Source organism: Ranitomeya imitator, chromosome 1, assembly GCF_032444005.1.
Source record: "Ranitomeya imitator isolate aRanImi1 chromosome 1, aRanImi1.pri, whole genome shotgun sequence".
Classification (NCBI taxonomy): domain Eukaryota; kingdom Metazoa; phylum Chordata; class Amphibia; order Anura; family Dendrobatidae; genus Ranitomeya; species Ranitomeya imitator.
Window position 1 is genome coordinate 987,108,903 of NC_091282.1, and position 72,089 is coordinate 987,180,991.

Below are 72,089 nucleotides of genomic sequence, written 5' to 3' on the forward strand. Positions count from 1 at the left end.
GGATGAGAGGAGGAGTACTTTATTTTCCTAATGAGAGTCTCTTGTAGGGTGATCTGGACTGGAGAGGTGCATATGGTGGAACTAGCGGTGGTGGTGGACGTGGCGGATTGAGAGAGGGTTGGTGATGGTATTATCGATGTTGGCCTACATACAGTGTTTCCTACCAAGAACCTTGTGATTCCCTGACTTCTTTGGTCTTGCGACAATACCTCCACATTTGCTGCTGGTGGTGTCCTAACCGGTGGGCTTACAGTGAGGGAAGCAATGTAGTGTTGCTGACGATTTTCATTCTGAGCAGGTGCACCAACGGTACGGGACGTTTGGTAGTTAGTCCAGGCTTGCAAGTGCATGCTGGTTAAATGTCTAAGCATGCACGTTGTATTTAAATTTTGAAGATTCTTCCCTCTGCTAAAGGTCTTTGAGCATTTCTTACAGATAACTTTTGACTAGTGTTGAGCGATACCGTCCGATACTTGAAAGTATCGGTATCGGATAGTATCGGCCGATACCCGAAAAATATCGGATATCGCCGATACCGATATCCGATACCAATACAAGTCAATGGGACATCAAGTATCGGAATGTATCCTCATGGATCCCAGGGTCTGAAGGAGAGGAAACTCTCCTTCAGGCCCTGGGATCCATATTAAAGTGTAAAATAAAGAATTAAAATAAAAAATATTGTTATATTCACCTCTCCGGCGGCCCCTGGACATCAGCGGGAGGATCCGGCGTCCGGCACGGCTTCTTTCTTCAAAATGCGCGCCTTCAGGACCTGTGGAATGACGTCCCGGCTTCTGATTGGTCGCGTGCCGCCCATGTGACCGCCACGCGACCAATCAGAAGCCGCGACGTCATTCCTCAGGTCCTAGAAGGCGCTCATTCTAGGACTTTAGCTGAGGAATGACGTCGCGGCTTCTGATTGGTCGCGTGGCGGTCACATGGGCGGCACGCGACCAATCAGAAGCCGGGACGTCATTCCACAGGTCCTGAAGGCGCGCATTTTGAAGAAAGAAGCCGTGCCGGACGCCGGATCCTCCCGCTGATGTCCAGGGGCCGCCGGAGAGGTGAATATAACAATATTTTTTATTTTAATTCTTTATTTTACACTTCCGATACCGATACCCGATATCACAAAAATATCGGATCTCGGTATCGGAATTCCGATACCGCAAGTATCGGCCGATACCCGATACTTGCGGTATCGGAATGCTCAACACTACTTTTGACTGATCATTCGGATCTTGGTTAAAAAATTGCCACACTGCACTCTTCCTACTATGGAATACCTTTTCAGGCATTGCACGCTGTGCTGCTTTCACCAGATGGCCACGCTGTCCTAAAACTGTTTTTGTTTTTGACAAACGTTTTTGGCCTGATACGGGCCTGCCAGATGACAGCTGTTGCAATGTAAATGGTTGCTGCGGATCATCCTCCTCCGCTTCAGAGCTACTGGCAGTGGCTCCCTATTCCCCCAGTGGCTGCCAATCTGAGTCAACAACTGGGTTATCTATCACCTCCTCTTCAATGTCATGTGCACCTTCCTCTGTGTCACCATGTAAGGTGCTATAGCGTTCGGGACGGGGCATCATAATCTCATCAGGGTCAGATTCTGGCTCAGTACACTGTGAGGGCAATGTAGTGATCTGAGTCAATGGAACAGCATTATAATCTAGCTGTGGCTGTGCATCAGTGCACTCCATGTCCGATTCATCTTGTAATAGGCAGTTAACAATTTCCCGTTCTAACCCAGGCACGGTATGTGTAAAGAGCTCCATGGAGAAACCTGTAGTGTCGCCTGACACATCCTTCACATTTGGTTTGGGTGAAGGACACAAGGAAACGTCTTGTTCCTGACCGGGAGCATCCACTGACGACTCGCTGCTTTTATATTTGGAACTTTCTGAAGAGGAGGCGAAAGAGCTAGAGGCTGAGTCAGCAAGGAAAGCCAAAACTTTTTCCTGCTGCCGTTTTCCTACTCCCAGATAAGGGAGACTTTGAGGCCTTATGTAGCCAGACGATGATGATGGCTCAAAACCTCCAGCCTTAGGTGCTATTGTGCTTTTTTTTTTTTTTTCTTTGCACTTTTTTTGGGGGGAGACTAAACCAAACCTCAGGCCCTGTGCATAAAACAACACAATGTAAGTGGAAGAAAGTGACTGGAAGATATATGAAAAAATACAAGGACTGTAGTACAATTTCAATCTCCCTACAATGATCTCAGGACAAGTATGGCAGCAATAAAAAGGACTGCTGCACACAAAAGTGTGGACAAATAAACAAGATAACTGTGCAGAAAGGAGCAACAGGATTTTTGCTTTTAAAAAAGCAGTTGGTTTGCACAGCGGCGTACAAACAGCAATGCAGCTATCAGGGAGCCTTATAAGGCAGCCTAATAAGCTACAGAGCTGATGCACAAAAATATAAACTCCACTGTCCCAGCAAACAAATGGTGGTGTTGGACAGTGGAAATTGCTACAGCACAAGCAGTTTTGGGGCTTAATCTTCCCTCCCTAACTATATCCCTTCTTCTGATGAAGCTGCGGCAACCTCTCCCTATGCTACGATCGGCAGTAAGATGGCATGCACGCCCATTTATAGCCCCTGTGACGCTGCAGAAAGCTAGCCAATCACTGTCATGCCCTTCTCTAAGATGGTGGGGACCGAGACCTATGTAATCACGCTGCCCACACTCTGCGTCCTCCTTCATTGGCTGAAAAATGGCGCTGAAAGAGTCATACGAAACGCAACTTTGGCGCTAAGATCGCCGACCTTATGGCCGATCCCACACTAGGATCGGGTCAGGTTTCATGAAACACGACTTTGCTGAAAGTCGGCGATTTTTGAATTTGTCCGATCCGTTTCGCTCAATCCTAGATTGAAATACTCCAAAAAAGTGTTGAAAAAGTTTTCTTAATTTAGTTAGTCATCCATTAAGTATTACGTAGTTTGTGTTACATTTCAGTGGTATAGAACACTTCAAAAAAACTTTCAAAAGTTTTTTGACACTTGCAAACAAATTCAATGACAATGAAGCAGAGGTGCTGCAATGGCCCCTACAGTCCCTTAACCTCAACCCAATCAAACACTTGTGGGTAGAAGTGAAGAAAAAACTTTTTACATACCTAATGAGTCGACCAGTTTGCACCAAATTTGAAAACATGCAGAATAAACCTGAGATGAAATTTCGGTCAACAAATGTTTGAATCTGATCGAGAACATACCCAGAAAGAGTCAAGAAGTGTTGAATGCCAAAGGTGAATTTACAAAATACTTAAAAAATAATACAAATTCAAATTTAGAACTTTAGGAGCAAAACAGTAACAGTGCAGTGACATGACAAAAATATGCATAACTAATCATATGCTAAATAGTTGAAAGTAAAATTTATGCATGAGATAGCCAGGATGATTTTCTATACAATGATGGTAGTCTTACAAGCAAAACAGTAGTGGATTGTGAGAAAGTCAAAAGTTCAAAACAGTGTTACTCTTTAGCTCTTTACTGTATAACAATACAAAAAAGTGTTCAAAATTTTTCTGGATTCAATTAGTCATCCATAGAGTATTACGTGCTTTATGATACATTTCAGTGGTATATAACACTCCAAAAAAGTTTTCAATTTTTTTTTCTGCTTTCAATTAGTCATCCAAAGAGTCAGATAGCCATGACCCAGCAAGTAGTGAGCTGACTGAGGGGCCTAGGCTGGTCAGAAGAGAGAAGGAGGCAAGTCCTGCTATGGACTGACCTGAGTTGGAGTAGTGATATTACAACTACTAGGAGCAACACCGGCAAGTAGTGTAGTCAGACTATAGTACACGGAGCAGCAGTGGAGTTGGAAAGATAAGCAGAATTGTAGTCAGGATATAGCCAGAGGTTGATAGGCGAAGCAGCTATAGGATCTTGAGGATAAGTGGGAATAGTAGTCAGGATATAGCCAGAGCTTGGTACAAGCTGCAGGGATTGCTCCCTGCTCACCAATTGACCTCAGGGTTAGCTGCCCTGCAAAGGCCCATCCTTGGGGCCCTGATGCAGCTGCATCGGCTTTACATGCAGGCAGTGTTAGCCTCAGCATGCGGCTAACACTGCCTGCTATTAAAGTGAAATGAATGTTCACTCATCTCCATGCCCATGAACGCATGGGGAAGCGTAAATATTCATTTCTTTTTTCCAGCGGGGACAGGCACCTTTCTCCAGCTCCTGTTCCGCTGGCACCGGGTGGGCCCCCTTGACTCAGGGGCCCCATAGCTGCTGGGCATGCCGCTATTAGTGACACACCACTTGCAAGGGGAACCTGGAGCAGTGAGGGCCCTAGGCAGCTGCTGGCCAGTATGCCAGCAAGTTTCATTGCCTGGGCCCACCAGAGAATTCTCCAGTTCTCTGGTGGGCCAGTCCGACTCTGGGCCTGATTTTGACAGGCTAGGATGGACTGATAAACATTTAAGTGCACACCTTTTTTTCTAGTCATACTAATTAAAATATGCGGTACAGTAAAATTAAAACACTGATTTTACAATTATACTGACAAAATTCCTGTAACATTGAGGTTGCTAGTAGTGATGAGTAGTGTTGAGCATTCCGATACCGCAAGTATCGGGTATCGGCTGATATTTGCTGTATCGGAAATTCCGATACCGAGTTCCGATACTTTCAGTATATCGGATACCGGAATTGGAAGTTCCCATAATTCAAACAGCCAGAATTCAGCCAATGAGGAATGATTAGAAGTGTGGGCGCATCCTGTTCTGCGTGGTAGGCATGTAACTACTGGCATGGCTGTGATTGGCTGCTGAAATGATGTCATGATGCACTATAAAAGTCGCTGCAGCCATTTTGGGTTCACTTTGCTTTGAATTCAGTTAGGGACAGTTAGTTGTGTTCTGACTGAGGGCCAGTTCAGAGATAGCGATTTGCTAGATTGTGCTTTACCCAGGCTAATTTAGCAAACGCTATGTGAGAACCTTGTTTTTGCCTTGCAGCACTGTTCACAGGTGTCTGCAAGGTGTCTGTGTGATAGCAGCTCACTCTGTAGTCTGGTCTACAGCCACCACTGGTTGCAGTCAGCTCAGGGTGCATCACTGCCTCATACCGTTCCATTGTCCATTTTTCAATTAGTGCAGCCTGCTGCACATTTGTTCAAATTTATCCTATTAGTGGCTTCCCATCCATTTACAGCTAGATTGTGGGAAAACACTATAGGATTTAATAGGGGAGCTTTTTTTGGCCTTGCAGCGCTGTTCACGGCGGTCTGCACGGTCTCTGTGTGAGTGCAGCTCACTCTCTAGTCTGTTCTACCGCCACAGCCGGTTGTAGTCAGCTCAGGGTGCGTCACTGCCTCATACCATTCCATTGTCTGTTTCTCAATTAGTGCAGCCTGCTGCACATTTGTTCAAATTTATCCTATTAGTGGCTTTCCATCCGTATCCTGCTAGATTGTGGAAAAAAACTATATAGGAGTACAAAGAGGAGCTTTTTTTGGCCTTCCACCACCCTTCACGGCTGTCTGCACGGTCTGTGTGTGAGTGCAGCTCACTCTGTAGTCTGTTCTGCAAAAAAACAATAATACAGTTCACCAAACACACCACTTTACTGTTGTGTAGGCCACATTAGCTCATATAAAAGTCTAGTCCACACTTTTGAAAATTAGTGTTTCTTATACCTATTAGGAGCTGCTCATGAATAAGCACACTAAGCCCTTAGTACTTTTCTGCCTATCTTTATTAGTCTACCAAGCTAAAGAAGGCAGGGAGTAAGACACGTGGGCATGGGCGTGGAGCAGGGAGAGGACGTGGGGATTCTGTGCCTGCTGCGGGCACCCGTCACTCATCATCACCCAGTTTCATCAGGGAACAGTCCTTTATGTGCAGCTTTGTAGGAGATTGCCGTACTCTGCTGCTGCGGGAAGAACAAATTGAAGCCATTGTCGGATGGATGGCAGCTAACGCATCGACTTCAATTAATGCCACATCCTCTCAGTCACAGAGCACTGGAGAGCACCCATCTGTCTCTTCACCACCTGCCAAATTGCCCAGGCAATAATGAAAAAGAACTCAGCACTCAACTGATGCTTTAGTGCAATTTTAATCGTAGTAGTACCCAATAAACGTTTCGGTCCTAAACATGGACCTTCGTCAGTAACTACATGTGAAAACCAAAAAAAACAAGTGTAAACAAAAAATACAGAAAATAAAGTTACATACAAAATGAAGTATATACAAAGTATTTTGGAGAGAAAAGATAGCATCAATACAAAACTCTGGTCAACCGTATATGTAGAGTATATGCTGGGGAGAAAATAACCCGAATATCTAGGCTGAATATGTTCCACTCAGGTCAAATGCGAAAGAATAAACCAGAAAATGAAAGTGAAAGAGGAGGTACATACCGTACTAAAGAATAATAGGACAGACCATAGGGTCATAGGGCACAAAGAGGCAGCGTCTGTAAGTGTAAGAAAGTCCCATAAAACATCCTATGGACCGATAGGAAAAAGGTATTTTTGTCTGATAAATTGCCCAGGCAGTCAGAGAGCCCAGGACAGGAGCCATCTCTACTTCTGTTCTCTGAATCTCTTGGCTTGGAAAGAGGGGGCCAGCCAAGCAGCATTGGAGAAATGGAAGAAGAGGCAGTATGCAGTGATGCTCAACAGCTTTGTCTCTCTGATTCTGAAGAGGCGGGTGAGCCAGTGTCTCCGGTCAGCACACCTCAGTACACATCTGATAATGAGACTCAGGTGCCACTTTCAGGTGCGTACTGTGCTGCCGAGACTACCCAGGAGCAGGAGTTGGTGGAAGAGGGTAGTGTAGATGATGAGGTCCTTTACCCATCATGGCGTGGGGTACAGGAAGGTGGTGGGAGCAGCTCTGAGGAAGAGATTCCCCGAAAGGCCCAAAGAGGGAGAGGGAGGGGGAAGACTGCAGTGCCTGTAGCCTCCACTTCAGCACCCATTAGGAGCATGCCTCTTCTAAAAGCCAAAACGGGCGCTCCCAAGACTTGCAGTGCCTGGTCCTTTTCTGACACAATTGCAGATGACATTTGCTTAGTCAAATGCAAGAAGTGTCATCAGAAAGTCAAAAGAGGGAAAAGTGTCAGCAACCACAATACCACAAATATGTGGAAACATGTGTGGACCAAGCACGTGGTGGAGTTACAAAAACACACTGAAGACCTGGGCCAACCAACAGCGGCACCTACCACCTCTTCAGCTTGTTTTGTTGCCTCTTCCTCCAGCTCACACACAGCTGGGTCGGCTTCCTCCCAGGATCGCCATGGAAGAACCTCGGGCATTGTTGTCCAGAGACCCAGTGTAATTCCACCCACAGCACCACGTTCCCAGTCATCCTCACACTCCCAGCCCAGTCTACAGCCATTGGTAGCACAGGCATGGGAGAAAAGGAGGCCATTCTCGGCAAACCACCCCCGAGCACAGGCTGTGAATGCTGGCATTGCAAAACTACTGGCCCTTGAAATGTCATTCAGGCTGGTGGAGACTGACACATTCCGTAACTTGATGGCATTAGCAGTCCCACAATACAACGTGCCCATCCACTTGTATTTCAGCAGGCAAGCTGTCCCTGCCCTGCAAAAGCATGTGGAGGGAAACATTACACATGCGCTACTAAATGCCGTCAGTAGCAAGGTCCACCTCACCACCGATGCGTGGACCATTCGCCATGGACAGGGACGATACCTGTGCCTCACTGCCCATTGGGTTAATGTTGTGGAGCCGGGTACAGATCTGAGTGGCGCTGTACGTGTTCTGCCAACTCCAAGGATTGCAGGAATCCAGTCTGTACACATTGCCTCCTCCTCATACTCCAGTTCCTCAGAATCATCGCTGAAGGAGCCGTCACAGTCTACCTCCACCTTGACCTGTGAACGCTTACCTGTTATGACCGATATGAGCACAGCCATGGCCAAATGTCAACAGGCAGTACTGAAATTAATTTCTTTGGGGAATCCAAGCCACACAGCGCAGGAGCTCTGGAATACCATCAAGCAGGAGAGCGACGTGTGGTTTGTGCCAGCAAATCTCCAGCCAGGCATGGTAGTGTGTGACAATGGCCAAAATCTGGTGGCAGCTCTGGCCCTAGGCAACCTCACTCACATCCCATGTCTGGCACATGTGCTCAACTTGGTCATGCAGAGTTTTTTGAGGGACTATCTGGATCTTGATGCACTGCTGCACAATGTTCGCCTAGAGTGTGCTCACTTTCGGCGTTCCAGCATGGCAAGATCGCACATTGCAGCTCTGCAGCGCCGATTCCGCCTTCCGGAACATCGCATCATATGTGACCCACCCACCAGGTAGAATTCCACGTTACATATGTTGGAGCGGTTGTGTGAGCAGCAGCAAGCAGTAATGGAGTACCAGCTGCATCATGCACAAAGAAGTCACACTGCGCGCCATTCAGACTTCACAACCACTGAGTTGGCCACTATGAAGTACGTCTGCCAGGTTTTGCGTGCCTTTGATGATTCCATGCGGATGGCGAGTGCAGATGATGCACTAGTCAGCATGACTGTCCCCCTTTCCTGCCTGCTTGAAAGAACACTGCAAGCGCTAAGGGATGATATTGTGGAAGAGGTGGAGGATGAGGAGTCACAAATGCCATCTGCATCTGGACTGTCCGTGCGACATGGTTCCTCACAAAGACCTGGGCAGGGGACACTTTGTGAGAAGGATGAGGAGGAGTCAATGGAGGAGGAAGACATCTCCCCAGAGGAGGGAGCTACACAATTTTCCAGTCGTCAGTGTGTAGAGCGAGGGTGGGGTGATGCTGAGCAGGCAGAGGTCACGCCTCAAGCAGGGGACAGTGTTTCCTGGCCAGTTGGCAGTATGCAGTACATGGTTGATTTCATGCTGCAGTGCCTGAGAAACGATCGCCGCATCGCCCACATTCTCAACACGGCTGATTATTGGGTGTACACCCTCCTAGATCCTCGCTACCGGGGCAACTTTCAAAGCTTACACTGTATGCTGTTACACTGTAACAGCATAAAATGCGGGAGTACCAAGACACACTGGTGCAGTCTATCGTCTTCTCCAATCCAATCGAGAGGAGTTCTGGTAGTGCTTTCCAAAGCAGCTCTGTGCGTCGAGGTAGTGGAGGAAGCTCAGCACAAACAGGGACCAGAAGCAGTGCCTCAACACAAGGCAAGACCAGTATGGCCCAACAGTGGCAAAGTTTTGTGTGCCCACCACAACTGTTTACACCATCACAGACGGATCCAGTCAGCAGGAGGCAGCGTTTCCGTCAGATGGTGACAGACTACATGTCTTGCCCTCTCAGTGTACTCCAAGAGGGCTCTTCTCCCTTCAAGTTTTGGGTCTCTAAGCTGGATACATGGCCAGAGCTAAGCCAGTATGCATTGGAGGTGCTGGCTTGCCCTGCTGCTAGTGTATTATCGGAACGCGTCTTTAGTGCTGCAGGTGGTGTACTAACAGACCGTCACATGCAACTATCCTCCGATAACGTTGACCGGCTTTTCTGAAAATGAACAAGGCCTGGATCTCGCAGGAATTTTTCACTCCTCTTCCAGATTAAATACTTGGTTGGCAAAAGTATCCAGGTCTCCTATTGTGCTCATTTTTCTAACACCTGAACTGTAATCCCTGTGCTCCAACACCGCCAGTTGCTGCTCAGAAGTGCCATCTGCACAGTCAACACATGACCCAGTGTTATTGGGTTTCAGTAACGTCAGCTGATCCCCTGCTGTGTATCCGGCAATTTCTCCTGTTCCGTCCACACTCTCACTACTTCAGATATTAAACTTGCTCCAATTAGGCCTCAGCCTACACCCTGATTGACCCTGAGCTCCAACACCGCCAGTTGGTGCTCGGAAGTGCTGTCTGCACAGAGAAAAACACTAGCTCCTGTGTTAGTGGGGTTCAGCAACGTCAGCTGCTCCCCTGCTGTGTGTGCGGCAATAAACAAACTCTGCTCCTCCTGCTTTCCCTGGGCACAAACACTGCCAGTTGGTACCCGGAAGTGCTGTCTGCACAGTCAACAGTTGCTCCTCTGTTATTGGGGTTCAGCAACGTCAGCTATTCTCCTGCTGTGTGCGCGGCAATAATGAAAGTCTGCTCCTCCTGCTTTCCTGGGCACAAACACCGCCAGTTGGTGCCCAGAAGTGCTGTCTGCACAGTCAACAGTTGCCCCTCTGTTATTTGGGTTCAGTAACATCAGCTGTTCCCCTGCTGTGTGTGTGGCAGTAACTAAAGTCTGCTCCTCCTGCTTTCCCTGGGCACAAACACTGCCAGTTGGTGCCCGGAAGTGCTGTCCGCACAGTCAACAGTCGCTCCTGTTATTGGGGTTCAGTAACGTCAGTTGTTCCCCTGCTGTGTGTGTGGCAATAACTAAAGTCTGCTCCTCCTGCTTTCCTTGGGCACAAACACCGCCAGTTGGTGCCCGGAAGTGCTGTCTGCACAGTCAACAGTCGCTCCTCTGTTATTGGGGTTCAATAACGTCAGCTGTTTCCCTGCTGTGTGTGCGGCAATAACAAAAGTCTGCTCCACCTGCTTTCTCTGGGCACAAACACTGGCAGTTGGTGCCCGGAAGTGCTGTCTGCACAGTCAACAGTCGCTCGTCTGTTATTGGGGTTCAGTAACGTCAGCTGTTCCCCTGCTGCATATCCGGCAACATATCTAGCGACCGCCATGCTGACACACCAGCAGACATTAAACTGCCTCCCGTGCAGGCCTCGGCCTATACTCTGCTCCTCCTGGATTCCCTGTGCACAAACACCGTCAGTTGGTGCCCGGAAGTGCTGGCTGCACAGAGAAAAACACTCGCTCATGTGTCAGTGGGGTTCAGTAATGCCAGCTGCTCCCTTGCTGTGTATCCGGCAACGTGTCCAGCGACCGCCACGCTGGCACACCAACAGACATTAAACTGCCTCCCGTGCAGGCTTTGGCCTACACTCTGCTCCTCCTGGATTCCCTGGGCACAAACACCACCAGTTGGTGCCCGGAAGTGCTGGCTGCACAGTCAACACTAGCTGCCGTGTTATTGGGTTTCAGTAACGTCAGCTGATCCTCAGCTGTGTATCCAGCAATGTGTCCAGCGACCGACACGCTAACACAACAACAGATATTAAACTGCCTCGAGTGCAGTCTTGGGCCTACACTCTGCTCCTCCTGCTGTCCCTTGGCTCCAACACTGCCAGTTGCTGCTCAGAAGTGTCTTTGGCACTTGTACCTTCTGCTACCCATCCTGGTTCCAGTACCGTCAGCTTGCTCTGGGCAGAGCATTTGGCTTAGGTGCCTCCTTCTGGGTATCCGAGTTTCACCAATGTCAGGTGGTCCTTGGCAGTGCTTTCTAGCACAGGTACCTCCTGTTAGTAACCGGGTTTCAGTAACGTCAGCTGATCCCCAGCTGTGTATCCAGCAATGTGTCCAGCGACCGCCACGTTGACACAACAACAGATATTAAGCTGCCTCGAGTGCAGGCTTGGGCCTACACTCTGCTCCTCCTGCTGTACCTGGGCTCCAACACCGCCAGTTGCTTCCTGGAAGTGCTGTCTGCACAGTCAACACTAGCTGCTGTGCTATTGGGTTTCAGTAACATCAGCTGATCCCCAGCTGTGTATCCGGCAATGTGTCCTGTGACCGCCATGCTGACACAACATCAGATATTAAACTGCCTCAAGTGCAGGCTTCGGCCTACACTCTGCTCCTCCTGCTGTCCCTGGGCTCCAACACCGCCAGTTGCTACCTGGAAGTGCTGTCTGCACAGTCAACACTAGCTGCCGTGTTATTGGGTTTCAGTAACGTCAGCGGATCCCCAACTATGTATCCGGCAATGTGTCCAGCGACCGCCACGCTGACACAACAACAGATATTAAACTGCCTCGAGTGCAGGCTTCAGCCTACACTCTGCTCCTCCTGCTATCCCTGGGCTCCAACACTGCCAGTTGCTGCCTGGAAGTGCTGTCTGCACAGTCAACACTAGCTGCCGTGTTATTGGGTTTCAGTAACGTCAGCTGATCCCCAGCTGTGTATCCGGCAATGTGTTCAGCGACCGCCATGCTGACACAACAACAGATATTAACCTACCTCGAGTGCAGGCTTAGGCCTACACTCTGCTCCTCTTGCTGTCCATGGGCTCCAACACCGCCAGTTGCTGTTAAGTAGTGTCTTTGGCACTTGTACCTTCTGGTCCCCATCCTGGTTCCAGTACTGTGTCAGCTGGTTGTGGGCAGAGTCTTTGGCTTAGGTGCCTCCTTCTGGCTATCCGAGTTCCACCAACGTCAGGTGGTCCTTGGTAGTGCTTTCTAGCATGGGTACCTCCTGGTTAGTAACCGGGTTCCAGTAACATCAGCTAGTCCTCGGTTGTTCCATTGGCTCTTGTACCTTCGTCTAGCCATCCGGGTTCCAGTACAGTCAGCTGGTTCTCTGCAGGGTCTTTTGCTCTTGTACCTTTTGCTCCCCATCCTGGCTCCAGTACCATCAGCTGGTTCCGGGCAAAGCCTTTGGCTTAGGTGCCTTCTTCTGGATATCCGAGTTCCACCAACGTCAGGTGATCCTTGGTAGTGCTTTCTAGCATGGGTACCTCCTGCTTAGTAACCGGGTACCTTCGGCTAGCCATCTGGGCTCCAGTACCGTCATCTGGTTCTCGGCAGGGTCTTTTGCTCTTGTACCTTCTGTTACATTTCCAAGTTCAAGACCCTAAAGATGACGACCCTGAAGACCGAGAAGCAGAAGAACAAGAAGCTGCGGAACAAAAAGCAGAAGAACATTAAGCATAAGACTAAAAATCAGAGCAAAATATATTATCTAAATTATAACTTATAAGCAGAAGAAGACTAAGCAGTGTATGGGGGTGAGTCCATTCCTCCTCGTGGTGCCCCTGGAAAAAACCTGCTGCTGCAGGCCAAACTGAACGCGGACAAATCCTTTTGTAAATCTTTTGTGACAGGCAGAACGGAAGGTGTAATCTTCAAACTTTTATAGATAACAACTACAGGAAAGCCTGGCTGTCACAAATAAGAGTATAATGAAGAAGAAGAATATGAAGAAGATGAATAAGTTGATTAAGAAGAAGAATAATAGTTGAATAAAAAGAATATGAAGAATGTAAAAAAAAAATAATATGAATAAGGTGAAGAAGAAGAAGAAGATGAATAAGGTGAAGGAGAAGTTGATGGAAAAGATGATGCTGCTGAGGATGATGAAGAAGAAAGTGTGGGAGAAGTTAAAAAGAAGGTGAACAGCATGGAAGTAGTGAAACATAAATATCTGACAAAATATAAAAAATCTTAACATAGTCAATATCTTTGTAACTCCGAACGTCTTAAAAAAAAATAATTCTTGCTATTCCATTTGGTTGGGCTAAACCTCTATGCCTTTAATGTCTCCTCACCACACATCCAGCCACACTCAGATTGCACAAACATCACTTTCATAGACTAATATTGATACAAAAATGTAAGTAAAGTAACACAGGTAGTTGACTGAAAGTAAGTGCAAGCCTGCCTGTCTGGAAGCCCTAGTCACACAGGCAATCCACCAGATGGAGACCCAACTTGGAGTCTCCACATTTCAGAAAATAATTGTCACACAGAACAAAAGTGACATCAATTTCCATAGAGTAGAAACATTATGATAAGCCTCTGACTCACCTTATCCTACAGGCAACCCACCAGATGGAGACCCAACTTGAAGTGTCCACATTTCAAAAAAATTGTTTGCAACATCAGCAGCAGTAGTAACAGCAGGCACAGAAGACACCACAAGGATGGCAAATACTGCAATAACGCAAGATCAATGCATGAGATTAAAAATAACATCATCGGCCAGTCTGGCCAGTCTGCGACTGGGGTGCAAAGGCTATTGGAGATTCATGGCTTGTTTATTTTGATTAACGTTAATCAGTCAATACTTTCCGGTGACATCTGGATGCGCTTATCCGAAGACACAAAAGAGCACAGTGAGGTAAAAAAAAATCACAGTAATAAGCAAGTGCTAGTCAAAAGATGGAAAAAACAGGGTATTTAGTTGCTACATTTTTTTAGCAAAAAATGTATATTAAGCTGCTCCACCAATCATCAAGGTATACCCATATAGAGCAGTCCTAACTAATGTATATAATCCCTATCTGATGTATTTAAAAACCTGATCATCTGTATAGTACCTGTATAAGCAGGGTTCAGAGATGGAATATCCATGTAGACATGCTGGATGGAACAGCTTTGATGCAAATGACCCATAAGGAGTGGTGGACTCCCTAGTCTTGTAGAAACAAGAGAATAATTACAGAACCAGAAACACATGGGCTACTTGCACAATTAACAAGTCTGTAGGAATCTGTTCACACAACACCAAGAAACTTGAAGACACAAAAGATAGGGTGGGCCGCATGGGGGCTGGTTCCCTTCATTTCATTCTATCTTCCTCAGCGGTATGATCGAGTATGAGCTTGTCCTTTGGGAACTTATTGTGGTAATATGTACTCTCATACATGTATAGCAATGCCTTTATTTATCTGTCCATTAGCCGGTTAATATGCTGGTCCTAATGTCACAATATTGTTAGTTTTAGGTCAGAGTAAAGATCTTTTATAGGTATTTGTATCTGTATACTCTGCTATCTACATTGGATACCAATACATTGGGGCAAGAGACGGCTTAAGACAGTATGCTATTTTGGAGGCAGATTTGAGGGAGATCTTTTTCCATGTGGATTATTAGCCTTCTTGGGTAAATCTTTTGTATGTTTTTGTTTTTTAAATGCTTTTAAAAATTTATAGTGTGTGGTTTGAGGACTTGTTATAAATAAAATTTGTTACATTTGTTGATCCCTGCGCCTATGCATGTTTCTTTTTCTGTGGTTGTTTTGAAGACACAAAAGAGCACAGTGAGGTCAAAAATACTCTGTTGTAAAAGAAAATCACAGTAATATAGTAATAAGCAAGTGCTAGTCAAAAGAGGGTATTTATTTGATACTTTTTTTGCCGGCAGGACACCACCAGCAGTGCTGAAGACACGCTATGAGAGGACGCTGGCTGCCAGGCATGGCAAAACTTATGTATTTAACCCCTTTCTGACATTACATATACTATCCTGTCCATGTTCCTTGGGCCCGTCTGATCATGGATGGGATGGTATGTCATCGCCGATCGGCCATGCACACGGGTGGTGTGTGGCCGATCGCGGCTGGGTGTCAGCTAATTCTTACAGCTCACACCCAGCACTAAGAACCAGGAGCAGTTACTGACCACTCCCGGCACTTTAACCCCTGGAACACTGCGATCAAACATGATCTCAATGTTCAGAAGTTGGCACAGGGGCTGACAGCCCCTCTTCTGTTGGATCGGTGCCATGGAGACCCGATGTCGCCATGATGATATCCGGGTCTCCAGAGCTGAGAGACTTCCTGTCATGCGCAGTGATGATCAGGAAGTCTCTCAGGTTAGTGTGCAGTATCTGCAGCGCTGATCATTTCTAAAGCATTCAGATGCTGCTTCATCTCCTTGCTATAGAATCGATCAGTTTGCACAAAATGATTGTCCCATAGTGGGACCAAGTGTAAAAGTAAGAATGAAATAAAAAAACATTTTTTAATAATTGTAAAAATATTTTAAAAGATAATAAAAATAATAATACAAAAATCAATATTTATTCTATCAATAAATAAATATTTGAATGAAAAAAAAATCTAAACTATAAAAGCACACATTTGGTATCTCCGCATCTATAATGACCCAACCTATAAAACTGTCCCACTAGTTAACCCCTTTAGTGAAAACAATAAAAAAACAAGGCAATAAACAATGCTTTATCATCATACAGCCAAACAAAAAGTGGAATAACACATGATCAAAAAGACGGATATAAATATGCATGGTACTGCGGAAAACATCATATTGTCCCACAAAAAACGAGCTGCCACACAACTTCATCAGCGGAAAAATAAAAAAGTTATAGCTCTCAGAATAAAGCAATGCAAAATAATTATTTTTATATAAAATAGTTTTTATTGTATAAAAGCACCAAAGCATAAAAAAAAGATCTAAATAAGGTATCGCTGTAATTATACTGACCCGAACAATAAAGCTGCTTTATCAATTTTACCACACACGGAACGATATAAACGCCCACCCAAAGGAAATTCATGATTTCCTGGCTTTTGTTCATTCTGCCTCCCAAAAATCAGAATAAAAAGCGATCAAAAAATGTCATGTGCCCGAAAATGTTACCAATAAAAATTTCAACTCATCCGGCAAAAAACAAGACTTCACATGACTCTGTGGGACAAAATAAGAAAAAATTATAGCTCTCAAAATGTGATGATGCAAAAACTATTTTTTTGCAATAAAAAGAGCCTTTTAGTGTGTAACATCAGCCAAACATAAAACCCCGCTATAACGCCTCTTTCACACGTCCTGATATTTCCGGTACCGGATGTTAGGAGAATCAGTCCCCCCTGCTTGTGCCAATCACTGGCAAAGCAGGGGAGAATGATGAGAGCCGTGTTCTGCTCCCGTTGCAAGCAGCGGAGAATCAGTCCCCCCTGCTTGTGCCAATCACCGGCAAAGCATGGGAGAATGATGAGAGCCGTGTTCTGCTCCCGGTGCAAGCAGCGGAGAATAATTCTCCCCTGCTTGTGCCAATCTCCGGCAGAGCAGGGATAAATAATGAGAGCCGTGTTCAGCACCCGGGGCCGGGAAACAGCACTTGCTGTAACGCTTCTTACCCTGCGCTGATGCGTGTCACATGGATGACATCCATATATGTTATGCGTATGCACATGTGCAAGTTGTTTTGTGGCCCATGCTGACATTAAAAAATGGACATGTCAGCATGTTTTGCCCACGGAAACACACTAATATGCGCACAGACCCATTCACTTGAATAGGCAATTAGCGCTCCGTTTTTTCCGAGTCTCTCCACATGGCTGCACAATGGTATAAAATTCTGTGACACACCCATGGTTTCAATATGATCACTTCTCCCCTAGATGAATTCAATGAGGGGTGTAACTCATAAAGTGGGGTAACTTATGGGGGTTCTGCTGTTTTGGCACCTCATGGGCTCTCCCAGTGGGTCATGGCACCTGCAAACCATTACAGTAAAATCTGGTGCTCCTTCCCTTCTGAGCTATGCCATGTGCCTAAACAGTGGTTTACTCCCACATTTGGGGTATCATCGTACTCAGGACAAATTGCACAATAACTCTTGGGGTCCAAATTCTTCTATTACCCTTGGGAAAATAAAAAATTGGTGGTGAAAAAAATCTTTTTTGTGGAAACAATTTGATTTTATATTTTAACGGCTTTACATTATAAACTTCTGTGAAGCACTTGGGGGTTCAAAGTGCTCACCACACATCTAGATAAGTTCGTTAGGGGGTCTAGTTTCCATAACAGGGTCAATTTTGGGGGGTTTCCACTGTTTAGGCATATCAGGGACTCTCCAAATGCGACATGATGCCCGCAGACCATTCCATCAAAGTCTGCATTCCAAAATGTCACTACTTCCCTTTTGAGCCCTGACTTGTGCCCATACAGTAGTTTTCTCCCACATATGGGGTACCAGCGTACTCAGGACAAATTGCACAATAACTTATGGGGTCCAATTTCTCCTGTTACCCTTAGGAAAGTAATTTTTTGAGAAAAAAAGTTAAATGTTCAATTTTTTTTAAACATTCCGAAATTTTCTGTGAAGTACCAGGAGGGTTAATAAACCTCTTGAATGTGGTTTTGAGAACCTTCAGGGGTGGAATTTTTAGAATGGTGTCAATTTTGTCTATTTGTATCATATAGACCCCTCAAAGTGACTTGTGATGTGGTCCCTAAAAAATTGTTGTAAAATTGAGAAATCAGTGTTTACATTTTAACCCTTATAACTTCCTAACAAAAAAAATGTTGGTTCCAAAATTGTGCTGATGTAAAGTAAACATGTGGGAAATGTTACTTATTAAATATTTTGTGTGACATATCTGTGTGATTTAAGGGCATGAAAATTCAAAGATGGAAAATTGCAAAATTTTCAAAATTTTCGCCAAATTTCATTTTTTTTCACAAATAAACGCAAGTAATATCAAATAAATTTGACCACTATCATGAAGCACAATATGTCTTGAGAAAGCATTGTCAGAATCAACGGGATCCATGCAAGCGTTCCTGTATTATTTTCCTCATAAAGGGACAGTGGTCAGAATTGTAAAAATTGGCCTGGTCATTAAAATGCAAACCACCCTTGGGGGTATAGAGGTTAAAAAAGAAAAAAGCAAAAGGGTACTAACCTACCTGATGGCATTGATATTGAGCTTCAGATACTCCTGCTCCATTCTCCCCAGTCATTCACAACGTGTTAGACTTGTACTCTGTTCTGCTGGTGCACAGGCTAGTCTAAAAAATGTGTGAAACAACTCACAGAAATTGCTTCTGCCAATAACCCTACTGCTGCTGCTAAAGTATTGGCGATGATGCCTTGAGGCTCACAGGGTTGAACATCTAGAACTGGGATGCACACTGTGTGCCTCATTACAGTCTTGGGGAAGCACTTTTAAGATTGTTTACAAGAGTATTTTGATACTTCAGCATGCGAGCATACCTTTCCAGGGGTAAAGCATCTGACTAAATTTACTCTTGTAATGTGGATCTAACAGAGTGACAACCCAGTAGTAGTATTTCTAACCCTAAAAATATGGGCATCATGTTGAAGATGCAGCAAGAAAGCACTCATGGTAGTGCTCAAGTGAGCACACAGTGACAGTGCTTTCTGCAGAGGTGCATCCAGGTCAATGTAGTGGCTTAGAAATCGATGTACCCCTAGACTGAGGACATGAACCATGCAAGGCATGTGTGTGAGGTTGCCATGGCATAGGGCCGCCACCAGAGTTTGCAATGTTATCGCACACGGCCTTCCCTGTTCGAGGTTCAGTGGAGACAGCCAATGCTCTATCTCGGCCTGGATGGCTGTCCACAACTCTTGTGTCCACAACGCTGTGTGACTGTGATCTACAAGGCATATTAATTTAAAAACTGCCTGATTGCAGTGGCTGCGCAGTACGGATGTGGGGGATATTCTACCTGCACTGTTGGAATGCAAGTCTGATTAAGGGAGAGGTTGAGGGCACAGGTGGAGGTCCTAGAGTAGGTGGAGGAGACAGAAGCAGTGGAGAAAGTGTTAGATACAGAGGCTTATCCTGCAAGCCTTTGAGATTCAAAGACTTGTGCAGCAGACACTTGACCTCCTGCCCCCATAGCTACAAGAGTCACCCAATGCCCAGTCAGTGAGATGAAATGCCCCTGCCCATGTTTGCTCGTCCAGGTGTCAGTGGTGAAAAGCACCCTGGTAGACAAAGATTTTTTCAGGAAATGGATGATGTTGTCGGTGACATGCATGTGTAATATAGGCACAGCTTTCTTAAAGAAGTAATGGTGAGTGGGCAACTGGTACTGGGGGACTGCGATAGCCATCAACTTTCTGAAACCATCTTTATTCACAAGGCGGAAAAGCAGCATTTTTGTGGCCAACAGACTGGAGATGGTGGAGTTCAACCTCTTAGCTTTGGAATGCATATGAGGAAACATTATTTTACATGACCACAACTGTGGGACAAAGGGCTGGCTGATGTGCTAAGAAAGGGTGGAGGTGCAGGCGGAGATGTTATGGTGGATTGAGAAAGATGTGTTGTGCTATGTGACACAAAAGCAGCAGCCATGTCTCCTTCCTTAACAGCTGATGGGCTTTCACTCACCCAGACTGTAGGTGGTAAACAAGTGTAATTTCTTTGGCCGGAAACCTGTTTCAGAAGACTGGGCATTGTGACAGAGGAGGAAGAAGCAGAAAATGGGGTTGATGGGGATTGCCGGTGGTTGGCTAGTTCTAAAAGTCCACATTTTAGCGCAGTGACATTTCCACACTAAGGTGATCTTGCATGTACTGCTTAATGCATGTAGTTGTCAAATTATTGCAATTTTTCCTCTACTGACATTCTTTTGCAAATTTGAGAGATAACTTGTGTTGCGTCATCCTTTGCGGTCTTTAAAAAAGGCCCAGGTTAGGCAACCCTTGCCACTCCTGCAAACTGCATGCTGGTGCTGGCCACAGCCAGAATTGAGGGTGAGAATGCAGTGCTTGTCATATTTGCATCACTTCATGTCTGTGAAGCCGCAATGCAATGTCCTCATCTTCCTCCTCATCCACCTCCTTTGCAGAGCTACTCAACTGCATACCTCCGGGTTCAAAAGAAGCAGGGAACTACAACCTCATCATCATCTTCTCTGTTCTCACACTCCTCATCCTGAGAGTCACACTCCTCCTCTTCCTGCCCTGACACCACAGTATAGTCCGCATGCATTTCGTGTATCAGAGTCTCATCAGGATCTCCTAAACCCTTGGTGGCTAACGTCTGGTGACACACAGACTGACACACAGTTTTTACATAATCTACTTTAATGCTGGAAGATCGATTTCATACAGGACAAGATCCTATCAAGTTAACTGACAAGTTCACTATCAGCAGCAGCAATAGCGCAGGAGCGACCTCTCTGCACTGTGACACTGAGACAATGGCACCAGCAAAACATGATGTCCACTTTTTACATGGCCAAGAACTCAGCAGTCTATCACAGAATACCTTGTGTCATGACATTTTGAATGATTTCTGAGCCCTGATTGGCTGCTGTAATCAACAAACATAAAGTTAAGGGAAAAAAAATCACGCTGCTCCTTTAACTTCTCCACATGCTTCTCTAACCTCTCCACACCCCCTCTTGTCATCAAACACGTCCCCCCACTCATCATTCTGCGCCACTATCATAGCCAAAGTAATAACAAAAGCATTAGTAGAAACGCAATGATTTACCGAACTGTGACTGAAATTTGCTGACTTTGGGTGAAAATGCTTGTGAAAGCAAAAATTAATCCAAATATGCTACGTTCGTGCCAAATTTGAAATTGGCAAATGTTTTCCAAACATGTTTGCTCATCTCTAGTGGCAGTCAGAAAGGAAATTAATCCTTTCATATACACGTAATAATTAATTTTTTCTAAGAAATCACCTAAGCTTTTTTGAAGGTACCAACTGTTTCTGTTCTAATCAGCTTCTGAGGTGACTATTCCACAGATTTACAGCTCTTCTGGTGTAACAAGCCTTGCTATATCTGGACTTAAAAGCTTTTTTTTTCTAACAGACTAAGGAAGTACTGTCAGTACCAAGTGGAACTATTATTACTAAGCGTTGGTGCATTTCCTGAGTGCTGCCAGCAATTAATATATGTGACCTATTTTTAAGTTGGGCGTTACCCTTCCCTTGAAATTTAAACGAGGTGATAACTTATAATTATAACCTTTTGTTTAATCCAAAGAGGTGGGATGCGAATGTTTGGCAAAGAAATTATTATCTATTGATATACAGTAGGTTGCTAATATATTTTTGGCAACGGTATGACACACAGTATTAAGCAACTTTTCTTTTGAAGCTTGTAACTAGCTTCCAAGTGTAATAGAAAAATAGGAAACAATATATTGTAAATTAATGACTTTTTGCCCCGTGGTGATAGGAGGGATTGGATTTACGCCAAAACATTCATTTTGCAGAATCTGTAACCTGGTATTGTTGATTTGAGGAGTTTTGGTGAGTAGTTTCTACATGTCTACAAGTATATTTAGTCAGATCTAAAGAAGACGAACCATGTAAGATGATCTCGCTTAAAATTAACCTTATGATTCGACTTTGATTAGCCTGAAGCTTTAATGAAAAAATGAATGTGTTTCATAAGTAATGAATGTGAATTTCAATATGAGAGAGATTCCAAGTTTGCACTGTACAAAGTAGAATATACTTTGCAAGTTTTATTGCAGAGGTAATTTGTATTTTCTAAATATTATGCGATATCAAGTATATTAAATTAATGGATATGATTTTTACTGTATATCATTGTGTCAAGCACTCTACAAGACTGTGAATCTCTCCATCCCAAGATACAATTTTTGTAATTTTTTGCAAAACGCTCCCTTCAATACCTGATATGTAGCACACTACAGAAAATTATTCTTTCATCTATAATTAAATACGATAATTCCAATATTCCACATACAACATATATGTATATTAACATATACTGTAAATAAATATTATTGCATGTAAGTATTTTAATATAATTAATCCAGATGTGTCAGCTTCTCACCTCCAAGGTAACAATTTAAAGAGAATCTGTCAGCAGGTTTTTGTTACTTCATCTAACAGCAGCATTATCTAGGTAAAAAGACCCTGAATTCAACGATGTATCAATTAGATTACTGGGTGCAGCGGTTCTGACAAAATCAGAGTTTTCAGATTTAGAAATGCAGAGCTAACAAAGCTAAGCTCTGCATTACATAGGGCTTCCTAATGTTAGCAGTGTCCCTAAATATAGTTATGCCAACACTGTATACCTGATTAACAAAAAAATAACCACACTCTGCCTACTAAATGAAAACATGATTCCTTATTGTAGCGCAGAATAAATAATTGCCATACTGTGTTCCCAACTGCCACACTAAAAGCAATTTCCTATTAGTTTATATGTAAAGTACTGAGGTAATAAATGTCATGCTTTACAGAAAATAAATACAATAAAAATACAAAAAAAACCATTAAAGACAAGTCTATATTCTGTTGCTCATTAAAAAGGTGGATACCATTAAATGGCCCAAAAGTCAAAAAACAATTATACAAAATTCAAACAAAAATATACACTGTCTTGCGAAAGTATTCGGCTTCCTGGAAGTTTTCAACCTTTTCCCACATATCATGCTTCAAACATAAAGATACCAAATGTAAATTTTTGGAGAAGAATCAACAACAAGTGGAACACAATTGTGCAGTTGAGCTAATTTTATTGGTTATTTTACATTTTTGTGGAAATTAAAAAACTGAAAAGTGGGGCGTGCAATATTATTCGGCCCCTTTAACTTAATACTTTGTTGTGTCACTTTTTGCTGCGATTACAGCTGCAAGTCACTTGAGGTATGTCTCTATCAGTTTTGTACATCAAGAGAATGAAATTCTTGTCCATTCCTCCTTGGCAAACAGCTCGAGCTCAGTGAGGTTTGATGGAGATCGTTTGTGAACAGCAGTTTTCAGCTCTTTCCACAGATTCTCGATTGGATTGAGGTCTGGACTTTGACTTGGCCATTCGAACACCTGGATACATTTATTTGTGAACCATTCCATTGTAGATTTTGAGTTATGTCTGGGATCATTGTCTCGTTGGAAGACAAATCTCCATCCCAGTCTCAGGTCTTTGGCAGACTCCAACAGGTTTTCTTCAAGAATGGTCCTGTATTTGGCTTCATCCATCTTCCTATCAATTTTAACCATTTTCCCTGTCCCTGCTGAAGAAAAGCAGGCCCAAAACATGATGCTGCCACCACCATATTTGACAGTGGGGATGGTGTGTTCAGGGTGATGAGCTGTGTTGCCTTTACGTCAAACATATCGTTTGGCATTTGTCACGCCCGCACATACTTACCCGGCTTCTCCCATCCCTCGGCGCGCTCACGATCCTGTCCCGCGCCGCTCTGCCTCCTCCTTCGCCGGTTCTCGGCATCTGGTCTCTTCGCGCATGCGCGGTCCCGTCTCCCCCGTCGCTGAGCCTTCTGGGAGGTCGCGACCCGGTGGCTCCGCCCCAACATGTCGGCGCCCATCGGGTATTTCTTCCCGGCGTCTTCCTAGGTAAGACGCCTTTGCTTTGTAGGTGCACTGTCTGCCGTCAGTGTCCCTATGCCCTAGGCTCCCCTGTACCAGTGTCTTTTCTCAGCCCAGTCCTTGCTTTGTCGCTGTATCCTGCCAGTCCGTGTTCCTGCTGTATCCTCCCAGTCCGTGTTCCTGCTGTATTCTGCCAGTCCGTGTTCCTGCTGTATCCTGCCTGTCCGTGTTCCTGCTGTATTCTGCCAGTCCGTGTTCCTGCTGTGTCCTGCCAGCCCGTGTTCCTGCTGTATCCTGCCTGTCCGTGTTCCTGCTGTATCCCGCCAGTCCGTGTTCCTGTTGTATCCTGCCGGTCCGTGTTCCTGCTGAGTCCTGCCGTTCCGTGTTCCAGACATTCTTTCAGTTAAGTCTTGTTTTCCTATTATTCCCTGCCATCCTTATAGCCTGTGGTTTCCTTCTTTATTTTGGGTCGTCCCTTTGGCTCTAGCTGTTGTGTCTCCATTCCCCCGAGGTCCTGCTCCTAACACTCCCTGTATAGGGGGTGATTCCATCTGGTCCGCTCGACCCCGGGGGCTCTAGAGTCACGACCCAGAGGGTCCACTCTCGGATTTCTGTCCGAATACTTACAGGAAGCAAAAGCCATGGACCCCGCTGGGGCCTCTGCTACGCAAAAAGAGCTACTCTTTTTGCGGGAGAATCAGTCCCGTATGATGTCCTTTATGAAGGCTATGGATTCTCGTTTGTCCACGCTCCAGTCCTCCGATCCTGGCAACGCCGCTCTACTCATTGGCTTACAGCAAGAGTTAGCTCAGCAGCGTGACACCCAGGCCCATATACTTAGTTATATGTCTTCTATTGATGATCGGCTGCTTTCCATCCAGACAGCCGCTTCTACGTCTGCTCCTGCTTCCCATCCTCCACCCCGCTTGGCTAAACCGCCTCGGTACAATGGGGATCCTAAGTCCTGCCGAGGATTTCTAAACCAATGCCGTCTTCACTTTGAGCTTCTGCCCCAGCATTACCCGACGGATCGGTCCAAAGTTGCGTTTTTGATTTCCCATCTAGAGGGTGACGCCTTGGCATGGGTTAATCCACTCTGGGAGCGAGACGATCCCCTAGTCTCCCGGTTGTCTGAATTTTTGGAGACTTTCCGTCTTGTCTTTGACGAACCTGGACGACTGGCCTCTACAACTGAAGCCCTATTCTCTCTCCATCAGGGATCGTTATCTGTAGGCCAGTACGCTATTCAGTTCCGCACCCTCTCCTCTGACTTGGGCTGGAACAATGAGGCGTTGGTGGGTGCTTTCTGGCGGGGTCTCTCTGGGCGCATAAAGGATGAGTTAGCTGGTCGGGACACCCCTACGGTTTTGGAGGAATTAATTTCCTTAGCGACCCGTATTGACCTTCGGTTCCAAGAACGCGCTCGCGAGCGGAGGTCTCTTCGTCCTTCTTCTGCCACCCGTAAGCCACTCAGTCCACAGCCTAGAACCTCCTCTCAGGCGTCCGCACCGGAACCTATGCAAGTGGACCGTCTTAAAATGTCCGAACAACGTCGTAAAGAGAGGCGCACTCAGGGGTTATGTTTTTACTGCGGAAGTGCTGCTCATTTATTGCGCTCTTGCCCTGAACGTCCAGAAAACTCCTCCGCCTAGGTCAGGTAAGAGAGGCCTCCCTAGGTGTGTGTGATTCCTCTCAACCCCTTACTTTGTCCGTTCTTTTGCATATTGCGGGCAAGGGCGTTTCTCTGGATGCGTATGTGGATTCGGGCGCTGCAGGGAATTTTATTAGGTTGGAAGAGGTTTTGAAATTCTCCGTTCCAGTCAGAACCTTAGAGGCTCCTGTGATTCTAGCATCTGTGGATGGTAAACCTTTACAGGAGACCATTACTCAAGTGACACTTGAGGTTGAACTTCAAGTTGGGGCTCTGCACAAGGAGAGAATTGCATTTTATGTTTTAGCGGGTCTGTCTCATCCTATGCTCTTAGGTCTTCCTTGGTTACGGAGCCACGAGCCCATTTTAGATTGGCGCAATGGTAATATCTTGCGCTGGGGGGAGCTTTGTCGGGAACGTTGTCTGCTGCCGGTGCGTCCTGTGGGATATTCCTCTAATTCTTCTCCTTCTTCTTCCTTTCCCGCCTTACCCTCTGTCTACAGCGCTTTTTCTGATGTCTTCAACAAGAAGGAGGCTGAGGAGCTTCCGCCTCACCGTCTCTATGATTGTCCCATAGATCTCGTGCCTGGAACTAACCCGCCCAGGGGCAGAATCTATCCTCTCTCTCCTGCTGAGACTCAAGCTATGTCTGAGTACATTCAAGAAAATCTTGCTAAAGGTTTCATCCGCAAGTCTTCTTCTCCGGCCGGAGCAGGGGTTTTTTTCGTGAAGAAGAAAGACGGTTCCCTTCGTCCCTGCATTGATTATCGAGGCCTAAACAACATCACGGTGAAGAACAAATATCCTCTGCCACTCATTCCGGAACTCTTCGACCATCTTCGGGGTGCGCAAATCTTTACCAAATTAGATCTACGTGGCGCATACAATCTGGTTCGTATTCGTGCAGGCGATGAGTGGAAGACCGCCTTCAATACGCGTGACGGTCACTACGAATACTTGGTTATGCCGTTTGGTCTCTGCAACGCCCCCGCGGTTTTCCAGGAATTTGTGAACGATGTATTTCGGGATCTTCTCTACTCCTCAGTCGTGGTTTACCTTGACGACATCCTCATCTTCTCTCCGGATCTCTCCACTCACAGGCGAGATGTCCGCCGAGTCCTGCAAAGGCTAAGAGAGAATCATCTGTTCGCTAAGATTGAAAAGTGCGTCTTTGAACAGTCCTCTCTTCCCTTCCTTGGGTATATTGTCTCAAGATCTGGCTTAGAGATGGATCCAGAGAAGGTTTCTGCTGTCCTGAATTGGCCTCGTCCTCTTGGAACAAAAGCAATCCAACGTTTTCTTGGCTTTGCCAACTACTATAGACAATTTATTCCTCATTTTTCTTCCATGACCAAGCCTATCTCTGCCCTAGTTCGCAAGGGAGTCAATTCCAGCCTTTGGACCCCTGAGGCTGAAGAGTCTTTTTTGTCCCTTAAACAAAGTTTCGCTACGGCCCCTGTGCTTCATCGTCCTGATGCTAATAGACCGTTTGTCCTTGAGGTCGACGCATCTTCTATTGGAGCTGGAGCAGTACTTTTGCAAAGATCTTCGTCCGGACGTTTGGTGACCTGTGGTTTCTTTTCTAAAACTTTTTCCGCTCCTGAGCGTAACTACTCTATAGGGGATAAGGAGCTATTGGCTATCAAGCTAGCCTTGGAAGAATGGCGTTATCTTCTTGAAGGGTCTCTTCATCCATTCATCATTTACACTGACCACAAGAATCTGGCCTATATTCAGTCTGCCCAAAGACTAAATCCACGACAAGCCAGATGGTCTTTATTCTTCAGACGATTTGAGTTTGAACTTCATTTCCGACCTGGAAATAAGAATGTCAAAGCAGATGCTCTTTCGAGATCCTTTCAACCTCAGGACATGGAGGATTCTCCGGCTCACATCATTGATCCTGCGAGGATCGTCACTCTTGCTCCTCTAAGAGTGATTCCTACTCCTCCTGGCAAGACTCTTGTGGCTAATCAAGACAAGGAGAGAGTTTTACGTTGGGGTCACTCCTCCAAAATTGCAGGACATGTAGGAGTCAAGAAGACACAGTCTCTTATCTCTCGGCACTACTGGTGGCCATCTCTCCGTCAAGACGTCACCAAATTCATCGCTTCTTGTCCTTCTTGTGCTAAAAATAAAGTCCCTAGGCAGCTTCCCTCCGGTCTCCTGCATCCTCTGCCTGTGCCTTCCGTTCCATGGAGTCATATCGCTATGGACTTCATCACTGATCTACCTTCTTCCTTGAATTGCTCTGTCATCTTGGTTGTTGTAGATCGGTTATCTAAAATGGCTCACTTCATCGCTTTGCCTGGTCTGCCTTCCGCTCCTGAGTTGGCAAAGATCTTTTTACACCAAGTCTTCCGTCTTCATGGTTTTCCACATCATATTGTCTCAGACCGTGGAGTACAATTTACCTCACGTTTTTGGAGAGCTCTCTGCAGTCTATTAAAGGTTAACTTGGACTTCTCTTCCGCCTATCACCCTCAGTCCAACGGACAAGTGGAGCGAGTTAATCAAGTTCTGACTACATATCTGCGACCCTTCACCAATGCACACCAAGATGACTGGGTCTCTCTTCTCCCTTGGGCTGAATTCTCTTACAACAATCTTCCCAGCGAATCTTCCTCCAAATCTCCCTTTTTCGTAGTCTATGGTCAACATCCGAACATTCCTCTTCCTGTTTCTCTTTCCTCGGGGGTACCGGCAGCGGATTTCTTGTCCCGGGAATTCTCTACGATTTGGAATGAGACCAAAGTGGCTCTTGAGAAAGCTAGCCTTAATATGAAAAGGTTTGCTGACAAGAAGCGTTTGGATGCTCCGCCATATTCTCCGGGTGATAAAGTTTGGCTCTCCTCTCGCTATATCAAGCTTAAAATTCCCTCTTACAAACTGGGTCCTCGCTACATTGGTCCTTTTCCTATCTTGAGTCGCATTAATGATGTCTCTTATAAGTTGAAGCTACCTGCCTCTTTGCGCATCCCCAATGCCTTCCATGTGTCTCTTCTTAAACCCGCAGTCTTTAATTGTTTTCACTCCGCTACCTCTTCCTCTCCTCAGCTCTGTACTTCTGGAATCTTTAATGTTAAAGATATTCTTGCCAAAAAAGTAGTTAGGGGTAAAACTTATTTTTTGATTGATTGGGAGGGATTTGGCCCTGAGGAGAGGTCCTGGGAGCCCCGAGAGAACATCAACGCTCCCCTTATCATGAAAAGATTCCTTTCTAGCCTTAAAAGGAGGGGGACTAAGGAGGGGGGTACTGTCACACCCGCACATACTTACCCGGCTTCTCCCATTCCTCGGCGCGCTCACGATCCTGTCCCAAGCCGCTCTGCCTCCTCCTTCGCCGGCTCTCGGCGTCTGGTCTCTTCGCGCATGCGCGGTCGCGTCTCCCCCGTCGCTGAGCCTTCTGGGAGGTCGCGACCCGGTGGCTCCGCCCCAACATGGCGGCGCCCATTGGGTATTTCTTCCCGGCGTCTTCCTAGGTAAGACGCCTTTGCTTTGTAGGTGCACTGTCTGCCGTCAGTGTCCCTATGCCCTAGGCTTCCCTGTACCAGTGTCTTTTCTCAGCCCAGTCCTTGCTTTGTCGCTGTATCCTGCCAGTCCGTGTTCCTGCTGTATCCTGCCAGTCCGTGTTCCTGCTGTATCCTCCCAGTCCGTGTTACAGCATTGTTGCCAAAAAGTTCGATTTTGGTTTCATCGGACAAGAGCACCTTCTTCCTCATGTTTGGTGTGTTTCCCAGGTGGCTTATTGCAAACTTTAAACTACACTTTTTATGGATATCTTTGAGAAATGGCTTTCTTCTTGCCACTCTTCTATGAAGGCCAGATTTGTGCAGTGTGTAACTGATTGTTGTCCTAAGGTCAGACTGTCTCACCTCAGCTGTAGATCTCTGCCATCCATCCAGAGTGATCATGGGCCTCTTAGCTGCATCTCTGATCAGTCTTCTCCTTGTTTGAGATGAAAGTTTAGAGGGACGGCCAGCTCTTGGTAGATTTGCAATGGTATGATACTCCTTCCATTTCAACATGATCAATTGCACAGTGCTCCTTGGGATGTTTAAAGTTTTAGAACTAATTTTGTATCCAAATCCGGCTTTAAACTTCTCCACAACAGTATCACGGATCTGCCTGCTGCGTTCCTTGGTCTTCATGATAGGTATATACCTATTAGGTATATAATCACCCTCGGACGCGCCCTGCTTCTTTCCGGCAGCCTTCCTTCCTAAGAATCAGTGCTTGCAGGACCTTGCGTGACGTCGCGGTGACGTCGCGGCTTGTGATTGGTCGCGCGAGCGGTCACATGGGCGGCCGCGCGACCAATCACAAGCCGCGACGTCACCGCGACGTCACCGCAAGGTCCTGGAAGCGCTGATTCGAAGGAAGGAAGGTTCCCGGTTAGTACCAGGGCGTGTCAGAGGGTAAGTATAGCGATATTTTTTATTTTAATTCTTTATTTTACATTAAATATGGATTCCGATACCGATTTCCGATATTGCAAACATATCGGAAATCGGGATCGGAATTCCGATACCACATTCAGAAGATCGCCGACTTCACGGCCGACCCCACACAGGGGTCGTGTCGGGTTTCATGAAACCCGACTTTGCCAAAAGTCGGCGACTTCTGAAAGTGGCCGACCCGTTTCGCTCAACCCTAGTGGGGACCACAGACCACATCTCAGTACCAATGTTTTCTGGCTGATGTTTTGGTCACTTTTGAATGTTGGTTCTGCTTTCACATTCCTGGTAGCATGAGATGGAATCTACAACCCATACAAGTGGCTCAGGTAGTGCAGCTCATCCAGGATGGCAGATCAATGTGAGCTGTGGCAAGAAGGCTTGCTGTGTCTGTCAGTGTAGTATCCAGAGGCTGGAGGCACTACCGGGAGACAGGCCAGTACACCAGGAGACGTGGAGGGGGCCATAAGAGGGCAACAACCCAGCAGCAGGATCACTACCTCAGCCTTTGTACGAGAAGAAACAGGAAGAGCACTGCCAGAGCCCTGCAAAATGACCTCCAGCAGGCCACAAATGTGCATGTGTCTGCACAAACGGTTAGAAACTGACTCCATGAGGATGGTATGAGTGCCCGAAGTCCACAGATGGGGTTTGTCCTCACAGCCCAACACTGTGCAGGATGTTTGGCATTTGCCACAGAACACCAGGATTGGCAAATTCGCCACTGATGCCCTATGCTCTTCACAAATGAAAGCAGGTCCACACTGAGCACATTACAGTAACTTAGATGATAAGTTAACCAGTTCTCAATAGTACAGTAGCTCATAATAAAATTTATGGTCTTGCTGCATATGGCAAAGGCTATGCATATAAACTTAGAATGATTGGCTGCCTACGTTTGCATTTAGGCTTTATATCCTATGAAATATAACATGGCAGAGACATGCAACTTATTCCTTTCAAAACATTTATTGCTTTATTTTGCTTAAAAAGATAATTTGAAGAAACAACTATTTGCCTCTGTTGGTTTCTATAAATTGTCATTTTTATGGTTTCATTTTTTAAAAGCACTATAGTTATAAGAGCAGGTGCTAGCCTGGAGCTTCTTTATGTTTCCTCTATGGGGAAAATGTTAGAAAAAAGCAACTAATTGAAAATTCTATAGGGAAATTAATTCTACACACAGCTGTGGAATCATTCTTTTTTAATGTGCCTATTCTATCCACAGGCTAATGCCTCCAGATGTTTTATATTATGTGATGAGAACTTAAAAAAATTCAAGAAACATAAATTAAAATAAATATTAACCCCTTTAGGAATGGCCAATTTGTAGCCTTTAAGACAAAGCATTTTTCTCAGTTTTTTTTAAATCATCATAATCACTTTGCCAGAACCATAACTTTTCATTTTTCTGTTGATGTAGTTGTAAGGGGGTTTTGTTTTGCAGGATTAGTTGTGTTTTTCAGTGGCACCATTTTGGGGCACATATATCTTTTTGAAAAGCTCATAGTGCCTACATGAGAGAATCACCAATAAAAAAGGGTTAGAATTGCCACAGTAAGGGCTCATACCCATTTGCGAGAAAAACGGACTAGTGCAATCAGATAAAAAATCGGATTGCACTCAGACTAATGTTATTCAATGGGTGACAGCTGCAATTTTTTTCTCAGCTGAAATCGGACTGAGAAAAAAATCGCAGCATCCTGCGATTTGCTGCATATCTCAGACAAGACTCGCCAATGCAATTCAATGGATGCGAGTGCTGTCTGTTTTATACGCACCTGTGTCCTTTGAAAAGCCGGCAATTCATATGTGGCTACTGTAAATATCACATTGACAGGTTAGAATAGAATAGATAGAATAGATATATACACATAGAATATATATATATATATATATATATATATATAAATATATATATATATATTCTAATATATATATAGAGAGAGAGAGAGAGAGAAAAAAGAGAAAAAAAAAGCCAACCAGCACTCCCAATGTGAACACATGCAAGCTGCAAACTGTATCATATAGATATAAAAGAACACAGCAGCACATGTACATGAATCTAGGCCATGTGAAAACACAAAAATATTTTGAGAAGTATGATTCATATCGAACATTTGTCTGTGTTTTCACATGGCCTAGATTCATGTACATGTGCTGCTGTGTTCTTTTATATCTATACTAGCTATTGCACCCGTTCTACACCCGGGTGGCGAGCATTTATATTGGTATATGGTCTCCATCCTGTCATGTGCTGCTCCATCCTGCGTCCCCATCCTGTCATGTGCTGCTTCCATCCTGAGCCCCCATTCTGACATGTGCTGCACCCATCCTGCGCCTCCATTCTGACATGTGCTGCACCCATTCTGCGCCTCCATTCTGACATGTGCTGCACCCATCCTGCGCCTCCATTCTGACATGTGCTACACCCATCCTGCGCCTCCATTCTGACATGTGCTGCACCCATCCTGCGCCCCCATCCTGTCATGTGCTGCTCCCATCCTGCGCCCCCGTTCTGTCATGTGCTGCTCCCATCCTGCGCCCCCGTTCTGTCATGTGCTGCTTCCATCCTGCACCCCCGTTCTGTCATGTGTTGCTCCCATCCTGCGCCCCCGTTCTGTCATGTGCTGCTTCCATCCTGCGCCCCCGTTCTGTCATGTGCTGCTCCCATCCTGCGCCCCCATTCTGTCATGTGCTGCTTCCATCCTGCACCCCCGTTCTGTCTTGTGCTGCTCCCATCCTGCACCCCTGTTCTGTCATGTGCTGCTTCCATCCTGCACCCCAGTTCTGTCATGTGCTGCTTCCATCCTGCACCTCCGTTCTGTCATGTGCTGCTCCCATCCTGCGCCCCCGTTCTGTCATGTGCTGCTCCCATCCTGCGCCCCCATCCTGTCATGTGCTGCTCCCATCCTGCACCCCCGTTCTGTTATGTGCTGCTCCCATCCTGCGCCCCCGTTCTGTCATGTGCTGCTCCCATCCTGCGCCCCCGTTCTGTCATGTGCTGCCCTATTCTGTCATGTGCTGCTCCCATCCTGCGCCCCCGTTCTGTCATGTGCTGCTCCCATCCTGCGCCACCATTCTTTAATTTGCTGCTCCCATCCATATGCCCCATACACTGCTCCATAAAGGTTGATGGCCTCCATAAGATGCTCCATAGTATATGCCCCGTACACTGCTCCATAAAGGTTTATGGCCCCCATAAGATGCTCCATAGAATATGCCCTCGTACACTGCTCCATTATGGTTGATGGCCCCATAAGATGCTCCATAGTATATGCCCCCGTACACTGCTCCATTATGGTTTATGGCCCCATAAGATGCTCCATAGTGTATGCCCCGTACACTGCTCCATTATGGTTTATGGCCCCCATAAGATGCTCCATGGTATATGCCCCTGTACACTGCTCCATTATGGTTTATGGCCCCCATAAGATGCTCCATGGTATATGCCCCCGTGCACTGCTCCATTATGGTTTATGGCCCCCATAAGATGCTCCATGGTATATGCCCCCGTACACTGCTCCATAAAGGTTTATGGCCCCCAGAAGATGCTCCATGGTATATGCCCCTGTACACTGTTCCATTATGGTTTATGGCCCCCATAAGATGCTCCATTGTATATGCCTCGCATGCTGCCGCAATATATATAAAAAAAAAACCATACTCACCTATCATCGCTGGGCGCCGAGTGCTGGGGGGCTTGAGCAGGCGGGGACACCGGCGTGCTGTGGGGGTCAGGTGCCGGTATCGCCACCAGTTCCGGCCCCCCAGCACTTGCTATATTCACCTGGCCCCGTTCCACCGCTGCGCGCCGCCATCTTCCGGCTCCTCTGGCTGTGACTGGTCAGTCAGAGGGCGGCGCGCATTAAGCACGTCATCGCGCCCTCTGAACATCACAGGCAGAGGACCGGGACACGGAGACGGAGCCGTACGCAGCGCTGGAATGGGGGACAGGTGAATATAATACTTACCCTCCTGGCGGTCCCTGCCTCTCCGTTGGAGATCGCGGTGTGCGTTCAGTGTTTACGCATACCGCGATCTCCTGGGAGCATCACTCTGTGGGGTCCAGACTGTGCCGGCGCTTGCGCAGTCTATAAAGGCTTCGGACAGAGTGACGCTCCCAGCATTATATTATAGATGATACAGCTTGCAGCTTTCATGTGTTCACATTGGGAGTGCTGGTTGGCTTTTTTTTTTCTTTGTTTAGTGTATGGATGTGGCTGTATCCAGACTGATCTTGCACTCCTCCCATTGACCTTGCAGGTAGTGGTAATCAACTCTACCTGCCCATAAATTGTAGGTTTAGCCCAGAGTGACATGTTTGTCCAAAGTTGTAGGCTGGTGGCCCAAGAGTGGCATGTACGGCAGAGTAGGACCCATCAGAGGGAGATCACCTTGCCGTGGTTGATGGGCACACATGAATTGGTCAATTTATGCGCTAAGAATCTTCATGTTCTCTATAATTGTAATAATAATAATAATAATAATCTTTATTTATATAGCGCCAACATATTCCGCAGCGCATTACAGTTTAAAAAGTAATTGTAAGTTTTATGAAAAAATGTTTGAAAATTTTTTTATGAAAAAATATTTTGAGAAGTATGATTCATATCGAAGATTTGTCTGTGTTTTCACATGGCCTAGATTCATGTACATGTGCTGCTGTGTTCTTTTATATCTATATGATACAACTTGCAGCTTTCATGTGTTCACATTGGGAGTGCTGGTTGGCTTTTTTTTCTCTGATTAGTGTATGGATGTGGCTGCATCCAGACTAATCTTGTACTCCTCCTATTGACCTTGCAGGTGGTGGTAATCAACTCTACCTGCCTATAAATTGTAGGTTTAGCCCAGAGTGACATGTTTGTTTAAAGTTGTAGGCTGGTGGCCCAAGAGTGGCATGTACGGTAGAGTAGGACCCTGTTGTAAATTCTGTTGTTGAACTCCCTCCTGTGGTCGTGAATGGTACTTCGGCGAGTTCTGTCCATGGACTCCCTCTGGTGGCTGTGAGTGAAGCTGCTGCTTCTGAGGTTCCTTACACAGGTGACGTGGTTTATCCTTTGGTTGGCTGTTCTATTTAACTCCACTCAGATCGTTACTCCATGCCAGCTGTCAATGTTCCTGTGCTGGTTCAGTTCGCTCTTGGATCTTTCTGGAGACCTGTCTCTTCCTGCAAGAAGCTAAGTCCCCGTTTGTTATTTTCTGTTCATGGTTTTCTAGTCCAGCTTGCTTTCATGATTTTGTCTTGCTAGCTGGAAGCTCTGGGATGCAGGGTGGCGCCTCCGCACCGTGAGTCGGTGCGGGGGTCTTTTTGCACACTCTGCGTGGTCTTTTGTAGTTTTTGTCCTGACCGCAAAGATACCTTTCCTATCCTCTGTCTATTTAGTTAGTCTGGCCTCCCTTTGCTAAAACCTGTTTCATTTCTGTGTTTGTGACTTTCATCTTAACTCACAGTTAATATTTGTGGGGGGCTGCCTTTTCCTTTGGGGAAATTTCTCTGAGGCAAGGTAGGCTTTATTTTCTATCTCTAGGGCTAGCTAGTTCTTAGGCTGTGCCGAGGCGTCTAGGCCTGTTTGGTACGCTCCACGGCTATTTCTAGTGTGTGTGATAGGATTAGGGATTGCGGTCAGCAAAGTTCCCACTTCCCAGAGCTTGTCCTGTGAGTTTAACCATCAGGTCATTCCTGGTGCTCCTAACCACCAGGTCATAACAGTACAGCTGGCCCAAAGTATTAATGCATCTCAATAGAGGGATAAGAGAAGCTCTGAGACCATTTTTTTTTCTTTGCACTGTGTGTTGTCTTTCTTTTCCCCTAGACCTTTGGGTGGTTCAGGACACAGGTGTAGAGATGGACATTCAAGGTCTGTCCTCTTGTGTGGATCATCTCACTGCAAGGGTACAAAACATTCAAGATTTTGTGGTTCAGAATCCTATGTTAGAGCCTAGAATTCCTATTCCTGATTTATTTTCTGGGAGCAGATCTAAGTTTCTGAATTTCAAAAATAATTGTAAACTGTTTCTAGCTTTGAAACCCCGCTCCTCTGGTGACCCCGTTCAACAAGTAAAAATCATTATTTCGTTGTTGCCTGGTGACCCTCAAGACAGGGCATTTTCCCTTGCGCCAGGAGATCCTGCATTGCGTGATGTTGATGCGTTTTTTCTGGTGGTTGGATTGCTTTATGATGAACCAAATTCAGTGGATCAGGCAGAGAAAATTTTGCTGGCTTTGTGTCAGGGTCAGGATGAAGCGGAGGTGTACTGTCAGAAGTTTAGAAAGTGGTCTGTGCTTACTCAGTGGAATGAGTGTGCCCTGGCGGCAATTTTCAGAAAGGGTCTTTCTGAAGCCCTTAAGGATGTCATGGTGGGATTTCCCACGCCTGCTGGTCTGAATGAGTCTATGTCCTTGGCCATTCAGATCGATCGGCGCTTGCGTGAGCGCAAAGCTGTGCACCATCTGGCGGTATTCTCTGAGCATAGGCCTGAGCCTATGCAGTGTGATAGGACTTTGACCAGAGCTGAACGGCAAGAACACAGACGTCAAAATGTGTTTTTACTGTGGTGAATCCACTCATGCTATCTCCGATTGTCCTAAGCGCACTAAGCGGTTCGCTAGGTCTGCCACCATTGGTACTGTACAGTCTAAATTTCTTTTGTCCGTTACTCTGATTTGCTCTCTGTCGTCCTATTCTGTTATGGCATTTGTGGATTCAGGCGCTGCCCTGAACTTGATGGACTTGGAGTTTGCCAGGCGCTGTGGTTTTCTCTTGGAGCCCTTCCAGTATCCTATTCCATTGAGAGGAATTGATGCTACGCCTTTGGCCAAGAATAAGCCTCGGTACTGGACTCATTTGACCATGTGCATGGCTCCTGCACATCAGGAGGATATTCGCTTTTTGGTGTTGCATAATCTGCATGATGTGGTCGTTTTGGGGTTACTATGGCTACAGGTACACAACCCAGTATTGGATTGGAAATCAATGTCTGTGTCAAGCTGGGGTTGTCAAGGGGTACATGGTGATGTTCCATTGCTGTCAATTTCGTCTTCCACTCCTTCTGAAGTCCCTGAGTTTTTGTCGGATTACCGGGATGTATTTGATGAGCCCAAATCCGGTGCCCTACCTCCTCATAGGGATTGTGATTGTGCTATTGATTTGATTCCTGGTAGTAAGTTTCCTAAGGGTCGACTGTTCAATTTATCGGTGCCAGAACACGCCGCTATGCGGAGTTATATAAAGGAATCCTTGGAGAAGGGTCAAATTCGCCCGTCGTCTTCACCATTGGGAGCAGGGTTCTTTTTGTGGCCAAGAAGGATGGCTCTTTGAGACCTTGTATTGATTACCGCCTTCTTAATAAGATCACAGTAAAATTTCAATACCCTTTGCCGCTGCTGTCTGATTTGTTTGATCGGATTAAGGGGGCTAGTTGGTTCACCAAGATAGATCTTCGAGGGGCGTATAATCTTGTGCGAATTAAACAGGGCGATGAATGGAAAACAGCATTTAATACGCCCGAGGGCCATTTTGAGTACCTGGTTATGCCATTCGGGCTTTCTAATGCTCCATCTGTGTTTCAGTCCTTTATGCATGACATCTTTCGAGAGTACCTGGATAGATTCATGATTGTATATTTGGATGACATTTTGGTCTTTTCGGATGATTGGGAGTCTCATGTGAAGCAGGTCAGAATGGTGTTCCAGGTCCTTCGTGCGAATTCCTTGTTTGTGAAGGGGTCAAAGTGTCTCTTTGGAGTTCAGAAGGTTTCATTTTTGGGTTTCATTTTTTCCCCTTCTACTATCGAGATGGACCCTGTTAAAGTTCAGGCCATTTATGATTGGACTCAGCCGACATCTGTGAAGAGCCTGCAGAAGTTCCTGGGCTTTGCTAATTTTTACCGTCGCTTCATCGCTAATTTTTCTAGTATTGCTAAACCGTTGACTGATTTGACCAAGAAAGGTGCTGATGTGGTCAATTGGTCCTCTGCGGCTGTAGAGGCTTTTCAGGAGTTGAAGCATTGTTTTTCTTCTGCCCCTGTGTTGTGCCAGCCAGATGTTTCGCTCCTGTTTCAGGTCGAGGTTGATGCTTCTGAGATTGGAGCAGGGGCTGTTTTGTCGCAAAGAAGTTCTGATGGCTCGGTGATGAAACCATGTGCCTTCTTTTCTAGAAAATTCTCTCCTGCTGAGCGCAATTATGATGTTGGCAATCGAGAGCTGTTGGCCATGAAGTGGGCATTCGAGGAGTGGCGACATTGGCTTGAAGGAGCTAAACATCGCGTGGTGGTCTTGACGGATCACAAGAATTTGACTTATCTCTCGAGTCTGCCAAATGGTTGAATCCTAGACAGGCTCGATGGTCGCTCTTTTTCTCCCGTTTTGATTTTGTGGTTTCATACCTTCCGGGATCTAAGAATGTGAAGGCTGATGCCCTGTCAAGGAGTTTTGTGCCTGACTCTCCGAGTGTTCCGGAGCCGGCGGGTATTCTTAAAGAGGGGGTAATTTTGTCTGCCATCTCCCCTGATTTGCAGCGCGTGCTGCAGAAGTTTCAGGCTGATAGACCTGACCGTTGTCCAGCGGAGAGACTGTTTGTCCCTGATAGATGGACTAGTAGAGTTATCTCTGAGGTTCATTGTTCAGTGTTGGCTAGTCACCCTGGAATCTTTGGTACCAGAGATTTGGTGGCTAGATCCTTTTGGTGGCCTTCTTTGTCATGGGATGTGCGTTCTTTTGTGCAGTCCTGTGGGACTTGTGCTCGGGCTAAGCCCTGCTGTTCTCGTGCCAGTGGGTTGCTTTTGCCCTTGCCCGTCCCGAAGAGGCCCTGGACGCATATTTCCATGGATTTTATTTCTGATCTCCCTGTTTCTCAAAGGATGTCGGTCATTTGGGTGGTTTGTGATCGCTTCTCTAAGATGGTCCATTTGGTACCCTTGTCTAAATTGCCTTCTTCCTCTGATTTGGTGCCATTGTTTTTCCAGCATGTGGTTCGTTTGCATGGCATTCCAGAGAACATCGTCTCGGACAGAGGTTCCCAGTTTGTTTCGAGGTTTTGGCGGTCCTTTTGTGCTAAGATGGGCATTGATTTGTCTTTTTCTTCGGCTTTCCATCCTCAGACTAATGGCCAAACCGAACGAACTAATCAGACTTTGGAAACATATCTGAGATGCTTTGTATCTGCTGATCAGGATGATTGGGTGTCCTTCCTGCCTTTGGCTGAGTTCGCCCTTAATAATCGGGCCAGCTCGGCTACTTTAGTTTCTCCTTTTTTCTGTAATTCTGGTTTCCATCCTCGTTTCTCTTCAGGGCAGGTTGAGCCTTCGGACTGTCCTGGTGTGGATACGGTGGTGGACAGGTTGCAGCAGATTTGGACTCATGTGGTGGACAATTTGACATTGTCCCAGGAGAAGGCTCAACGTTTCGCTAACTGCCGATGCTGTGTTGGTCCCCGACTTCGTGTTGGGGATTTGGTTTGGTTGTCATCTCGTCATGTTCCTATGAAGGTTTCCTCTCCTAAGTTTAAGCCTTGTTTCATTGGGCCATATAAGATTTCTGAAGTTCTTAATCCTGTGTCATTTCTTTTGCCATCCATAATGTGTTCCATAGGTCGTTGTTGCGGAGATACGTGGCGCCTATGGTTCCCTCCGTTGATCCTCCTGCCCCGGTGTTGGTCGAGGGGGAGTTGGAGTATGTGGGGGAGAAGATTTTGGATTCTCGTGTTTCGAGACGGAAACTCCAGTACCTGGTCAAGTGGAAGGGTTATGGTCAGGAAGATAATTCCTGGGTTTTTGCCTCTGATGTTCATGCTGCTGATCTAGTTCGTGCCTTTCATTTGGCTCATCCTGATCGGCCTGGGGGCTCTGGTGAGGGTTCGGTGACCCCTCCTCAAGGGGGGGTACTGTTGTGAATTCTGCTGTTGAACTCCCTCCTGTGGTCGTGATTGGTACTTCGGCGAGTTCTGTCCATGGACTCCCTCTGGTGGCTGTGAGTGAAGCTGCTGCTTCTGAGGTTCCTTACACAGGTGACGTGGTTTATCCTTTGGTTGGCTGTTCTATTTAACTCCACTCAGATCGTTACTCCATGCCAGCTGTCAATGTTCCTGTGCTGGTTCAGTTCGCTCTTGGATCTTTCTGGAGACCTGTCTCTTCCTGCAAGAAGCTAAGTCCCCGTTTGTTATTTTCTGTTCATGGTTTTCTAGTCCAGCTTGCTTTCATGATTTTGTCTTGCTAGCTGGAAGCTCTGGGATGCAGGGTGGCGCCTCCGCACCATGAGTCGGTGCGGGGGTCTTTTTGCACACTCTGTGTGGTCTTTTGTAGTTTTTGTGCTGACCACAAAGATACCTTTCTTATCTTCTGTCTATTTAGTTAGTCTGGCCTCCCTTTGCTAAAACCTGTTTCATTTCTGTGTTTGTGACTTTCATCTTAACTCACAGTTAATATTTGTGGGGGGCTGCCTTTTCCTTTGGGGAAATTTCTCTGAGGCAAGGTAGGCTTTATTTTCTATCTCTAGGGCTAGCTAGTTCTTAGGCTGTGCCGAGGCGTCTAGGCCTGTTTGGTACGCTCCACGGCTATTTCTAGTGTGTGTGATAGGATTAGGGATTGCGGTCAGCAAAGTTCCCACTTCCCAGAGCTTGTCCTGTGAGTTTAACCATCAGGTCATTCCTGGTGCTCCTAACCACCAGGTCATAACAGGACCCATCAGAGGGAGATCACCTTGCCGTGGTTGATGGGCACACATGAATTGGCCAATTTATGCGCGAAGAATCTTCATTTTATCTATAACTGTAAGTTTTATGAAAAAAAAATGTTTGAAAAAATTTTTATGAAAAAATATTTTGAGAAGTATGATTCATATCGAACATTTGTCTGTGTTTTCACATGGCCTAGATTCATGTACATGTGCTGCTGTGTTCTTTTATATATATACATATATATATATATATATATATATTTTGTCAGTGACACACACATATATATGCATTTCTATTGAACTGAAAGATAGATAGAAAAAAAGCCGGTAATTCATTTGCAGCCTTCTGGAAAATCAGGAGCCAACAGAAGAGATGGATTACATACAGGAAATACATATAGACTAGGTGGATATATAGATGTGTGTGACAAGTACAATCAGTATAGTGTGTGCTGGACATGTATTTAATTAATAAATGATTATTTATTGGAAACAAATGGTGTGGGCTCCCGCGCAATTTTCAAAACCAGCAGAAGGAAAGCCAGTTACTGTGGCATATGTTTATAGCCTGGGAAGGGGATAATACCCATGGAGCTTTCCAGGCTATTAATATCTGCTCACAGCTGTCTGCTCCTGCAGTGATTTTACAGAAACTGGCAGATGAATTACCAGCTTTTATTCTATCTACCTTTCTGTGCAATATATATATATATATATATATATATATATATATATATATATATACAGTATGTGTGTGTCACTGACGTGTGTATATATATATATATATATATATATATATATATATGTAATATTTGTATTCTATGTTTATAAATCTATGCTATTTTATTCTAACCTGTCCATCTGTGATTATACTGTACGTGGCAGATCATTTGCCGGATTTCAACCTATCTATCTGATATATATATACTAGATGGAGGTCCGATGCTATCACATCGGGAGGGCGGTAATGTCACGATGGGGGCAGCCATGTGGCTCTGCTGTTGCCTAATGGCATCCTGTGACAATCTAATGAATTTTGCATCAGAGGACTCATGTGCTTGACGTGAATGCTTATATGCATTGTTTTTTGTCCCAGCGATACTGTTGCTCTTGAATAGTCTCATTTGCCCTTTGTTGTCTTCGACATTGTGCCTTTGCTGCTTTCCTTTCATTGTCATTGGTGTACTTTTTTGGAGGAGCCATGTTGGCATTGATATTTGCTTTTAGGGTTTTTCTCACTAACAAAAGTTATTTTTAAAAATTGTCTGTGTCTGCCGTGTACCGGACATACCATGTCTCCTGGAGGAAGCAAAAGACAATGCTGACATTATAGCAGGAGATCGCAGAGGATACATTTTGTGAGGTTAAATATTTTTAAAAAACAGTTAAATATTTTACCTCACAAAATGAATCCTCTGTGATCCCCTGCTGTAATGTCAGCATTATCTTTTGCTTCCTCCCCTGCCCAGGAGATGTAGTATGCTTCGTACACGGTCAGACACAGTCAATTCTTAAAATGAACTTTCATTCGTGCACATCTGCTGCTGTGATCAGCTGAATGATTCAATGCACCTGCGCGTAATTCGCTCAGGTGCAGTAAATCAGACTGCCACCATATTTGTGCAGACATATAGCGGTGGTCACATTAAACTGCACATGCACTCCTCCTGTACAAAGATGGCGGCAGTCAATGAATAATTCGGCTGATCCCAGCGGTGTCGTGCTTGCGATTGTGTTCCACTGGTGGTACCGCGCAAAAGACTGCATGCGTGAGTGTGTGTGTGTGTGTGTGTGTGTGTGAATGTGAGCGAGTGAGAGTGAATGTGAGTGTGTGAGCATGTGTATTAGTGTGAATGAGAGTGTGAATGAGAGTGTGAATGAGAGTGTGAATGAGAGTGTGATTGTGAATGTGTGATTGTGAGTATGTGTGTGAATGTTAGTGTGATTGTGAAAGTGTGAGTGTATGAGTGTGTGTGTGTGAGCATGAGTCTGAGTGTGAATGCAAGCGTGAGTGTGAATATGTGTGTGAATGCGAGTGTGTAATTGTGAGTGTGTGACAGTGTGAGAGTGTGTGTGGTGCGTACGGCATATAGAGTGTGTGTGAGTGGTGCGACAGTGTTCCTCTGGTGGTACCATGCAATAGGTTGGTACCAGCAGTTGTTTCCATATTGAGACACTCATCATTTGGGTGTCCCAATATGGCGGTCGGTGAACTTCCTCCGCTTGGAATTCTGGGATACGGTGACATCTGGACAGAACAGGAAAAGAAAACATTACAAGGCAATGATATACTCTAAATATATATATATATATATATATATATTACAGTATATATGTGTGTCTGTTTTGAAGAATATTTTGTTTTAAAACGATGTGTAAATGACAGAGCACTGCTGTATGTAAAAGCTCATGTTAAATTGCATTGCACACGGATTGCGTATGGATGTCGTATGGATGTTGCATTTAAAAATCGTACTATACTCGCATGACACTCGCATAGCACTTGCCCATTTTTTCGATCTGGAAATCGGACCGTTTTTTTCTCGCAAAAGGGTATGAAAATCATTTTATGACCTAATATAAACACTACATCTGCAATAAGCCAATACTTAGTTTTCCATGATGGGCAAGCTGTAGCCACAACTGAGAAAGTCTTTAATCTCTTCACCCCCGAGCCTGTTTTCACCTTCATGACAGGGCCAAATGTTACAATTCTGACCACTGTCATTTTATGTGATAATAACTCTGGAAAGCTTCCATGGATCCCAATGATTCTGAGATTGTTTTCTCGTGACATATATTGTACTTTATGATAGTGGTGACATTTCTTCGATATGACTTTTTTGTTTATCTGTGAAAGAAATACGGAAATTTGGCAAAAATGTGGAAGATGTTGCAATTTTCCAACATTTCCATGCTCTTAGATCAGAGAGGTATATCACAAAAAATACTTGATAAATAACATTTCCCACATGTAAACAGAATATCAGCACAATTTTTTAAACATTTTTTTTGGTTACGATTTCTCATTTTTCCAACAAAATTAAGAAATCCATTTTTTTAGAGACCACATCACATTTGAAGTGACTTTGAGGGGTCTATATGGCAGAAAATACATAAAAGTGGCACCATTCTAAAAACTGTACTCCTTAAAGGGAAGGTGCCGCATTTTATTTTTTGTATTAAAAATGATTGTTTATATAAACAATTATTTTTAATACAAATTAACATTTTTTACCTTTAACATTTTTTTTATTATTAATTATTTTTTCAGCCAATGTGCACCGCCATTTTGCTTTGCAGGAGTGTAAGTGTAGCTGTACGACACTTACACTCTGCAAAAACGGCTGCCCTGGGCATAGAGACCTGCGGTCGGCGTCTGACCCTATACTTTGCATTGAGCTGCTCTCTGCTGCGATCTGGCCACGCCCCCTGGGCCATCCACATCACAGCAGAGGCAGGAGATCGGCGCCATCTTTCTTGAGCTCACAGTGCATCTGTGAGCTCCACTTGAGAGCCCTGCTGTAATAGGAGGAGACCAAGGACGGCACAGGAGGGAGAAAGGAGCAGCATCGGCAGCAGTGAAATAATATTGGTGGGGAGGGGGAGAGGTAATCTAATCCTATCCTTTGTGATGCTGACTCTGAGCAGTGTATCTCCTCCCACGTGTGTTACTGTGCTGACTGTGTATCTAATCCAACCCTGTGTGATACTGACTGAGATGTGTATCTAATCCTCTCCTGTGTGATGCTGTCTGCTGAGCCATGAATCTAATCCTACCCTGTGTGTTACTGTATGCTGAGCCGTGTATCTAACCCTCTCCTGTGTGATACTTTGCTGAGTTGTGTATCTAATCCTCCCCTGTGTGATCCTGACTTCTGAGCCGTGTATCTAATCCTATGCTGTGTGATACTGTCTGCTGAGCTGTGTATCTAATCCTACCCTGTGTGATACTGGGTACTGACCTGTGTATCTAATCCTATTCTGTGTGTTACTGTATGCTGAGCCATGTATTTAATCCTCTCCTGTGTGATACTTTGCTGAGTTGTGTATCTAATCCTCCCTTGTGTGAAACTAACTGCTGGGCCGTGTATCTAATCCTCTCCTATGCACTCCTCTCTCCCCTGTTATGTGTTATCTATATGGCAGTATTATGTGTGAAGTATATGGCGGTATTATGTGTGATCTATATGGCGGTATTGTGAGAACACTGGTGGTATGTGAGATTTATATGGCGTCGTTATGTGTGAAGTATATGGTGGTATTATGTATGATCTATATGGCGGTATTATGTGAGAACACTATGGCGTCGTTATTTGCGATCTATATGATGGTATTATGTGAGAACTATAGCACAGTATTATGTGTGATCTATATTGCGGTATTATGTGAGAACGCTATGGTGGTATTATCTTCTGAAAGGGGACCCCTTCTAGGGTGGTTCTGGCTGAGCAGTTGCACACGGGTCTGGGGTAATAGAGGGGGCAGCATGAACTCAAGTTAGGTGCAGTCAGGGGAAGGCTGGTGAGGCAGCTGAAGAGAGGTGTCTCATTTTTATTTTTAATATATGGCTACATTTCCTTCCCTGCATCACCCGGACTGCGCCTGTCACCTCGCTTTCACACATCACAGACAGGATCTGCGGCCGGCGTTACACTAGCGAGTTTTACGGACATATGAGAGGCACAGAAAATACGCATTGCACACGGACCAATGATTTTCTATGGGGCAGCTCCTATCTGCCGTATTTTACGCATCCGTATTATATGGTATTGTAAGGCCGTAGAAAATCGCAGCATGCTTCGTTTGTCAGTGTATTACGCAAAAAATCCGCCAATGAAAGTCAATGGGGGCGAGAAAAATATGGATTACACATGGACCAACAGTGTGACTTGCGAGAAATACACAGCGGTGTTCTATAGAAAAGCTGGCAATTCAGGGCGGTGTACAGTAAAATCACACTGGCAAGTTAGAATAGAATAGCTATAATGAATGTCTACACATAGTATAGATGTGTATATATATATATACTAGCTGAAGAGCCCGGCGTTGCATGGGCATAGTAAATATCTGTGGTTAGTTATAGCACCTCACTTCTCTTATTTTCCCATCACGCCTCTCATTTTCCCAATCACATCTTTCATTTTCCCCCTCACATCTCTCATTTTCTCCCTCACTCCTCTCATTCCCCTCTAACACTTGTCATTTCAACCTCACATCTGTCATTTTCTGATCACTCCACTATTTTTCCTCACTCCTCTCATTTTGCACTCACACCTCTTCATTTTCACCTCACACCTCTCATTTTCACCTCATCACCTCAGTATATACTGTTGTGAATTCTGTGGCAGAGCTCCCTCCTGTGGTCACAAGTGGTACTTCGGCTGATTCTCTCTGTAAGCTTCCGTTGGTGGAGGGAAGTGGTACTGCGGCTTCTGAGTTTCCTCCCTCAGGTGATGTGGTGAGGTCGTTAGGTGCTGCTCTACTTAACTCCACCTAGTGCTTTGATCCTGGCTTCCTGTCAATGTTCCAGTATTGGACTTGTTTTCCTCCTGGATCGTTCCTGTGGCCTGCTGCTCTGCATAGCTAAGTTTTCCTTTGCTATTTTGTTTGCTTTTCTTCTGTCCAGCTTATCTATTTGTTTGCTGGAAGCTCTGGGACGCAGAGGGTGTACCTCCGTGCCGTTAGTTCGGTACGGAGGGTCTTTTTGCCCCCTTTGCGTGGTTTTTAGGGTTTTGTGTTGACCGCAAAGTTACCTTTCCTATCCTCGCTCTGTTCAGAAAGTCGGGCCTCACTTTGCTAAATCTATTTCATCTCTACGTTTGTCTTTTCATCTTACTCACAGTCATTATATGTGGGGGGCTGCCTTTTCCTTTGGGGTATTTCTCTGAGGCAAGGTAGGCTTATTTTCTATCTTCAGGCTAGCTAGTTTCTCAGGCTGTGCCGAGTTGCATAGGTAGCGTTAGGCGCAATCCACGACTGCCTCTAGTGTTGTTGGATAGGATTAGGGATTGCGGTCAACAGAGTTCCCACATCTCAGAGCTCGTTCTATGTTTTTGGATTATTGTCAGATCACTGTATGTGCTCTGACCTCTATGTTCACTGTGGTACTGAATTGCCTAATCATAACAGTACAGGAAGCCAAAGTACTAATGATTCTCAATAGAGGGAAAAAAGAAGTTCTGAGACCATTTTTTTTCTCTGCACTGTGTTTTGCCTTTTTTTTTCCCCTAGACATTTGGGTGGTTCAGGACACAGGTGTAGCAATGGACATTAGAAGTCTGTCTTCATGTGTGGATCAGCTCTCGGCAAGAGTACAAAAGATTCAAGACACTATTGATCAGAAATCTATGTTAGAACCAAGAATTCCTATTCCTGATTTGTTTTTTGGTGATAGAACTAAGTTTCTGAGTTTCAAAAATAATTGTAAACTATTTCTGGCCTTGAAACCTCGCTCCTCTGGTGATCCAGTTCAACAGGTTTTGATCATTATTTCTTTTTTGCGTGGCGACCCTCAGGACTGGGCATTTTCTCTTGCGCCAGGAGATCCTGCATTAAGTAATATCGATGCGTTTTTCCTGGCGCTCGGATTGCTGTACGATGAGCCTAATTCTGTGGATCAGGCAGAAAAAAATTTGCTGGCTCTTTGTCAGGGTCAGGATGAGAGAGAGGTATATTGTCAGAAATTTAGAAAGTGGTCCGTGCTCACTCAATGGAATGAATCTGCGCTAGCAGCTATGTTCAGAAAGGGTCTCTCTGAAGCCCTTAAGGATGTCATGGTGGGATTTCCTATGCCTGCTGGTTTGAATGAGTCTATGTCTTTGGCCATTCAGATTGGTCGACGCTTGCGTGAGCGTAAATCTGTGCACCATTTGGCGGTAGTACCTGAGCTTAAACCTGAGCCTATGCAGTGCGATAGGACTTTGACCAGAGTTGAATGGCAAGAACACAGACGTCTGAATGGGCTGTGTTTCTACTGTGGTGATTCCACTCATGCTATCTCTGATTGTCCTAAGCGCACTAAGCGGTTCGCTAGGTTTGCCACTATTGGTACAGTACAGTCAAAATTTCTTCTGTCCGTTACCTTGATCTGCTCTTTGTCATCGTATTCTGTCATGGCATTTGTGGATTCAGGCGCTGCCCTGAATTTGATGGACTTGGAGTATGCTAAGCATTGTGGGTTTTTCTTGGAGCCCTTGCAGTGTCCTATTCCATTGAGAGGAATTGATGCTACGCCTTTGGCCAAGAATAAGCCTCATTACTGGACCCAGCTGACCATGTGCATGGCTCCTGCACATCAGGAGGTTATTCGCTTTCTGGTGTTGCATAATCTGCATGATGTGGTCGTGTTGGGGTTGCCATGGCTACAAGTCCATAATCCAGTATTAGATTGGAAATCCATGTCGGTGTCCAGCTGGGGTTGTCAGGGGGTACATGGTGATGTTCCATTTCTGTCAATTTCGTCATCCATCCCTTCTGAGGTTCCAGAGTTCTTGTCTGATTACCGGGATGTATTTGATGAGCCCAAGTCCGATGCCCTACCTCCGCATAGGGATTGTGATTGTGCTATCAATTTGATTCCTGGTAGTAAGTTCCCAAAAGGCCGATTGTTTAATTTATCTGTGCCTGAGCACGCCGCTATGCGCAGTTATGTGAAGGAGTCCCTGGAGAAGGGGCATATTCGCCAGTCATCGTCGCCATTAGGAGCAGAGTTCTTTTTTGTAGCCAAGAAGGATGGTTCGCTGAGACCTTGTATAGATTACCGCCATCTAAATAAGATCACGGTTAAATTTCAGTACCCCTTGCCGTTGTTATCTGATTTGTTTGCTCGGATTAAGGGGGCTAGTTGGTTCACCAAGATAGATCTTCGTGGTGCGTATAATCTTGTGCGAATTAAGCAAGGCGATGAATGGAAAACTGCATTTAATACGCCCGAGGGTCATTTTGAGTATCTAGTAATGCCATTCGGACTTGCCAATGCTCCATCAGTGTTTCAGTCCATTATGCATGACATCTTCCGAGAGTACCTGGATAAATTCCTGATTGTGTACTTGGATGACATTTTGATCTTCTCGGATGATTGGGAGTCTCATGTGAAGCAGGTCAGAACGGTTTTTCAGGTCCTGCGTGCTAATTCTTTGTTTGTGAAGGGATCAAAGTGTCTCTTTGGTGTGCAGAAGGTTTCATTTTTGGGGTTCATCTTTTCCCCTTCTACTATCGAGATGGATCCTGTTAAGGTCCAAGCCATCCATGATTGGACTCAGCCGACATCTCTGAAAAGTCTGCAAAAGTTCCTGGGCTTTGCTAATTTTTATCGTCGCTTCATCTGCAATTTTTCTAGTATTGCTAAACCATTGACCGATTTGACCAAGAAGGGTGCTGATGTGGTCAATTGGTCTTCTGCTGCTGTGGAAGCTTTTCAAGAGTTGAAGCGTCGTTTTTCTTCTGCCCTGTGTTGTGTCAACCAGATGTTTCGCTTCCGTTCCAGGTCGAGGTTGATGCTTCTGAGATTGGAGCAGGGGCTGTTTTGTCGCAGAGAGGTTCTGATTGCTCAGTGATGAAACCGTGCGCCTTCTTTTCCAGGAAGTTTTCGCCTGCTGAGCGAAATTATGATGTGGGCAATCGAGAGTTGCTGGCCATGAAGTGGGCATTCGAGGAGTGGCGTCATTGGCTTGAAGGAGCTAAGCATCGCGTGGTGGTCTTGACTGATCATAAGAACTTGACTTATCTCGAGTCCGCCAAGCGGTTGAATCCTAGACAAGCTCGTTGGTCGTTGTTTTTTGCCCGTTTTGACTTTGTGAATTCATACCTTCCGGGCTCTAAAAATGTGAAGGCGGATGCTCTGTCTAGGAGTTTTGTGCCCGACTCTCCGGGTGTATCTGAGCCGGCGGGTATCCTCAAAGAGGGAGTAATTGTGTCTGCCATCTCCCCTGATTTGCGGCGAGTGCTGCAAAAATTTCAGGCTAATAAACCTGATCGTTGTCCAGCGGAGAAACTGTTTGTCCCTGATAGGTGGACGAATAAAGTTATCTCTGAGGTTCATTGTTCGTTCTTGGCTGGTCATCCTGGAATCTTTGGTACCAGAGAGTTAGTGGTTAGATCCTTTTGGTGGCCATCTCTGTCGCGGGATGTGCGTACTTTTGTGCAGTCCTGTGGGATTTGTGCTCAGGCTAAGCCCTGCTGTTCTCGTGCCAGTGGGTTGCTTTTGCCCTTGCCAGTCCCGAAGAGGCCTTGGACACATATCTCTATGGATTTTATTTCAGATCTTCCCGTTTCTCAAAAGATGTCAGTCATTTGGGTGGTCTGTGATCGCTTTTCTAAGATGGTCCATTTGGTACCCTTGTCTAAATTGCCTTCCTCCTCTGATTTGGTGCCATTGTTCTTCCAGCATGTGGTTCGTTTACATGGCATTCCAGAGAATATCGTTTCTGACAGAGGTTCCCAGTTTGTTTCGAGGTTTTGGCGAGCTTTTTGTGGTAGGATGGGCATTGACTTGTCTTTCTCCTCGGCTTTCCATCCTCAGACTAATGGCCAGACCGAACGAACCAATCAGACCTTGGAAACATATCTGAGATGTTTTGTTTCTGCTGATCAAGATGAATGGGTGTCCTTTTTGCCTTTGGCTGAGTTCGCCCTTAATAATCGGGCTAGCTCGGCTACCTTGGTTTCGCCATTTTTCTGCAACTCTGGGTTCCATCCTCGTTTCTCGTCAGGACAGGTTGAGTCTTCGGACTGTCCTGGTGTGGATACTGTGGTGGACAGGTTGCAGCAGATTTGGACTCAGGTAGTGGACAATTTGACCTTGTCCCAGGAGAAGGCTCAACGTTTTGCTAATCGCAGACGCTGTGTGGGTCCCCGACTTCGTGTTGGGGATCTGGTTTGGTTATCTTCTCGTCATATTCCTATGAAGGTTTCCTCTCCTAAGTTTAAACCTCGTTTCATTGGTCCGTATAGGATTTCTGAGGTTCTTAATCCTGTGTCTTTTCGTCTGACCCTTCCAGATTATTTTTCCATACATAACGTATTCCATAGGTCATTGTTGCGGAGATACGTGGCACCTATGGTTCCTTCTGTTGACCTTCCTGCCCCGGTTTTGGTGGAGGGGGAGTTGGAGTATATTGTGGAGAAGATTTTGGATTCTCGTGTTTCAAGACGGAAACTCCAGTATCTGGTTAAGTGGAAGGGTTATGCTCAGGAAGATAATTCCTGGGTCTTTGCCTCTGATGTCCATGCTCCCGATCTTGTTCGTGCCTTTCATGTGGCTCATCCTGGTCGGCCTGGGGGCTCTGGTGAGGGTTCGGTGACCCCTCCTCAAGGGGGGGGTACTGTTGTGAATTCTGTGGCAGAGCTCCCTCCTGTGGTCACAAGTGGTACTTCGGCTGATTCTCTCTGTAAGCTTCCGTTGGTGGAGGGAAGTGGTACTGCGGCTTCTGAGTTTCCTCCCTCAGGTGATGTGGTGAGGTCGTTAGGTGCTGCTCTACTTAACTCCACCTAGTGCTTTGATCCTGGCTTCCTGTCAATGTTCCAGTATTGGACTTGTTTTCCTCCTGGATCGTTCCTGTGGCCTGCTGCTCTGCATAGCTAAGTTTTCCTTTGCTATTTTGTTTGCTTTTCTTCTGTCCAGCTTATCTATTTGTTTGCTGGAAGCTCTGGGACGCAGAGGGTGTACCTCCGTGCCGTTAGTTCGGTACGGAGGGTCTTTTTGCCCCCTTTGCGTGGTTTTTAGGGTTTTGTGTTGACCGCAAAGTTACCTTTCCTATCCTCGCTCTGTTCAGAAAGTCGGGCCTCACTTTGCTAAATCTATTTCATCTCTACGTTTGTCTTTTCATCTTACTCACAGTCATTATATGTGGGGGGCTGCCTTTTCCTTTGGGGTATTTCTCTGAGGCACGTTAGGCATATTTTCTATCTTCAGGCTAGCTAGTTTCTCAGGCTGTGCCGAGTTGCATAGGTAGCGTTAGGCGCAATCCACGACTGCCTCTAGTGTTGTTGGATAGGATTAGGGATTGCGGTCAACAGAGTTCCCACGTCTCAGAGCTCGTTCTATGTTTTTGGATTATTGTCAGATCATTGTATGTGCTCTGACCTCTATGTTCACTGTGGTACTGAATTGCCTAATCATAACAATATACATGTTTGTCATCTCCCTTATATATAGTATACATCTGTATGTCATCTCCTGTATATAGTATATACGTGAATGTCATCTCCCCTGTATATAGTATATACCTGCTGTGTGTCATCTCCCCTATATATAGTATATACCTGAATGTCATCTCCTTCTATATATAGTATATACCTGTATGTCATCTCCTCCTGTATATAGTATATATCTGTGTGTCATCTCCTGTATATAGTATATACCTGTGTGTCATCTCCTCCTGTATATAGTATATACCTGTATGTCATCTCCTCCTGTATATATATGTACCTGTATGTCATCTCCTCCTCTATATAGTATATACCTGTGTGTCATCTCTCCTGTATATAGTATATATCTGTGTGTCATCTCCCCTGTATATAGTATATACCTGTGTCTCATCTCCTCCTGTATTAGACCTCGTTCACACGTTATTTGCTCAGTATTTTTACCTCAGTATTTGTAAGCTAAATTGGCAGCCTGATAAATCCCCAGCCAACAGGAAGCCCTCCCCCTGGCAGTATATATTAGCTCACACATACACATAATAGACAGGTCATGTGACTGACAGCTGCCGTATTTCCTATATGGTGCATTTGTTGTAGTTTGTCTGCTTATTAATCAGATTTTTATTTTTGAAGGATAATACCAGACTTGTGTGTGTTTTAGGGCGAGTTTCGTTTGTCAAGTTGTGTGTGTTGAGTTGCGTGTGGCGACATGCATGTAGCGACTTTTGTGAGATGAGTTTTGTGTGGCAACATGCGTGTAGTAGGGTTGAGCGAAACGGGTCGTTCATTTTCAAAAGTTGCCGACTTTTGGCAAAGTCGGGTTTCATGAAACCCGATCCGACCCCTGTGCGTGGTCGGTCATGCGGTACGCGACTTTCGCGCCAAAGTCGCGTTTCAATGACGCGAAAAGCGCCATTTCTCAGCCAATGAAGGTGAACGCAGAGTGTGGGCAGCGTGATAACATAGGTCCTGGTCCCCACCATCTTAGAGAAGGGCATTGCAGTGATTGACTTGCTGTCTGCGGCGTCACAGGGGCTATAAAGGGGCGTTCCCGCCGACCGCCATCTTACTGCTGCTGATCGGAGCTTAGGGAGAGGTTGCTGCCGCTTCGTCAGAAGCAGGGATAGTGTTAGGCAGGGTCCATTAACCACCAAACCGCTTGTGCTGTAGCGATTTCCACTGTCCAACAGCACCTTCGGTGTGCAGGGACAGTGGAAGCTACATTTTTTTTTTTTTCTCATTGCTGTAGCTCATTGGGCTGCCCTAGAAGGCTCCCTGATAGCTGCATTGCTGTGTGTACGCCGCTGTGCAAACCAACTGCTTTTTTCAAAGCACAAATCCTGTTGTTCTGCACAGCTATCTTGTTTGTTTGTCTACACTTTTTATTTAATTTGTGCATCAGTCCACTCCTTATTGCTGCCTGCCATACCTGGCTGAGATTACTGCAGGGAGATAGTAATTGTAGGACAGTCCCTGTTTTTTTTTTTTTTTTGTGGGAGATTAAGATTGGCATTTCTGCTAGAGTGCCAGAGTGCCATCCCTGTGTGTGCCATCTCTCACTCAGTGGGCCATAGAAAGCCTATTGATTTTTTTGCTTGATTTGGGTTCTAAAATCTACCTGAAAAAATCACTACATCAATCAGTGGGAGAAACATATTGGCCTCAGGGCTTGTGTGCCACTCCTGACTCCTGTGTGTGCCATCTCTCACTCAGTGGGCCATAGAAAGCCTATTGATTTTTTTGCTTGATTTGGGTTCTAAAATCTACCTGAAAAAATCACTACATCAATCAGTGGGAGAAAAATATTGGCCTCAGGGCTTGTGTGCCACTCCTGACTCCTGTGTGTGCCATCTCTCACTCAGTGGGCCATAGAAAGCCTATTTATTTTTTTGCTTGATTTGGGTTCTAAAATCTACCTGAAAAAATCACTAAATCAATCAGTGGGAGATAAATGTTGGCCTCTGGGCTTGTGTGCCACTCCTGACTCCTGTGTGTGCCATCTCTCACTCAGTGTGCCATAGAAAGCCTATTTATTGTTTTGCTTGATTTGGGTTCTAAAATCTACCTGAAAAAATCACTACATCAATCAGTGGGAGAAAAATATTGGCCTCAGGGCTTGTGTGCCACTCCTGACTCCTGTGTGTGCCATCTCTCACTCAGTGGGCCATAGAAAGCCTATTGATTTTTTTGCTTGATTTGGGTTCTAAAATCTACCTGAAAAAATCACTGCATCAATCAGTGGGAGAAAAATATTGGCCTCAGGGCTTGTGTGCCACTCCTGACTCCTGTGTGTGCCATCTCTCACTCAGTGGGCCATAGAAAGCCTATTGATTTTTTTGCTTGATTTGGGTTCTAAAATCTACCTGAAAAAATCACTACATCAATCAGTGGGAGATAAATTTTGGCCTCTGGGCTTGTGTGCCACTCCTGACTCCTGTGTGTGCCATCTCTCACTCAGTGGGCCATAGAAAGCCTATTTATTTTTTTGCTTGATTTGGGTTCTAAAATCTACCTGAAAAAATCACTACATCAATCAGTGGGAGATAAATATTGGCCTCAGGGCTTGTGTGCCACTCCTGACTCCTGTGTGTGCCATCTCTCACTCAGTGGGCCATAGAAAGCCTATTGATTTTTTTGCTTGATTTGGGTTCTAAAATCTACCTGAAAAAATCACTACATCAATCAGTGGGAGAAAAATATTGGCCTCTGGGCTTGTGTGCCACTCCTGACTCCTGTGTGTGCCATCTCTCACTCAGTGGGCCATAGAAAGCCTTTTTTTGTTTTTTTATTTGGTTTCTAAATTCTTCCTGAAAAAATCATTTTATTTTAATTTGTTTCTAAAGTCTCCCTGAAAAAAAAAAAAATAGGTGGGAGATTAACCCCTTCCCGACCCATGACGCCACGTAGGCGTCATGAAAGTCGGTGCCATTCCGACCCATGACGCCTATGCGGCGTCATGGAAAGATCGCGTCCCTGCAGATCGGGTGAAAGGGTTAACTCCCATTTCACCCGATCTGCAGGGACAGGGGGAGTGGTAGTTTAGCCCAGGGGGGGTGGCTTCACCCCCTCGTGGCTACGATCGCTCTGATTGGCTGTTGAAAGTGAAACTGCCAATCAGAGCGATTTGTAATATTTCACCCATTATAACTGGTGAAATATTACAATCCAGCCATGGCCGATGCTGAAATATCATCGGCCATGGCTGGAAATACTAGTGTGCCCCCACCCCACCCCTCCGATCGCCCCCCCACCCCCCCGATCTGGCCGGTACACTGCTCCGGCTCCCCTCCGTCCAGTGCTCCGCTCCCCCCCGTGCTCGTGTCCGCTCCCCCCGTGCTCCAATCACCCCCCCGTGCTCCAATCACCCCCCCTGCACTCCGATCCACCCCCCCGTGCTCCGTTCCACCCCCCCGTGCTCCATTCCAGCCCCTCCGTGCTCCGTTCCACCCCTCCCGCGCTCCGATTCCCCCCCCGTGCTCCGATCCCCCCCCCCGTGGTCCCCCCCACCCTATCATACTTACCGATCCAGCCGGGGTCCCGTCCGTCTTCTCCCGGGCGCCGCCATCTTCCAAAATGGCGGGCGCATGCGCAGTGCGCCCGCCGAATCTGCCAGCCGGCAGATTCGTTCCAAAGTGCATTTTGATCACTGAGATATAATCTATCTCAGTGATCAAAATAAAAAAAATAATAAATGACCCCCCCCCTTTGTCACCCCCATAGGTAGGGACAATAAAAAAATAAAGAAATTTTTTTTTTTCCACTAATGTTAGAATAGGGTTAGGGTTAGGGGTAGGGTTAGGGTTAAGGTTAGGGCTAGGGGTAGGGGTAGGGGTAGGGTTAGGGGTAGGGTTAGGGTTAGGGGTAGGGTTAGGGGTAGGGGTAGGGTTAGGGCTAGGGTTAGGGCTAGGGTTAGGGTTAGGAATGTGCACACGTATTCTGGTCCTCTGCGGATTTTTCCGCTGCGGATTTGATAAATCCGCAGTGCTAAACCGCTGCGGATTTATGGCGGATTTACCGCGTTTTTTTCTGCGCATTTCACTGCGGTTTTACAATTGCGATTTTCTATTGGAGCAGTTGTAAAACCGCTGCGGAATCCGCACAAAGAAGTGACATGCTGCGGAATGTAAACCGCTGCGTTTCCGTGCAGTTTTTCCGCAGCATGTGCACAGCGATTTTTGTTTCCCATAGGTTTACATTGAACTGTACACTCATGGGAAACTGCTGCGGATCCGCAGCGTTTTCCGCAGCGTGTGCACATACCTTTAGAATTAGGCCATGTGCACACGGTGCGGATTTGGCTGCGGATTCGCAGCAGTGTTCCATCAGGTTTACAGTACCATGTAAACATATGAAAAACCAAATCCGCTGTGCCCATGGTGCGGAAAATACCGCGCGGGAACGCTGCGTTGTATTTTCCGCAGCATGTCAATTCTTTGTGCGGATTCCGCAGCGTTTTACACCTGTTCCTCAATAGGAATCCGCAGGTGAAATCCGCACAAAAAACACTGGAAATCCGCGGAAAATCCGCAGGTAAAACACAGTGCCTTTTACCCGCAGATTTTTCAAAAATGGTGCGGAAATATCTCACACGAATCCGCAACGTGGGCACATAGCCTTAGGGTTAGGGTTGGAATTAGGGTTGTGGTTAGGGTTAGGGGTGTGTTGGGGTTAGTGTTGTGGTTAGGGGTGTGTTGGGGTTAGGGTTGTGATTAGGATTATGGCTACAGTTGGGATTAGGGTTAGGGGTGTGTTGGGGTTAGTGTTGGAGTTAGAATTGAGGGGTTTCCACTGTTTAGGCACATCAGGGGTCTCCAAACGCAACATGGCGCCACCATTGATTCCAGCCAATCTCGTATTCAAAAAGTCAAATGGTGCTCCCTCACTTCCGAGCCCTGACGTGTGCCCAAACAGTGGTTTACCCCCACATATGGGGTACCAGCATACTCAGGACAAACTGCGCAACAATTACTGGGGTCCAATTTCTCCTGTTACCCTTGTGAATCTAAAAAAATGCTTGCTAAAACATAATTTTTGAGGAAAGAAAAATGATTTTTTATTTTCACGGCTCTGCGTTGTAAACGTCTGTGAAGCACTTGGGGGTTCAAAGTGCTCACCACATATCTAGATAAGTTCCTTGGGGGGTCTAGTTTCTAAAATGGGGTCACTTGTGGGGGGTTTCTACTGTTTAGGCACACCAGGGGCTCTGCAAACGCAACGTGACACCCGCAGACCATTCCATCAAAGTCTGCATTTCAAAAGTCACTACTTCCCTTCTGAGCCCCGACGTGTGCCCAAACAGTGGTTTACCCCCACATATGGGGTATCAGCGTACTCAGGAGAAACTGGACAACAACTTTTGGGGTCCAATTTCTCCTGTAACCCTTGGGAAAATAAAAAATTCTGGGCTAAATAATTATTTTTGAGGAAAGAAAACGTATTTATTATTTTCACGGCTCTGCATTATAAACTTCTATGAAGCACTTGGGGGTTCAAAGTGCTCACCACACATCTAGATAAGTTCCTTTCAGGGTCTAGTTTCCAAAATGGGGTCACTTGTGGGGGGTTTCTACTGTTTAGGCACATCAGGGGCTCTGCAAACGCAACGTGACGCCCGCAGAGCATTCCATCAAAGTCTGCATTTCAAAACGTCACTACTTCAATTCCAAGCCCCGGCATGTGCCCAAACAGTAGTTTACCCCCACATATGGGGTATCACCGTACTCAGGAGAAACTGGACAACAAATATTGGGGTCAAATTTCTCCTGTTACCCTTGGGAAAATTAAAAAATTCTGGGCTAAATAATTATTTTTGAGGAAAGAAAACGTATTTATTATTTTCACGGCTCTGCATTATAAACTTCTATGAAGCACTTGGGGGTTCAAAGTGCTCACCACACATCTAGATAAGTTCCTTTGGGGGTCTAGTTTCTAAAATGGGGTCACTTGTGGGGGGTTTCTACTGTTAAGCCACATCAGGGGCTCTGCAAATGCAACGTGACGACCACAGAGCATTCCATCAAAGTCTGCATTTCAAAAGTCACTACTTCCCTTCTGAGCCCCGACGTGTGCCCAAACAGTGGTTTACCCCCACATATGGGGTATCAGCGTACTCAGGAGAAACTGGACAACAACTTTTGGGGTCCAATTTCTCCTGTAACCCTTGGGAAAATAAAAAATTCTGGGCTAAATAATTATTTTTGAGGAAAGAAAACGTATTTATTATTTTCACGGCTCTGCATTATAAACTTCTATGAAGCACTTGGGGGTTCAAAGTGCTCACCACACATCTAGATAAGTTCCTTCCAGGGTCTAGTTTCCAAAATGGGGTCACTTGTGGGGGGTTTCTACTGTTTAGGCACATCAGGGGCTCTGCAAACGCAACGTGACGCCCGCAGAGCATTCCATCAAAGTCTGCATTTCAAAACGTCACTATTTCAATTCCAAGCCCCGGCATGTGCCCAAACAGTAGTTTACCCCCACACATGGGGTATCACCGTACTCAGGAGAAACTGGACAACAAATATTGGGGTCAAATTTCTCCTGTTACCCTTGGGAAAATTAAAAAATTCTGGGCTAAATAATTATTTTTGAGGAAAGAAAACGTATTTATTATTTTCACGGCTCTGCATTATAAACTTCTATGAAGCACTTGGGGGTTCAAAGTGCTCACCACACATCTAGATAAGTTCCTTTGGGGGTCTAGTTTCCAAAATGGGGTCACTTGTGGGGGGTTTCTACTGTTAAGCCACATCAGGGGCTCTGCAAATGCAACGTGACGACCACAGAGCATTCCATCAAAGTCTGCATTTCAAAACGTCACTACTTCACTTCCGAGCCCCGGCATGTGCCCAAACAGTGATTTACCCCCACATATGGGGTATCAGCGTACTCAGGAGAAACTGGACAACAACTTTTGGGGTCAAATTTCTCCTGTTACCCTTGGGAAAATAAAAAATTGCAGGCTAAAAGATCATTTTTGAGAAAATAATTTTTTTTTTTATTTTCATGGCTCTGCGTTATAAACTTCTGTGAAGCACTTGGGGGTTCAAAGTCCTCACCACACATCTAGATTAGTTCCTTTGGGGGTCTAGTTTCTAAAATGGTGTCATTTCTGGGGGATCTCCAATGTTTAGGCACACAGGGGCTCTCCAAACGTGACATGGTGTCACGCTAATGATTGGAGCTAATTTTCCATTTAAAAAGCCAAATGGCGTGCCATCCCTTCCGAGCCCTGCCGTGCGCCCAAACAGTGGTTTACCCCCACATATGGGGTATCAGCGTACTCAGGACAAACTGGACAACAATATTTGGGGTCCAATTTCTCCTATTATCCTTGGCAAAATAGGAAATTCCAGGCTAAAAAATCATTTTTGAGGAAAGAAAAATTATTTTTTATTTTCATGGCTCTGCGTTATAAACTTCTGTGAAGCACCTGGGGGTTTAAAGTGCTCAATATGCATCTAAATTAGTTTCTTGGGGGGTCTAGTTTCCAAAATGGGGTCACTTGTGGGGGAGCGCCAATGTTTAGGCACACAGGAGCTATCCAAACCCGACATGGTGTCCGCTAACGATGGAAATAATTTTCCATTCAAAAAGTCAAATGGCGCTCCTTCCCTTCCGAGCCTTACCATGTGCCCAAACAGTGGTTTACCTCCACATGTGAGGTATTGGTGTACTCAGGAGAAATTGCCCAACACATTTTAGGATCCATTTTATCCTGTTGCCCATGTGAAAATGAAAAAATTGAGGCTAAAAGAATTTTTTTGCGAAAAAAAAGTACTTTTTCATTTTTACGGATCAATTTGTGAAGCACCTGGGGGTTCAAAGTGCTCACTATGCATCTAGATAAGTTCCTTGGGGCGTCTAGTTTCCAAAATGGGGTCACTTGTGGGGGAGCTCCAATTTTTAGGCACACGGGGGCTCTCCAAACGTGACATGGTGTCCGCTAAAGAGTGGAGCCAATTTTTGATTCAAAAAGTCAAATGGCGCTCCTTCCCTTCCAAGCCCTGCCGTGCGCCAAAACAGTGGTTTACCCCCACATATGAGGTATCAGCGTACTCAGGACAAATTGGACAACAACTTTCGTGGTTCAGTTTCTCCTTTTACCATTGGGAAAATAAAAAAATTGTTGCTAAAAGATAATTTTTGTGACTAAAAAGTTAAATGTTCATTTTTTCCTTCCATGTTGCTTCTGCTTCTGTGAAGCACCTGAAGGGTTAATAAACTTCTTGAATGTGGTTTTGAGTACCTTGAGGGGTGCAGTTTTTAGAATGGTGTCACTTTTGGGTATTTTCTGCCATATAGACCCCTCAAACTGACTTCAAATGTGAGGTGGTCCCTAAAAAAAATGGTTTTGTAAATTTCGTTGTAAAAATGACAAATCGCTGGTCGAATTTTAACCCTTATAACTTCCTAACAAAAAAAAATTTTGTTTCCAAAATTGTGCTGATGTAAAGTAAACATGTGGGAAATGTTATTTATTAACTATTTTGTGTCACATGTCTCTCTGGTTTAACAGAATAAAAATTCAAAATGTGAAAATTGCGAAATTTTCAAAATTTTCGCCAAATTTCCGTGTTTATCACAAATAAATGCAGAATTTATTGACCTAAATTTACCACTAACATGAAGCCCAATATGTCACGAAAAAACAATCTCAGAACCGCTAGGATCCGTTGAAGCGTTCCTGAGTTATTACCTCATAAAGGGACACTGGTCAGAATTGCAAAAAACGGCAAGGTCTTTAAGGTCAAAATAGGCTGGGTCTTGAAGGGGTTAATATTGCCCTTTCTGCTTGTGTGCCAGTCTTGACTCCTGGGTGTGCCATATCTCTCTCTCAAATTGTGGGCCATAGAAAGCCTATTTTTTTTTTTTTGCCTGATTTGGGTTCCAAAATCTACCTGAAAAAATCACTACATCAATCAGTGGGAGAAAAATATTGGCCTCTGGGCTTGTGTGCCACTCCTGACTCCTGTGTGTGCCATCTCTCACTCAGTGGGCCATAGAAAGCCTTTTTTTGTTTTTTTTATTTGGTTTCTAAATTCTTCCTGAAAAAATCATTTTATTTTGTTTCTAAAGTCTCCCTGAAAAAAAATAAATAAATAAAACAGTGGGAGATTAATATTGACATTTGTGCTTGAGTGACAGTCCTGCGTGTGTGGCATCTCTGTGATTTGGTGCCACAGAAAACAGAGTGTGTAACATTGTGCCTGATTTTCCTTGTGGTCTCACCAACCTGTAAAGGGATATTGAAATCATACTGAAGTTATAGGTCACCGTGTAAGTTGTTTGACAGCAACAAATAAAGTTACTTTGGTTAAGTTTTTAAAACAATGAGGAAGTCTGGTGCAAGAGGTCGTGGCCGTGGGCGTTCATTGTCAGCTGGTAATGATGGTAGTGGTAGTGGAGCATCAGGTGGTCGTGGGAAAAAAAATATTGCACCTAAGTCTGGAGCTGTGGAGCCAGGTTCGTCGTCTGGCTACACAAGGCCTCGAACGCTCTCTTTTCTGGGAGTAGGAAAACCGCTTTTAAAGCCGGAGCAGCAACAGCAAGTTTTGGCTTACCTTGCAGACTCAGCCTCTAGCTCTTTTGCCTCCTCTTCTGAAACTGGTAAATGTAAAAGCAGCGCGTCGCTTGTGGATGTTCACGGTCAGGGACAAGTCGCTTCCTTGTCCTCTTCAGCAAAAACAACAACAAGAGAGAAGGATGCAGCAGGCGACACAACGGGTTACTCCATGGAGCTCTTTACACATACCGTCCCTGGCTTAGAAAGTGAAACACTTAACAGGCCATGCCCATTACAAGTAGATTCTGACATGGAGTGCACTGATGCACAGCCACAGCCTGACTACTATGCTGGTCCTTTGACTCAGACCACAACATTGCCCTCTCAGGGTACTGATCCACAATCAGACCCTGATGAGACTATGTTGCCCCGTCACGAACGCTATACCACCGACCGACACGGTGACACAGACGAAGTTGCACACGAGCTAGAAGAAGAGGTAATAGATGACCCAGTTGTTGACCCCGATTGGCAGCCATTGGGGGAACAGGGTGCAGGCGGCAGTAGTTCAGAAGCGGAGGTGGAGGAGGGGCCGCAGCAGGCATCAACATCGCGACAGGTTCCATCTGCCGGGCCCGTATCTGGCCCAAAACGCGTGTCAAAGCCAAAACCTGTTGGAGGACAGCGTGGCCATCCGGTTAAAGCTCAGTCTGCAATCCCTGAAAAGGGATCCGATGCTAGGAAGAGTGCAGTCTGGCATTTTTTTAAACAACATCCAATTGATCAGCGCAAAGTCATCTGTCAAAAATGTTCAACTAGCTTAAGCAGAGGTCAGAATCTGAAAAGTCTCAATACAAGTTGCATGCATAGACATTTAACCACCATGCATTTTCAAGCCTGGACTAACTACCAAACGTCCCTTAAGGTTGTAGCACCCTCGGCCAATGAAGCTAGTCAGCAACGCAACATCCCTTCCGTCACTGTAAGGCCACCATTTTCCGCACCACCGGCAGTATCTGTGCAGGTTTCTTTGCCAGCCAAAAGCAGTGAGGGTCAGGAAATCACCAGTTTTGTAGGAGGAAATATTGCATCTAGGGCACCGGTGGAAACAATACCGTCTCCAACCGTCTCTCAGTCTGCCATGTCCACCGGCACACCCGCAAGTTCCACGATCTCCAGCTCTCCAGTCCAGCTCACCCTACATGAGACTCTGGTTAGAAAAAGGAAGTACTTATCCTCGCATCCGCGTACACAGGGTTTTAACGCCCACATAGCTAGACTAATCTCGTTAGAGATAATGCCCTACCGGTTAGTTGAAAGTGAAGCTTTCAAAGCCCTGATGGAGTACGCTGAACCACGCTACGAGCTACCCAGTCGACACTTTTTTTCCAGAAAAGCCATCCCAGCCCTGCACCAGCATGTTAAACAGCGCATCGTCCATGCACTCAGGCAATCTGTGAGTACAAATGTGCACCTGACTACAGATGCATGGACCAGTAGGCATGGCCAGGGACGTTACGTGTCCATCACGGCACACTGGGTGAATGTGGTGGATGCAGGGTCCACAGGGGACATCAATTTTGGGACAGTTGTGCCTAGCCCACGGTCTAGGAAACAGTTGGCTGTAGGCGTTCGCACCCCCTCCTCCTCCTCCTCGTCCTCCTGCAGAAGCGACAGCTCTTCCACAGACCGCAGTCGGCCAACCACTCCATCGGCAGCTGACACTGTTGCACACCAGTTGTCCCATTATGGGCCAGCTACTGGCAAGCGTCAGCAGGCTGTATTGGCTATGAAGTGTTTGGGCGACAACAGACACACCACGGAAGTTCTGTCCGAGTTCTTGCAACAAGAAATGCAGTCGTGGCTGGGCACAGTAGATCTTGAGGCAGGCAAGGTAGTGAGTGATAACGGAAGGAATTTCATGGCTGCCATCTCCCTTTCCCAACTGAAACACATTCCTTGCCTGGCTCACACCTTAAACCTGGTGGTGCAGTGCTTATTGAAAACTTATCCTGGGTTCTCCGACCTGCTCCTCAAAGTGCGTGGACTTTGCTCACATATCCGACGTTCGCCTGTACACTCCAGCCGTATGCAGACCTATCAGCGGTCTTTGAACCTTCCCCAGCATCGCCTAATCATAGACGTTGCAACAAGGTGGAACTCAACACTGCACATGCTTCAGAGACTGTGCCAACAGAGGCGGGCTGTTATGTTTTTGTGGGAGGATACACATACAAGGGCAGGCAGTAGGATGGCAGACATGGAGTTGTCAGGTGTGCATTGGTCGAAGATACAAGACATGTGTCAAGTCCTTCAGTGTTTTGAGGAATGCACACGGCTGGTTAGTGCAGACAACGCCATAATAAGCATGAGCATCCCCCTAATGTGTCTGCTGATGCAAAGTTTGACGCACATAAAGGATCAGGCGTCTGCACCAGAGGAAGAGGAAAGCCTTGATGACGGTCAGCCATTGTCTGGTCAGGGCAGTGTACAGGACGAGGTAGCGGGCGAAGAGGAGGTGGGGGACGAGGAGGATGATGGGGATGAGTATATTTTTAATGAGGAAGCTTTCCCGGGGGCACTGGAAATTGGTTGCGTGGCAAGGCCGGGTTCTGGTTTTTTGAGGGACACAAGTGACATAGATTTGCCTGAAACTGCCCCTCAACCAATCACAACCGCAGATTTGACAACTGGAACTTTGGCCCACATGGCGGATTATGCCTTACGTATCCTCAAAAGGGACACACGCATTACTAAAATGATGAACGATGATGATTACTGGTTGGCCTGCCTCCTTGATCCTCGCTATAAAGGCAAATTGCAAAATATTATGCCACATGAGAACTTGGAACTAATATTAGCAACCAAACAATCAACTCTTGTTGACCGATTGCTTCAGGCATTCCCAGCACACAGCGCCCGTGATCGTTCTCACACGAGCTCCAGGGGGCAGCAAACCAGGAGTGTTAGGGGTGCACACATCAGAAGTGGCGTTGGACAGAGGGGTTTTCTGACCAGGTTGTGGAGTGATTTTGCTATGACCGCAGACAGGACAGGTACTGCTGCATCAATTGAAAGTGACAGGAGACAACATTTGTCCAGTATGGTTACTAACTATTTTTCATCCCTTATCGATGTTCTCCCTCAACCGTCATTCCCATTTGATTACTGGGCATCAAAATTAGACACCTGGCCAGAATTGGCAGAATATGCATTGCAGGAGCTTGCTTGCCCGGCAGCTAGTGTCCTATCAGAAAGAGTATTCAGTGCTGCAGGTTCAATATTAACCGAAAAAAGGACTCGTCTGGCTACCCAAAATGCTGATGATCTAACATTCATTAAAATGAACCACAACTGGATTTCGAATTCTTTTGCCCCACCTTGCCCGGCAGACACCTAGCTTTCCTACGAAAAGCTCTTGCCTGTGGACTACTGTGAATTACTTTTCGAATGTCTAATTTGCTGCAGCTGATTGTCCAGCATACAACATGTTTACACCTCCCTAAATGGCCAAACTCCCCACACGGGGCCGTGGTATCGCGACTTGGCGCAAGCACCCGTGAGAGTGCTGTTTGTCTGAAGAGGTGGGTGTGCCCGCTTTTGGTCGACGGCACTGCCACTGGGTCCCTCATAGTACAATAAAGTGTCTCTGGCGGTGGTGGTGCGCACCCAACTTCAGACACACTGTTGTAACATGAGGGGCCCTGGGCCTGTACCGCCGGCCACAAGAGAGTTCACCCAACCCCAGGTCAAACATTGCTCTACCACTTCCACAGTTATCTCTCACACTTCCACCAATGTTTAGTCTATGCGCTGACATCCTTCCATTCCTGCCACTGACAATACCATTGTGTTGACATGTATGATGGTACTTATCATAGTCAGGGGCAGTGTCCTCTATTTACCACAGTAAATACTTTGCGCTAAATTAGTAGGTCTGAAACTACGCAGAGGATCCCACCCCTGAACCTAATGATTGCACCCTTTAGTGTTTTCGTTTTGTTTTAATGCGAGACATTCACATTTATTTATTGTTTTGGACTACTAACTGGCAGACACTCATTACAATCGGCCTCCGCTGACCAGACCACTGCTGCCCATCTACCCCTGGAACCAATTTTAAATTGCCTACAGCCAGCCCATTTTATTATGTTAGGCCTTCGAAGCCTGTCTGCGGCCCGTTCTTTCAACTACTACTACACTGACCTGTCTACTGCTGCCCGTGTACTCCTGGAACCAATTATAAAGTGCCTACAGCCTGTCCAATTTTTTTATGTTAGGCCTTCGAAGCCTGTCTGCGGTTCCTCCTTCCACTAGGCCTCCACTGACCATTCTACTGCTGCCCGTGTACCCCTGGAACCAATTTTTAATTGCCTACAGCCAGCCCAATTTTTTTTATGTTAGGCCTTCGAAGCCTGTCTGCGGTCCCTCCTTCCACTAGGCCTCCACTGACCATTCTACTGCTGCCCGTGTACCCCTGGAACCAATTTTTAATTGCCTACAGCCAGCCCAATTTTTTTATGTTAGGCCTTTGAAGCCTGTCTGCGGTCCCTCCTTCCACTAGGCCTCCACTGACCAATCTACTGCTGCCCGTCTACCCCTGGAACCAATTTTAAATTGCCAACAGCCCTATTTTGTTATGTTAGGCCTTCGAACCCTGTCTGCGGTCCCTCCTTCCACAAGGCCTCCACTGACCATTCTACTGCTGCCCGTGTACCCCTGGAACCAATTTTAAATTGCCTACAGCCAGCCCAATTTTTTTTATGTTAGGCCTTCGAAGCCTGTCTGCGGTCCCTCCTTCCACTAGGCCTCCACTGACCATTCTACTGCTGCCCGTGTACCCCTGGAACCAATTTTTAATTGCCTACAGCCAGCCCAATTTTTTTTATGTTAGGCCTTCGAAGCCTGTCTGCGGTCCCTCCTTCCACTAGGCCTCCACTGACCGTTCTACTGCTGCCCGTGTACCCCTGGAACCAATTTTAAATTGCCAACAGCCCTATTTTGTTATGTTAGGCCTTCGAAGCCTGTCTGCGGTCCCTCCTTCCACAAGGCCTCCACTGACCATTCTACTGCTGCCCGTGTACCCCTGGAACCAATTTTAAATTGCCTACAGCCAGCCCAATTTTTTTAATGTTAGGCCTTCGAAGCCTGTCTGCGGTCCCTCCTTCCACTAGGCCTCCGCTGACCATTCTACTGCTGCCCGTGTACCCCTGGAACCAATTTTAAATTGCCTACAGCCAGCCCAATTTTTTTTATGTTAGGCCCTCGAAGCCTGTCTGCGGTCCCTCCTTCCACTAGGCCTCCACTGACCATTCTACTGCTGCCCGTGTACCCCTGGAACCAATTTTAAATTGCCTACAGCCCAATTTTTTTATGTTAGGCCTTTGAAGCCTGTCTGCGGTCCCTCCTTCCACTAGGCCTCCACTGACCATTCTACTGCTGCCTGTCTACCCCTGGAACCAATTTTAAATTGCCAACAGCCCTATTTTGTTATGTTAGGCCTTTGAACCCTGTCTGCGGTCCCTCCTTCCACAAGGCCTCCACTGACCATTCTACTGCTGCCCGTGTACCCCTGGAACCAATTTTAAATTGCCTACAGCCAGCCCAATTTTTTTTATGTTAGGCCTTCGAAGCCTGTCTGCGGTCCCTCCTTCCACTAGGCCTCCACTGACCATTCTACTGCTGCCCGTGTACCCCTGGAACCAATTTTAAATTGCCAACAGCCCTATTTTGTTACGTTAGGCCTTCGAAGCCTCTCTGCAGTCCCTTCTTTCTACTACTACTACACTGACCAGACCATTGCTGCCCGTGTACCACTGGAACCAATTTTAAATTGCCAACAGCACTATTTTGTTATGTTAGGCCTTCGAAGCCTGTCTGCGGTCCCTTCTTTCTACTACTACTACACTGACCAGACCATTGCTGCCCGTGTACCCCTGGAACCAAATTTAAATTGCCTACAGCCAGCCCAATTTTTTTTATGTTAGGCCTTTGAAGCCTGTCTGCGGTCCCTCCTTCCACTAGGCCTCCACTGACCGTTCTACTGCTGCCCGTGTAACCTTGGAACCAATTTTAAATTGCCAACAGCCCTATTTTGTTATGTTAGGCCTTCGAAGCCTGTCTGCGGTCCCTCCTTCCACAAGGCCTCCACTGACCATTCTACTGCTGCCCGTGTACCTCTGGAACCAATTTTAAATTGCCAACAGCCCTATTTTGTTATGTTAGGCCTTCGAAGCCTCTCTGCGGTCCCTTCTTTCTACTACTACTACACTGACCAGACCATTGCTGCCCGGGTACCCCTGGATCAATTTTAAATTGCCAACAGCCCTATTTTGTCATGTTAGGCCTTCGAAGCCTGTCTGCGGTCCCTTCTTTCTACTACTCCTACACTGACCAGACCACTGCTGCCCGTGTACCCCTGGAACCTATTTTTTATTGCATAGAGCATCCTTTTTTTAATAGTAGGCGTACAAAGTCTGTCTGCGGTCCACTATTGAAATTGTCCTCCACTGCCCAGAGCAATGCTGCCTGTGTACCCCTGTAACCTTTTTTAAGCTGCAGTGAGCCACAATTTTTGGTTTAAGGCCTACTACCTGTGTCTGTCTGCGCCACTCAATTCAGCTGTGTTCCTTTGAAAAAAAATGAGCGTCAATAGTCTTGTTTTCAGCCTCTAGGAATTTTAAAACTGCATTGGGGGTACAACTTTGGTAGGGCCTACTAAAGGTGTCTGCCGCCCCAAGGTGTGCCCCAGGTTTCGTCCACATTGCTTCGCTCTTCCGACTCTCGTTTAGTAGTTGTAGAAAACTACACTGCATTAGGCCTACAAATTGGGTATGGGGTGTAGAGAGATGGTGTGTTCCACTCCAAGGTGTTCTCCAGGTTGCCTTTCCTGAGCTTCTATCTTCAGGCTCTCGTTTAGTAGTTGTTGGAAACTACACTGCATTAGGCCTACAAAATGGGTATGGGGTGTAGAGAGATGGTGTGTTCCACTCCAAGGTGTTCCCCAGGTTTCCTCGCCATTGCTTCGATCTTAATGCTCTCGTTTAGTAGTTGTTGGAAACTACGCTGCATTAGGCCTACAAATTGGGTATGGGGTGTAGAGAGATGGTGTGTTACACTCCAAGGTGTTCCCCAGGTTTCCTCTCCATTGCTTCGATCTTCTGGCTCTCGTTTAGTAGTTGTTGGAAACTACACTGCATTAGGCCTACAAATTGGGTATGGGGTGTAGAGAGATGGTGTGTTCCACTCCAAGGTGTTCCCCAGGTTTCGTCCACATTGCTTCGGTCTTCCGACTCTCGTTTAGTAGTTGTAGAAAACTACACTGCATTAGGCCTACAAATTTGGTATGGGGTGTAGAGAGATGGTGTGTTCCACTCCAAGGTGTTCTCCAGGTTGCCTTTCCTGAGCTTCTATATTCAGGCTCTCGTTTAGTAGTTGTTGGAAACTACACTGCATTAGGCCTACAAAATGGGTATGGGGCGTAGAGAGATGGTGTGTTCCACTCCAAGGTGTTCCCCAGGTTTCCTCGCCATTGCTTCGATCTTAATGCTCTCGTTTAGTAGTTGTTGGAAACTACGCTGCATTAAGCCTACAAATTGGGTATGGGGTGTAGAGAGATGGTGTGTTCCACTCCAAGGTGTTCTCCAGGTTGCCTTTCCTGAGCTTCTATCTTCAGGCTCTCGTTTAGTAGTTGTTGGAAACTACACTGCATTAGGCCTACAAAATGGGTATGGGGTGTAGAGAGATGGTGTGTTCCACTCCAAGGTGTTCCCCAGGTTTCCTCGCCATTGCTTCCATCTTAATGCTCTCGTTTAGTAGTTGTTGGAAACTACGCTGCATTAGGCCTACAAATTGGGTATGGGAGTGTAGAGAGATGGTGTGTTCCACTCTAAGGTGTTCTCCAGGTTGCCTTTCCTGAGCTTCTATCTTCAGGCTCTCGTTTAGTAGTTGTTGGAAACTACACTGCATTAGGCCTACAAAATGGGTATGGGGTGTAGAGAGATGGTGTGTTCCACTCCAAGGTGTTCCCCAGGTTTCCTCGCCATTGCTTCGATCTTAATGCTCTCGTTTAGTAGTTGTTGGAAACTACGCTGCATTAGGCCTACAAATTGGGTATGGGGTGTAGAGAGATGGTGTGTTACACTCCAAGGTGTTCCCCAGGTTTCCTCTCCATTGCTTCGATCTTCTGGCTCTCGTTTAGTAGTTGTTGGAAACTACACTGCATTAGGCCTACAAATTGGGTATGGGGTGTAGAGAGATGGTGTGTTCCACTCCAAGGTGTTCCCCAGGTTTCGTCCACATTGCTTCGGTCTTCCGACTCTCGTTTAGTAGTTGTAGAAAACTACACTGCATTAGGCCTACAAATTTGGTATGGGGTGTAGAGAGATGGTGTGTTCCACTCCAAGGTGTTCTCCAGGTTGCCTTTCCTGAGCTTCTATATTCAGGCTCTCGTTTAGTAGTTGTTGGAAACTACACTGCATTAGGCCTACAAAATGGGTATGGGGCGTAGAGAGATGGTGTGTTCCACTCCAAGGTGTTCCCCAGGTTTCCTCGCCATTGCTTCGATCTTAATGCTCTCGTTTAGTAGTTGTTGGAAACTACGCTGCATTAAGCCTACAAATTGGGTTGGGGTGTAGAGAGATGGTGTGTTCCACTCCAAGGTGTTCCCCAGGTTTCCTCGCCATTGCTTCCATCTTAATGCTCTCGTTTAGTAGTTGTTGGAAACTACGCTGCATTAGGCCTACAAATTGGGTATGGGGTGTAGAGAGATGGTGTGTTCCACTCCAAGGTGTTCCCCAGGTTTCCTCGCCATTGCTTCGATCTTAATGCTCTCGTTTAGTAGTTGTTGGAAACTACGCTGCATTAGGCCTACAAATTGGGTATGGGGTGTAGAGAGATGGTGTGTTCCACTCCAAGGTGTTCCCCAGGTTTCGTCCACATTGCTTCGGTCTTCCGACTCTCGTTTAGTAGTTGTAGAAAACTACACTGCATTTGGCCTACAAATTGTGTATGGGGTGTAGAGAGATGGTGTGTTCCACTCCAAGGTGTTCCCCAGGTTTCCTCGCCATTGCTTCCATCTTAATGCTCTCGTTTAGTAGTTGTTGGAAACTACGCTGCATTAGGCCTACAAATTGGGTATGGGGTGTAGAGAGATGGTTTGTTCCACTCCAAGGTGTTCCCCAGGTTTCCTCGCCATTGCTTCGATCTTAATGCTCTCATTTAGTAATTGTTGGAAACTATGCTGCATTAGGTCTACAAATTGGGTATGGGGTGTAGAGAGATGGTGTGTTACACTCCAAGGTGTTCCCCAGGTTTCCTCTCCATTGCTTCGATCTTCTGGCTCTTGTTTAGTAGTTGTTGGAAACTACGCTGCATTAGGCCTACAAATTGGGTATGGGGTGTAGAGAGATGGTGTGTTCCACTCCAAGGTGTTCTCCAGGTTGCCTTTCCTGAGCTTCTATCTTCAGGCTCTCGTTTAGTAGTTGTTGGAAACTACACTGCATTAGGCCTACAAAATGGGTATGTGGTGTAGAGAGATGGTGTGTTCCACTCCAAGGTGTTCCCCAGGTTTCCTCGCCATTGCTTCCATCTTAATGCTCTCGTTTAGTAGTTGTTGGAAACTACGCTGCATTAGGCCTACAAATTGGGTATGGGAGTGTAGAGAGATGGTGTGTTCCACTCTAAGGTGTTCTCCAGGTTGCCTTTCCTGAGCTTCTATCTTCAGGCTCTCGTTTAGTAGTTGTTGGAAACTACACTGCATTAGGCCTACAAAATGGGTATGGGGTGTAGAGAGATGGTGTGTTCCACTCCAAGGTGTTCCCCAGGTTTCCTCGCCATTGCTTCCATCTTAATGCTCTCGTTTAGTAGTTGTTGGAAACTACGCTGCATTAGGCCTACAAATTGGGTATGGGGTGTAGAGAGATGGTGTGTTCCACTCCAAGGTGTTCCCCAGGTTTCCTCGCCATTGCTTCGATCTTAATGCTCTCGTTTAGTAGTTGTTGGAAACTACGCTGCATTAGGCCTACAAATTGGGTATGGGGTGTAGAGAGATGGTGTGTTCCACTCCAAGGTGTTCCCCAGGTTTCGTCCACATTGCTTCGGTCTTCCGACTCTCGTTTAGTAGTTGTAGAAAACTACACTGCATTAGGCCTACAAATTGTGTATGGGGTGTAGAGAGATGGTGTGTTCCACTCCAAGGTGTTCCCCAGGTTTCCTCGCCATTGCTTCCATCTTAATGCTCTCGTTTAGTAGTTGTTGGAAACTACGCTGCATTAGGCCTACAAATTGGGTATGGGGTGTAGAGAGATGGTTTGTTCCACTCCAAGGTGTTCCCCAGGTTTCCTCGCCATTGCTTCGATCTTAATGCTCTCATTTAGTAATTGTTGGAAACTATGCTGCATTAGGTCTACAAATTGGGTATGGGGTGTAGAGAGATGGTGTGTTACACTCCAAGGTGTTCCCCAGGTTTCCTCTCCATTGCTTCGATCTTCTGGCTCTTGTTTAGTAGTTGTTGGAAACTACACTGCATTAAGCCTACAAAATGGGTATGTGGTGTAGAGAGATGGTGTGTTACACTCCAAGGTGTTCCCCAGGTTTCCTCTCCATTGCTTCGATCTTCTGGCTCTCGTTTAGTAGTTGTTGGAAACTACACTGCATTAGGCCTACAAATTGGGTATGGGGTGTAGAGAGATGGTGTGTTCCACTCCAAGGTGTTCCCCAGGTTTCGTCCACATTGCTTCGGTCTTCCGACTCTCGTTTAGTAGTTGTAGAAAACTACACTGCATTAGGCCTACAAATTGGGTATGGGGTGTAGAGAGATGGTGTGTTCCACTCCAAGGTGTTCTCCAGGTTGCCTTTCCTGAGCTTCTATCTTCAGGCTCTCGTTTAGTAGTTGTTGGAAACTACACTGCATTAGGCCTACAAAATGGGTATGGGGTGTAGAGAGATGGTGTGTTCCACTCCAAGGTGTTCCCCAGGTTTCCTCGCAATTGCTCCCATCTTAATGC